This window comes from Saccopteryx bilineata, chromosome 7 (genome assembly GCF_036850765.1).
Source record: "Saccopteryx bilineata isolate mSacBil1 chromosome 7, mSacBil1_pri_phased_curated, whole genome shotgun sequence".
NCBI lineage: Eukaryota > Metazoa > Chordata > Mammalia > Chiroptera > Emballonuridae > Saccopteryx > Saccopteryx bilineata.
The window spans coordinates 17,080,863-17,152,951 of record NC_089496.1 but is presented as its reverse complement, the minus strand read 5'-3'; the positions used below and the strand labels follow the sequence as shown (position 1 = coordinate 17,152,951).

Below are 72,089 nucleotides of genomic sequence, written 5' to 3'. Positions count from 1 at the left end.
GGGGACATCTTTCTTTTGTCTAATTCCCCTCAGTGTCTGGCAGTGATGTTTGTATGGCATCGGCCAGCTGTGCCCTCCGCAGTTTATAGGGGCCAGTGTTAGTGACTTCGGGATTGGAGGGAGAAGTCTGGAGCTGGTCTGTGGCTCCAAAAGGTCTCCAGTGTCCAGGCTCCTTTTGTCTCTGCCCTGCCATTGGGAGTTGGCTTCCCTCACCCTGTGCTTGGGCCTGCAGCCGTGGTATGTTGGGAGCCGATCCACTAATGCTGGCTAACTAGGTCACAGCAGAAGAAGATCCACAACTGCTGGTTGACAAAGTCACAGCAAAAGAAAATAGAATCACCGCAGTAAGACCAACAGCTGCGGGTTGACAAAGTCACCGCAAAGGATAGGCACAACAATACTCCCCCCTTTAATCTTTTGAACTAATCTGGCCTTATATTCCCCCCTTTTCTGGGTGTGTGTTATTATTTATGGCACAGGGATAATAGTACCGTGCTTTCCCTGTAGATTTGTAGTAATTTCTTTGGAAATGAGACAGAAGGTGTAAGTTCCACAGAAAAGCCTGTAAGCCCCTTGAACTGGGCTCATAAACATAAGAGGCTGGCCATGATATCCCTCATAAAGGGTTAAGTTTGTAGGAGAATTTCTTCTTATTAATCATGTTAGAAAGAATATAGTTAGAACTTAGCTAGTATATGAATATAGTAAATAAATAAAGTTTAACTAGACATTAGAATCTTAGATAAAGTGTAGTGGAGTGGCCTGTTGCGTGGCCTTGGATAGGAGTGCAGCTGGCTAGTAAAGAATGTTTTGTTAAAAGACTTGTTTTGTCACTGAAGGCAGTTGCTGGGCTTTTCTCAGTAAAACATTCTCATGAGATTTTTGTATTTTCCAAGAATAGGAGAGGTATGTGGTGGGATTCATAGCAGCAATAGCAACTAATGCCTTCTGATATTATGTTGCTACTAGCTATCTTGCAGGTGCACTCTATGTATCTCTAAGTAAAAATTACTCTTTATACTATGTCAGTTTCTTAACAGCAAGCCTTTTGTAGTCTTGTGAAAAAAGAATTAGGACACTATATGAACTCAAGGCTATTTGCCTGAGCAAGCGGTGGTCCTCTGCTAGTCCTTGATGATTTCGTCTGCTATCTCTTTCTGTGCCCTTGACTCACAACAAGAGTAAAATAGAGTTATTAATTAGTACTAATCTTTTAGAAGTTTGTACCAATATTATTATTACTATTGTATAACTGTACTTTGAATAACTTACCACCTGACTTGTAGCTTATAGATATGAATTAACTGTTATCTGGAAACATGTAACCATAGTGAAACAAAATACCATGTGACTGTAACTCAGTGTGTATGCATAAAAAGTAATGTTAGACCAGCCATTGAGAGAGATGCCTGGCAGTAAATGCTAACCAGAGAATAAAGAATTCGGCTCTCTCACTCGATTTCGCCGACGCCGTATCCTCCTGTGGGACCCCTGAATCCTCCCCCTGGGGCTGGACCCCGGCATTTGGCGCCCGAACAGGGACTCACAGGTAATCCCCCCTCGTTGTCTCGGGACGGCTAGGACTCCACTTAGGGTGCTGCAGACCCCCCTGTAAGAAAGACAGGGTGAGGATAGGTGGAGAATTTCAAAACTTAAGATTTTGAGAAGTCATGGGCCATACTGAGTCTAAAGAAAGAAAACTCTTTATAAAAGTCATTAAGTATACACTTTCCCTAAAAGGAGTTAGTGTTTCCACTAAACAAGTAGCTCATTTTATGAAATTCATACAAAAATGTTCTCCATGGTTTCCAGATGAGGGAACGCTTAGTTTTGAGAAATGGGTTAAAGTTGGAGAAGATTTAAAACTTTACTATGAGCTACATGGACCAGAAAAGGTCCCAGTTGATGCATTTGCTTTATGGAGCTTGATTAAAGATGCCTTAAATCCAAAACATGAGATGCATAAATTTTCTAAGGCAACTGCTCCTCCAAAAGAAGAGACTCCATTAATTGGAAATAGAAGGCAGTCTCAAGATAGTACATATCATGCTATGGCCTCTTTAAAATTAAGTAAACATCAGAATAATAGTGAAAATCATTTATCTCCAAAAGATGAGGCTGAATTAGAAGATGAGGCAGCTAAATATGATAGGAATAATGAGAATTAGAAGTCAAAAACAGTCTTGCCCATATTATATCCCTCCAAGACTGACAAAAAGAATGAAAATAAGGTTATTAAAATGTCTTTGCCTCTACCAGTACAATCACCAGATATTAATAAAAAAAAAAATCATCAGGGTTAACAGGGTTGCAGAAGGCAATTCAAGCTTCTTGCGACCAAGGGGAAACTGATTTGGCATTATGTTTTCCTGTGGCTGTGGCTGGTGAATTTGATAATGAGAAGAATCCTACATGGAAGCCACTTCCTTATAAATTATTGAAAGAATTGAAAATGGCTTGCAGTCAATATGGACCCACCTCTCCTTATACTATGTCTTTAATAGAAACAGTTTCTCATAATTGGATGACTCCTTATGATTGGGAACAAGTGGCTAAAGCTTGTTTATCTGGAGGAAATTATCTCCTTTGGAAAGCTAAATATGAGGAGCAAGCTAAACAACAGGCAGTTAGGAATCGGAGAATTCATAATCCTGTAATTAGAGAAATGATTACGGGAGAAGGAGAATTTGCTGATGTTAGTGAACAGTTAAAACTTTCTAAACCGGCTTTGATACAAGTGAATGGTTGTGCTATATCAGCTTGGAGAAAGTTGCCAGCTTCGTCTGGTGGAGATGTTACTGTGGTGGGAGTGAAACAGAAAGGTAATGAACCTTATGAGGAGTTTGTTGCTCGGTTGATTCAAGCAGTAAGAAGAGTTATTTCAAATGAGGCGGCAGGAGATATTATAATTAAACAGTTGGCTTATGAAAATGCTAATTCCACTTGCCAGGCCATGTTGGCTTATGAAAATGCTAATTCCACTTGCCAGGCAAATGCTAATTCCACTTGCCTCTCCAGTGAGGAGAGAAGGAACGATAGGGAATTTCATCAAAGCCTGTCAGGACATAAATCCTGCTTTTGTTCAGGGAGTAACTATTGCTGCAGCTTTAAAAGGAGAAACGTATCCTCAATTTATTAAGACTATGTATCAAGGAAAAATGCCTTCTGTCAATGAAGCTTCCTCTAAGGGAAGTCTTACTTGCTTTACTTGTAATCAAATGGGCCACTTTAGCCGACAATGCCCTAACAAGAGTGGGCAAGCAGGCCCAGGAGTGCAAGAAACAGCTCCCATAATTAATAATGCTAATAATAATGTTCCATTGCCTAAGACTTTGTGTCCATGCTGTCAAAAAGGATTTCATTGGGCAAAGCTGTGCCGTTCTAAATTTCACAAAAACGGACAGCCATTAGGACCAAAGTTAGGAATAGAATGGCAGCCCCCACATAATCCAAATCTGACAAGTAATCCAAGTAGTAATCAGGGAAATTGGCAAGAGGGCCAGCCTCAGGCCCCGATAACAATTGGGGCCAGCCTGAATCCATTTGTCAACTCCGTCCGTCTCAGACCTCACCCGGGCAACCCCAGGCAGCGCAGGACTGGACCTCTGTTCCACCGCCTCAGCAATATTAACCCCTGACAGTCCGGCGGTTACATTACCAACAGGAGTTAAAGGTCCCCTTCCTAAAGGAATGGTTGGATTATTAATTGGCAGGAATTCAACATCTTTAAAAGAAATATACGTAATGCCAGGAATAATTGATTCGGACTATGAAGGGGAGATAAAAGTAATGATTGCTCCCCCAATTAAAACGCTTGAGATTTATCCTGGTCAAAGAATTGCTCAGCTTATACTATTGCCTTACTGTCCCGTTGGAAAGCCTATATCTGAACAAAAACGGGGAGAAGGTGCCTTTGGCTCCAGTGATTTTGTGTTTTGGATACAAGAAATTAAGAAAATTCGGCCATTAAAAAAATTAAAGATTTCTGGAAAAGAAATTGAGAGACTTTTAGATACTGGAGCAGACGTCTCCTGCATTGCTAGCAAAGATTGGCCTAGAGCCTGGCCAACTCAGTCAACTCCAACCTCATTAGTTGGACTTGGCCAGGCTACTAATGTTGCTAAAAATTCTCAAATATTAACCTGGCAGGATGAAGACAATAACCAAGAAACTTTCTGCCCCTATATAATTTCAAGTATACCATTATCTCCCTGGAAGAGAGACATTTTAGAACAAATGGGTGTTTTCATGTACAGCCCGGATTCAAAAGTAACTACACAAATGTTACAGATGGGTTTTAATCCTAATCGAGGGCTAGGAAAGAAACAGCAGGGCCAAGTATATCCAATTCAGGTGTTAGAAAATCAAGAAAGACATGGTATAGAATATACAAATTTATAGTTGGGGCCACTGAGCTATTTGCTGCCAATCCTATTAACTGGAAATCTAACAACCCAGTATGGGTAGAACAGTAGCCCCTGAATTCAGAAAAAATTAAGGCAGCCAGAGAATTAGTTATGCAGCAATTACAGGAAGGACATATAGAAGTTTCTAACAGTCCATGGAATACTCCTATTTTTGTTATTAAAAAGAAATAAAAAAGTGGAGGTTACTACAAAACCTTAGGACTATAAATGCCACTATGGAAGATATGGAATCATTACAAGCTGGACTCCCCTCACCAGTTGTGGTGCCTCAAGGCTACAGTATAATTGTTATAGATTTACAAGACTGCTTTTTTACTATACCATTAGCTACACAGGATTGTCAAAGGTTTGCGTTTAGTCTGCCATCAGAAAATTTTAAACAACCTTATGAGAAATATCAGTGGAAGGTACTGCCCCAGGGAATGAAAAATAATCCCACGCTTTGTCAAAAATTTGTAAATCAAGCTTTAAATCCAATAAGAATAAAATATCCTAATCTTTATTTAATTCACTATATAAATGACATTTTACTTGCTCTGCCTAATCGAGAAAAATTGCATAATATTTTACAAGAAACAACTCAGTCTTTACAGAATTTTGGATTAAAAATTGCCCCTGAAAAAATTCAAGTACAGCCACTTTTTAATTACTTGAGACGTGTTCTGTCTACAGACATTGTCAGTCCTCAAAAGTTACAATTAAGAAAAAATCATTTAAACACTCTAAATGACTATCAAAAATTATTGAAAAACATTAATTAAATCAGACCCTATTTGAAATTAACTACAGCAGAGCTTAAGCCATTGTTTAATATTTTGAGAGAAAATACTAATCCAACTTCTCCTCGAGAGCTCACAGAAGAAGTGGCAAAAGCTCTTAGTAAAATAGAAGTAATTAATAATCAACATTTAGTCAGAGTTATTATAAAGAAACCATGGCAGCTTGTGATTTTAGCCACTAAACACACTCCTTTTTTGTGTGGTTTGTGGCAGAATGGCCCTCTAGAGTGGCTTCACTTACCTGTCTCTCACAAGAAAGTTATTATGCCCTATACTAATTTGGTGACTATTCTTATAATTAAAGAAAGAAACCGCAGCAGAGAGTTGTTTGGTAAAGAAATGACGGAAGTCATTGTTCCTTATAATAAGAATCAATTTCAAGCATTATTACAGCTAAATTCAGAATGGCAAATTGCTTTTAGTAATTTTACAGGGCAGGTTTTATTCCATCTTCCTGCTCACCCACTGCTGCAATTTCTAAAAAGACAATCAGTAATTTTTCCCACTAAGACTTCTAGAAATCCGCTGCCGCCACCAGCTGCACTGGTTTTTACTGATGGCTCATCTAATGGTAAAGCTGTAACAATTATAGAAAATGAGCATATAATCACTGAAACTCAGAAAAAATCAGCGCAAAAAACAGAAATTATTGCTGTTGTAACAGCATTTCAAAAATTAAAACATGTTCCCTTTAATTTGTTCACTGATTCACAATATATAGTTAAAATATTTCCTCACATTGAAACTGCTTCTTTGCCACATAATCTAACCACTATTTTTTCACTTTTAAGCAGCCTACAAAAGCAAATTCATTCTAGAACTCTCCCTTTCTTTATCGGCCACATTCGCTCTCACACTTCTATTCCAGGACCACTACACGAAGGAAATCGTCTTGCTGATTTTCTTACACAGCAGAAAGCAGTGTTTACAGCACTAGAAGAAGCTAAACTTTCCCATGCTTTACATCACCAGAATGCATCTGCACTCCGGTGGCAGTTTCAACTACCTCGTGAAGCTGCTCGAGCTATCGTGCGTAGCTGTAACACTTGCCCTACTCACTTTTCTAATCGTAGTTTTGGAATTAACCCACAAGGGCTCCAACCCAATGACCTTTGGCAGATGGATGTCTGTCATATTCCATCTTTTGGCAAACTTTGCTATGTACATGTTTGTGTTGATACCTTTTCAAATGTTGTTGCTTATACTGCACGAACTGAAGAGGCCTTTAAGGATGTAGTACAACATCTTTTTCACTGCTTTGCTATTCTAGAAATTCCAAAGGCTATTAAAACTGATAATGCTCCAGCATATACATCAGCTGCCTTTAAAAGGTTTTATAACACCTTTAATATTTCACATATTACTGGCATCCCTTACAATCCACAGAGACAAGGTATAGTAGAAAGGACTCATCAGACCCTGAAAATGCAGATTCAAAAACTACAGGAAGGTGAGTTAAAGTATAGTTCCCCACATCAGCTTTTAAATCATACTTTGTTTGTTATTAACAATCTTAATTTAGACTATCAAGGCCACACTCGCATGCTGAAACACTGGAATCTGGATCTGGATAAGCCTAAACCAATGGCAAAGTGGAAGGATTTATTGACAGGTCAATGGAAAGGTCCAGATGTAATTCTAACCCAGGGGAGAGGGTATGCTTGTATATTTCCACAGGACGCTGACTCGCCTCTCTGAATCCCAGACCGGTTAATTTGCCATGTCTCACCAGAGGCCTCTGCTGCCACTGCTGCCCCCTCCCAGCCAGAAGAAGACTCCTGTGCCACCTGTGTCACCAGTAACTTCCCAGCAAAGGCCATCAAAAAACTCTCCATATAATCCTGTTATTCTATATTTAGCATTTCCTGCTCTCGCTGTGTTTTAACAAACTGTCTATCTTATGACACCAAAGCTCAAGTCATGTTTATTTTACAGCAGCCACCTTATGTGATGTTACCTGTTAGTCTGTCTCAGCCTTGGTATGATGACCCAGGGTTGCATGCACTACAGGCTGCTTCTGAAGTGCTTGCTCGCTATCGAGGAAAGCGATTTATTACAGAATTGATTTTAGGAATTACTGCTCTTATTACTATTATAGAATCTGTAGCTGCTTCCACCACTGCTTTAGCTCAATCAGTTCACACTGCTAATCATGAAGATAGTTTATCTCGTAATATATCTCTTGCATTAGCAGTACAGGAGACTATAGATAGAAAGTTAGAAATGAAAGTGAATGCTCTAAAGAAGGCTTTTATTCACATAGATAATGAGCTGTTAGCTATAAAGGCTAGAATGACTCTTAGATGTCATGCAGAATTCAGGTGAATATGTGTGACTCCTTTAGAATACAATCAGTCTATCATAGCATGGAATAATGTACAGAATCATTTGTTAGGTGTATGGAATAATAGTGATATTAGTTTAAATTTGAGAAAATTACATCAGCAAATACAAAACTTAGGACATTCAGGCTATTTAGTCTCTGCCTCAGAAGTAGCTAATCAATTTGTTGAAAACATTAAAAGTATATTTTCTATACATGGCCTGACCTCTTTAGCTACTAATATAGGCATTATAGTAGCTGTGATAATTATCACTCTTCTTGTCCTTCCAGTCATGTTCCGACTCTTAAACAACGGTCTCAGGGAAACAGCGGTGAAAATACAAAAGCTTTATTTAAATAATAAAAAAGGGGAAGATGTCGGAAGCTGATCCACTAATGCTGGCTAACTAGGTCACAGCAGAAGAAGATCCACAACTGCTGGTTGACAAAGTCACAGCAAAAGAAAATAGAATCACCGCAGTAAGACCAACAGCTGCGGGTTGACAAAGTCACCGCAAAGGATAGGCACAACAATACTCCCCCCTTTAATCTTTTGAACTAATCTGGCCTTATATTCCCCCCTTTTCTGGGTGTGTGTTATTATTTATGGCACAGGAATAATAATACCGTGCTTTCCCTGTAGATTTGTAGTAATTTCTTTGGAAATGAGACAGAAGGTGTAAGTTCCACAAAAAAGCCTGTAAGCCCCTTGAACTGGGCTCATAAACATAAGAGGCTGGCCATGATATCCCTCATAAAGGGTTAAGTTTGTAGGAGAATTTCTTCTTATTAATCATGTTAGAAAGAATATAGTTAGAACTTAGCTAGTATATGAATATAGTAAATAAATAAAGTTTAACTAGACATTAGAATCTTAGATAAAGTGTAGTGGAGTGGCCTGTTGCATGGCCTTGGATAGGAATGCAGCTGGCTAGTAAAGAATGTTTTGTTAAAAGACTTGTTTTGTCACTGAAGGCAGTTGCTGGGCTTTTCTCAGTAAAACATTCTCATGAGATTTTTGTATTTTCCAAGAATAGGAGAGGTATGTGGTGGGATTCATAGCAGCAATAGCAACTAATGCCTTCTGACATTATGTTGCTACTAGCTATCTTGCAGGTGCACTCTATGTATCTCTAAGTAAAAATTACTCTTTATACTATGTCAGTTTCTTAACAGCAAGCCTTTTGTAGTCTTGTGAAAAAAGAATTAGGACACTACATGAACTCAAGGCTATTTGCCTGAGCAAGCGGTGGTCCTCTGCTAGTCCTTGATGATTTCGTCTGCTATCTCTTTCTGTGCCCTTGACTCACAACAAGAGTAAAATAGTTATTAATTAGTACTAATCTTTTAGAAGTTTGTACCAATATTATTATTACTATTGTATAACTGTACTTTGAATAACTTACCACCTGACTTGTAGCTTATAGATATGAATTAACTGTTATCTGGAAACATGTAACCATAGTGAAACAAAATACCATGTGACTGTAACTCAGTGTGTATGCATAAAAAGTAATGTTAGACCAGCCATTGAGAGAGATGCCTGGCAGTAAATGCTAACCAGAGAATAAAGAATTCGGCTCTCTCACTCGATTTCGCCGACGCCGTCTCCTCCTGTGAGACCCCTGAATCCTCCCCCCGGGGCTGGACCCCGGCAGTGGTACCCTGTTTTGGGTGCCATAGGTTGGGGGAGGAGAGCATGCCCTCCTGGAGGCCACGCTCTAAGGCTTGCCCTCCTCCTTGGTGACCCCTAATCTGCACAGGAAGTATGGACCATAGTAAGTTAGTTAATTGATGTATAAACACATATACTTAAATGCATTTGCATAAACATTTATTTATATAAGTAAATAATTGGGCACATCACCAGAATTCTGTCACTGGAGAAGGACAGACTAGACCCTGAACAGGCGGCAAGCAGTCTCACAGAGTCTAAAAGCACTGCTTTTTGCAGTGAAGGTCATGATTTATAAGTGCTCCAGAGATTTCGGGACCAAGGTGGATTTCTGAAAAATCTAAAACCAAAGGTACTATAATCAGTCCGGTGGGAAGAGCCTGCTCATCAGGCCAGACCTTCAGCGGCAGCGCCAGCCGGGTCATCCCAGCTCACCTGCAGGGCTATGTGCAGTGGCAGCGTCCATCAATGGTCAGCAGTGCACAGTGGTCACAGTGCACATGACCTGGGGAAATCTTGGGAAGAGCAGAAGGTCCTCACGTGTCATCCCCAGTGTTTCTTTATGTTCCTGTACTGTTGCACCCGCTGGTGTCCTTATGACAGTCACTGAAGTTTCAGACATGCTCGGCATCGCAGATTTTAGAGGGGACCCTGTGCCCTTCTGGGGGCAGGAGGTCCTAAGCACTGAGACCTAGGGACCCCCATGGTCAGAGTTGGGCTTCTTGTAAGACGAGTGCTTAGAGTAAAAGTATCGTGGAATTTTCTTTTTAAACATGTGCTCCTTAAAATCTGGAACCAGACTGGTGTACTAGACGTTCTCCAAGCCTGAATTAAGGGCGGTCTCTCTCCAGACTTGAGTGGTGTTATATCGGAGCAGCGAGAAACAAACGTCTTGCCACACAATCAATCAATTAGCCAAATTAGGAAATTAGGAGTCTTTAATTAGCTGGCTACGCAGACCGCAGACCGCATGGAAACCTAAGTCATTCAAATAAATCAGTATGGTGCTGAAAACAGTTTGAGGCTGGCTTTTGAGGGGAAAATTACATACTGACTGAGGAATGGAGAAGGGAGAAAGCATAGCAGTAAAACAAAGCAGTGAAACAAACTTTCTTACAATGTTTATTTATACACCTGCAATTTTGCAAAGCTAGCCCAAGACCACAGTCTAAGAGACCAGCCTCAAGGCTAGGAATAGGGAGTAACTTACTTTCAGGAAAAGTAAGTTCTGCTTATCTCTTTGTTTTAGAGAAAGTAAGTTTTGCCAAAAAAAATTATTCCTGTTAAGAGCCTTTCTTTTCTACACTTCATTTCCTACTGGTTTTAATTAAATTTTAATCAAGTCATTGATTCATTGTTGTTTTTATTGCTATCCTCTTGTATTGGTGTGTATTGATTTCTGATTACTATTATTTAGTAGAGTTTATCCTCTTTTGAATAGACCTTGTAATAAAATTAATTAAACATGGTCCTACTATCAGACAAGTTAAAATTAAAGTAAGAGGACCAATTACTGTAGACAAAAGCTATGGTGACTAATTAAACATTTTTTGGAACTAATTCTCTGACTTTCAAATTTTTTTCTTCTCTTTTCTATGTTTGTCCTAACTAAAGATAGGCTTTTTAAAATTACACTAGAATTATTAGCATAGAAACAACAAGTTGCTCTTAATGCTGCACATAAGTTACCTTGCTGAAGGAAAAGTAAATCTAAGCCTCTTTTATTTTGTAAAACTATTTCTTTCATACAAATAAACTTAAGGCATAACATTTGCTAGAATATATAAGAGAGGCTTATTCTGTTCCCTAAACCTGTTTTTTTTCTCTTCATATAAACTGCTTACAACCTGCACAAACCTTCTGCAGCTTACATAAACCCTTTAGCTTTCATAAACTTTCTTATCTGTTCAGAAATAACTAGCTTTTATATCAACTTACTTTTTCTCTTTTCTTAAAAGTACATTTAAGGCCCTGTCCGGTTAGCTCAGTGGTAGAGCGTCAGCCTGCCGTGCAAGAGTCCCGGGTTCAATTCCTGGCCAGGGCACACAGGAGAAGCGCCTATCTGCTTCTCCACCCCTCCCCCTCTCCTTCCTCTCTGTCTCTCTCTTCCCCTCCCGCAGCCGAGGCTCCATTGGAGCAAAGTTGGCCCGGGCACTGAGAATGGCTCCATGGCCTTTGCCTCAGGCGCTAGAATGGCTCTGGTTGCAACAGAGCGATGCCCCAGATGGGCAAAGCATCGCCCCCTGGTGGGCATGCTGGGTGGATCCTGGTCGGGCGCATGTGGGAGTCTGTCTGACTGCCTCCCCATTTCCAACTTCAGAAAAATACAAAACAAAAATAATAATAAATTCAATCAAATAAAATAATAAAAAAATAAAAAAAGTACATTTATACTTTATACTTTTTATTATCAAAACTATACAATCTCTTTTTAATCAGAACTCTAATTTTAAAGATATTAACCTTCAGTGACAAGTTAGCAATAAGCAATTTTTTTTTAATATATGCCTCTCTCTTAGTGAAGGGACTTATACCCCCTTCTTTATGACTCACAGCAACATATGTATTAAGTCTTAAGATGACTCACTCTGGCCTTTCCCCAACCTGAGCTCCCCCCTTTCCTAAAGTTTAATTATAAAGTAGTCCCACGGCGAGGTTCCTCAAGATTCTGCCATATGTGTGTAGACCAGCCAGCTTCAGGTTTGTGGCTGAAGCAGAGCATGTCATTCTTCTCAGGGTCAACTTACAGGGGTTGGTGGGATCCATTTGCACCATCTCCGTCTCTGAGGGGGTCTTCAAGGGAGCCTAGGGAGAAGGGGTGTTACCCTGCCTAATACAATTCTATGTGGGGTGAATTTTTTTACCAGCAGGGGGTGTATTTAGCTTCTAGCAAAACTAGGGAGAGTAAGTTAGTCCAGTTTTCACCAGTTTCTAAAATGAATTTAGTTAGGACTTCAGAGCTCAGGACAAGGTGAAAGAATGAACTGAACTCTGAGACCTGTAAGCACAATGTAATTTCTTTCTTCTTCTTTTTTCTTTTTTTTTTTTTTTTGTATTTTTCTGAAGTTGGAAACAGGGAGGCAGTCAGACAGACGCCCGCATGCACCCGACCAGGATCCACCCGGCACGCCCACCAGGGGGGACGATGCTCTGCCCATCTTGGGCGTCGCTCTGTTGCAACCAGAGCCATTCTAACACCTGAGGCAGAGGCCACAGAGCCATCCCCAGCGCCCGGGCCATCTTTGCTCCAATGGAGCCTTGGCTGTGGGAGGGGAAGAGAGAGACAGAGAGGAAGGAGAGGGGAGGGGTGGAGAAGCAGATGGGCGCTTCTCCTGTGTGCCCTGGCTGGGGATCAAACACAGGACTTTCACATGCCAGGCCTACGCTCTACCGCTGAGCCAACCGGCCAGGGCCATCATTTCTAATTAATGTTAAGTGCCTTTCTTACTAGCTGTGAGACCTTATATACAAATGCAGGCCCATTATTAGACCTAATGTTAATGGCAAGCTAAATATGAGAATAATTTTATACAGCAATTTCTTTTTTTTTAAATTATAATGGTTGATTTTATTTATTTATTTATTTATTTATTTATTTATTTATTTTACAGGAACACAGAGAGAGTCAGATAGAGGGATAGATAGGGACAGACAGACAGGAATGGAGAGAGATGAGAAGCGTCAATCATTAGTTTTTCGTTGCAACACCTTAGTTGTTTATTGATTGCTTTCTCATATGTGCCTTGACCGCAAGCCTTCAGCAGACTGAGTAACCCCCCGCTAGAGCCAGTGACCTTGGGTCCATGCTAGTGAGCTTTCTGCTCAAGCCAGATGAGCCTACACTCAAGCTGGCAACCCCGGGGTCTTGAACCTGGGTCCTTCCGCATCCCAGTCCGACACTCTATCCACTGTGCCATCGCCTAGTCAGGCATTTTTATACAGCAATTTCTTAACAGCTGTTATTGTGGTCTCATTACTAGTAGGAAAAGCTTCTATCTATCTTGAAAAGATGCCAGTAAAAACTAATAGATACTTATATCCCTGTGCTGGCAGCTTTATCTCAGTAAAATCTATCTCCTAATGTTTTCCTGGGAAAGCTCCTTTAGTTGGTTATAAAGAGGTGTCTCTGGCAACTAGCATTCTGGTCAAGTCACTAAGATTTCTAAAGGCCCTACTGGTTTTAAAGCGACTTTTCTGGCTGCCTTATCTGCTGCCCGATTTCCTTTTGTTTCTATTGAGTCCCCTTGCTGGTGTCCTGGGCAATGAATAAGCACTACAGTTTCTGGCAACCAAATAGCTTCTAGTAAAGCTAAAATCTCATCTTTGTTTTTAATGTCTTTATTAGCAGATGTCAGGAATCCTCTCTCCTTATAGATTGCTGCATTGAACATGGGCAGTAGCAAAAGCATACCTACTGTCAGTGTAAATGTTGACCTTCTTTCTTTTGGCCCACCTCAACACCTGGGTGAAAATACTAAGTTCTTCCTGCTGAGCTGAGGTCCCCTGGGGCAAGGCTTCGGCCTATGTGGTCTCATCAGGAGTCACTACAGCTGCTCCAGCATATTAAACTTTATCTAGGACAAAACTGCTGCCATCTGTGAATAGCTATACTTCTGCATTAAATAGAGGTACATCAGTAAGGTCTGGTCTTGCAGTTTGAACAGAGTCCAGTACCTCAGAGCAGTCATGCAAAGGGATGCTTGGTTCTTTGTCAGGCATCAGCCTTGCTGGGTTGATCCTGCGTCTGGACAAACTTAATGTGAGGCTGATCTATGAGCAGGGCTTAATACTGTGTGATCCTAGCATTAGATATCTACCTTCCTGGAGTTCCTCTAAGCAAAGTCTCTCCTGCATGTGGGGATGTTAGGAATAGTTCTTGCCCCATGGTTAGTTTATCTGTCTCCTTCACTAGTATGGCAGTGGCTGCTATGGCTCGGAGACATTTTGGCCATTCTGATGCAACAGAGTCTAGCCGCTTAAAGAGGTAAGATATAGGCCTGCTCTATGGCCATGGCCCTAAAGTTTGGGTCAAAACTCCTTTTGCTATTCCCTTGCTTACATGAACAAAGAGCTGGAAAGGCTTTGTAATGTCTGGCAAAGCCAGGGCAGTGGCCTCAGTGAGGGCCTTCTTGAGGGTTTCAAAAGCTTCTTGTTCCTTATCTGTCCAAATTAACTCTTCGGTTCCTGTTGTAGACCGTTAATGGCAAAAAGACATTATAGATTTGAGGCTTAGCAAAAGGCTAAGTTCTCTTCCCTCCATCCCCATATTTGGCTTTGATGCTGAGTATTTGCACCCACTCCACTTGCTTCCTTGGGTTGCAGGAAGCAATATACATGCCCTTCCTCTGACTCTTTGTTTGTTTCAGATGTTTGTAAATTTCACTAATGTATCCTGTTTTTGCCTTGGGAGAGTTCCTGTCTTAGCCTTTGAAGTGCAACTTTGTATCAGGGTCCTTGATTTGCATAGGTCTATATAATAAAGCAAACTGGGGCTATGAGGCACTCAGATACTGCCAGGCAGTTTGAAGAGTCTTCCTGGTCCCATCAGTTTTGTTTTGACAAGTGTGTTTCCTCAATTCCGCACCGTTATTTGGAGCCGCGCTGGTCCGCGTCAGGTTCCTGCTATACAGGAGTATAAAGGCTTGGCTATCTCTGCAAACCTAGGGATCCACAACCTGCAATATCCAACTGCCCTGAGAAATTCTCGAAGTTCTCTTGCTAGTGGGGGTTGGAATTCAAAGGATTACCTCTATACGACTGGAGGAGAGAGTGTGCTTCCCTGCCTCAATGTGATAGCCTAGATACATCACCTTAGAGGTGCAGAGTTGTGCCTTCTTAGCAACCAAATAGCTTCTAGTAAAGCTAAAATCTCATCTTTGTTTTTAATGTCCTTACTAGCAGATGTCAGGAATCCTCTCTCCTTATAGATTGCTGCGTGAACATGGGTGTCAACCCAGTACCCCAGAGTCTGCAGTGTTTTTAAAAGTCCCTCAGTGACTGTGCAGTAGTTTACCTCCATTTCCATGGCTAGAAGCAAATAATCTATGTACTGTACATCTACTACATACTGTAGTGCATTCCGGATGTTCCTAGTGGGAGGTGAGCAGGTCCTGATGTAGTAATGCCTCATCAAAGAGTGTCGGTGAGTTATCAAATCCCTGAGGTAATCTGGTCCAGGTTAGTTGTCCTGAAATGCCTGCCTCTGGGTCATTCTACTCAAAGGCAAAGATGGGCTGACTTGTAGGGACCAGGGGAATATTGAAGAAAGCATCTTTCAAATCTACGACTGTGTAAAATTTCAAGTCCGGTGACAACAGGCTTAAAAGTGTGTAGGGGTTAGGCACAGTTGGATGTATCATCTCAACCCATTTATTTACCTCCCATAAGTCCTGGACTGGATGACAGTCTTTGGTGCCTGGTTTCTGGACAGACAGTGAAGGAGCATTCTCTTGGGATTGGCAAGGAACAAAAATACCAGTTTCTGCCTGACCAGGTGGTGGCGCAGTGGATAGAGCGTAGGTCTGGGATGCAGAGGACCCAGGTTTGAGACCCTGAGGTCGCTAGCTTGAGCGTGGGCTCATCTGGTTTGAGCAAAATCCCACCAGCTTGGACCCAAGGTTGCTGGCTCCAGCAAGGGGTTACTCAGTCTGCTGAAGGCCCGCGGTCAAGGCACATATGAGAAAGCAATCAATGAACAACTAAGGTGTTGCAATGTGCAATGAAAAACTAATGATTGATGCTTCTCATCTCTCTCTGTTCCTGTCTGTCTGTCCCTGTCTATCCCTCTCTCTGACTCACTCTCTGTCTCTGTAAAAAATAAATAAATAAAAGAATAAAAAAAAATACCAGTTTCTAAGAGTCTTTTAATATGAGTACTTGCTTCCCTGAGAGCAGTCTGAGGAGGGCAGTGAGAACAGAGTGAGAAGCTCTAGTGCTAGTGAGGAAGTCTACCAGGTAGCCTCCTACTGGTAAAGGCTAATAGGTTTGGAGCCCTGGCCCCGTTAGTCCTCTTTTAGATTAAGGATTCTTGGGGTCTGCTGTGACTCTCCTTTCAGCTTTGGTCAGTCTCTCCTCTAATGTCCTTCTTCTTTACAATAAATGCACTGATTTCTGCTTAACTTAGGCTTTCTTTTCTTTTTATTCTGGTGTTCTAAAATAGCTACAACTACCTTTGTTATTTTCTTAGTCTTTTTCTCCTCAAGGGTGTCTCTGTTATTATAAACTTTCTGAGCTGTTTCTAACAAGTGGGAAATCACTATTCCCAGGAAGCCTTCTAATTTTTGTAGCTTCCTCCTAATATCTGGAGTGGACTGTGACACAAAAGCTAAGCTAACTGCCCTAGCATTCTCTGGTGCTTCAGGGTCTAGAGGTGTGTAGACCCTGTCAGCTTCTTGCAGTCTCTCTAAGAAAGCTGAGGGAGTTTCCTGGGGGCCCTGGATAACCTCCAACACCTTAGACAGAGTAATGGGTTTCTTAGCAGCTCCCCTGATCCCGGCTAACAGAAACTGATGAAAAGTGTTCAAAGCTTCCCATCCTGCTAGAAGCAAAATAGTAGTGTTAGGGTTCCATTTAGGCCAGACAATGGGGAACACCTTCTCAGGGTGGTCCTGCTTGTCCTCCTCAGAGCTATTTCTCCCCAGCATGACAGCTTTCCTAGCCTCTGATGTGATTCTTTCTCTCTCTTCAGTAGTAAACAAAGTAACTAAAAGCTGCTGGTAATCATCCCAGGTGGGGTAATATGTGTACAGCATAGATTCTAACAGTCCTGTTAGAGACCGAGGCTTCTCCCTGGTGGATGGAGCCGACAGAGGAGGAAGATATGGAGGGGGAAATCCTGAATCTCCCTGAACAGCTTGGAAAACAGGGACCTTCTTGTCTGCTTTTGGGGCTGTTGCTAACAAAACATGGTGACCGTCTCTGACAGCACAGCCTTTCAGCCAGGGAGGGGGATTCTCTACTAGAGCCCTTCACTGATCTATATACAGGAACTAGTCAGGGTGGCCCGGAGGCTTAGCTATTACTTTCCACACAGCTCTGACATCTCTAGGATCTAATGAGCCCTGGTTTGGCCACTTTACCCCAAAGCATGGCCATTCTAGTTCACAAAGAGTTCAAAGTCTCCCCTTGCTTAGCTTTATACCATAATCATCAGAAAAATCCAATTTTGAAACTCTTAAGCATACACTCAAGAGGAGTTTGAATTTTACTTTGCTCTTTCCCCACTGTTACAAACAACATGGGTACAAATGAACTTCCCAAAACCACAAAAGGGTTTAAGAACCAAGGTTTGTGCCAGTTTTCTAAAATGTCCCCGTTGGATCATATCCTGGAGAACCAAAGAACAAAGAACTTTCAGACAAAAGGGAAGGGGGTTCCTGTGGAGAGCCACAGACTGGAAACTAAACTCAGGCTCAGGTGCCTGAGCTCCTATTCACACAGTCACTCAGGGGTTTCAACACAGAGACAGAGTAACAAAACAAAAGTGAAGAACGAGATCTCGGCAGGAGTAAAATCAGAGCGGAACCCTTAAAGATAAAGGTCCTCTATCTGGTGAAGAATGCAGGAAGGAGATCCCCAAGAGGGACCAAACCAGGAGATGTCTCTTAGGATATCCTGTAAAAATAAATGGAAGTGGCAAAACAGAGGGCAGACATGTGGAAGCAACTCCAGGTGTGTCCTGGGAAGAATGAGGAGGGACTCGGTCCCAGTAACTGTCCTCCCAAGAGCACACAGATCCCTCTTTCAGATAACTCTCCGCTAATGTCTTGGCCCTGGAAAGCCTATTGTGTAAGTTTGGTTGCGTCTGATCCTCGATCACAATAGTGCAGATGGCTAGCCACAGACAGATTACAGATTGAACAGATTGCAAATCTGCTCTGCTTACTTCTGGAGTCTTTCTTAATAACTCCAAATGGGTGGCTGGGCATGCTGATTGTCTATGGCTGACTGTTGGTCAGACAGAAAAGACCAGCAGGGCCCTGGAACATCTCAGGTGGCGCCTCCCTGGCTAGGTTTCTGCTACCAGCAGTAAGACCGAGGAGGTCAGCTCCCTGCTTGTGTTGCAAAGACAAAAAGACAAACGAGTCCAAAGGACTCTTATCTTGCTGGGGCCTCTATATATGTTATATTGGAACAGTGAGAAACAAACGTCATGCTACACAATCAATCAATTAGCCAAATTAAGAAATTAAAAGTCTTTAATTAGCCAGCTTCGCAGACTGCATGGAAATCTAAGTCATTCAAATCAATGCAGCACTGAACACAGTTTGGAGCTGGCCCTTGTAGGGAGAATTACATACTGACTGAGGAATGGGGAGGGGAGAAAGCATAGCAGTAAAACAAAGCAGTGAAAAAGGCTTTCTTACAGTGTTTATCTATACACCTGCAACTTTGCAAAGCTAGCCCAAGGCCACAGTCTGAGAGACCAGCCTCAAGGCTAGGAATAGGGAGTAACTTACTTTCAGAAAAAGTAAGTTCTGCTTATCTCTTTGTTTTAGTGAAAGTAAATTTTGCCAAAATATTATTCATTTAAGAGCTTTTCTTTTCTACACTTCAAGTGGGTCTGTCTGGACTAGAAAGAAATGCTGACCCGGGTTGGGGAGGGCAGGGGGCAGCCCACGAGGGGAACATAAGGCTGCTTCAGAAACGGACCCATCTCGGGACAGAGAGGGCGCTCTCCCTCACAGGAGTCCCGGGGATGGGGGGGGGGGAAGCCGTGTTCAGAAAGGAGGGGCTTTTCTAGGAGAGTGATGTCGAGTTGGGCGGAAGGTTGTTTCATAAAAGAAAATGAAGCCCTCTGACCCCTCCTCACACCAGATCCTCACTCCCACTAGTCTGAACTTTGATTAAATGCCCATCAGGCTGTGGTCACTTTGAGATCCAAGAGACATGTGGGGCATTCTAGCTCTGCTTTTTCTCTAACTCTGGAAACCTGCTTTGAAATGGAAGATTTCCCGGGCCCACCTTCCCAACTCAGCTCAGAAATGCCTTCTGAAGCCCTACAGCAGGTTTCTTCCCTTCCTTGGCTCTCTGCTGCCCTCTGCTGGAACGGCGCTGCCAGCACTCCTGGAGTTTATCCTCAGAGCTCTGGAAGGCTCTTGGCCAATTCTTGGGATTTCTCTGTGGTCTCTAACAGAGAGAAGCTAACAAACAAATTACAGACTTTTATGACTTATAACTGAATACTAAGTAAAATACAATGCTTTTTTTAATCACAGAATGAGTAATGTGACTGTTAAAAAAGCAATAATGAAAACAGTTAAATTTCAACCAAGAAAGAAAAAACAAGTGTATTCTATTTATAAAAACACTTATTGATGACTATACTGTACAAGATACTGTGATAATTTTTAAAGGAGCCTATAAAATATTAATAAGTTACACAGTTTCTCCTTGCAATGAATTTATAATTGTAGCATCCCGGAGGGAAGAAAATAATTATAAAATAAGGTGAATCAAGATAAATTCTCTGAGGAGAGTACCAGATAGTGATGGGGCTCAGGTGAGAGAGAGCTCAGATTCAGTTAGAGTTCGGGAAGGGGGGTGTGGGGTCTTGGAAAACAGCAAATGCAGCAGGATGTAAGGAGATGTGAGTGTTCCAATGAAGGAACAATAGGAACAAGGTCTCTATTGTATTTGGGTTGTGTTTGGAATTGGGGAATTGTCAAATGTGTCCAGAGATTAGAGTGCATGAGTGTCAGGGAGAAGCTGCGGAAGGCAGGTTAAAATTTCCTTCCACCACCACCACCCCTTTTATTCTGTATTCTGGAAATGTATGAAGTTCATGATTAATAAACTGAATTTAGTTACTGTCAGTCTAACTCTAGATGTATATAGGTATTCACGTATAAAAGACCTGTATATCTCTCTACCTATATGTTTGTAAAAGAGTGATATAAGGTCTGCTTGGGTTTCTTAGATACTAATCCTGAGATATGTCAAATGTTTCATGTGGGATTGGACCACTAAAGACTATGCACTGAGATAATATTTTATTATCTTTTTCCTCTTTTTGTTGTAAAATTCAACCAAATAAGATGTCATCTTCTGACCTTCAGATAGTCACCATCCTGCTGCATCCTCACATGGCAAAAGGAGATAGCCTGGTGTCTCCTTCTCTCTCTCCCTCTCTTTTTGTAACAGAGACAGATAGTCAGAGAGAGGAACAGATATGGACGGGCAGACTGGAAGGGAGAGAGATGAGAAGCATCAATTCTTTGTTGCAACACCTTAGTTGTTCATTGATTGCTTTCTCATATGTGCCTTGACTGGGGGCTACAGCAGACTGTGTGACCCCTTGCTGGAGCCAGCGACCTTGGGCTTAAGCTGGCGAACATCCTAGTTTGATGTTCTATCCACTGCACCACCGCCTGGTCAGGCTCCTTCTCTTTTTTAATAATAGCACTAATCCTATCATGGCAGCTGCACCATCACGACCTCTTCCAAACGTAAGTGCCTCCAAAAGGCCCATCTCCAACTACTGTAACACTGGGAGGTAGGGCCTCAACGTCTGTATTTCTTTGGTGGGGGGAGAAAAATTTACTTATTACGTTATCTTCCATCTATTTATCTGCCTACTTACCTTTCTTTCTACCTACTTATTATCTGTCTGTGCATCTATCCTTCCTCATATATAGAACAATAACAAGATGGTTTCCTATATTATTTTATTTTATTCTTCCCAAAATTTGCTAGGTAAATAAGCCACAGAAAAAAATTCACTGAGATACTTGGAGGCTGAGTCATTTGTGATTCCGCAACCAGTAAATGGTGCTGCAGGGAACCCGACCCATATCTTCTGTGTCCTCTCCTCCCTCCTACCTGACTCTTCCATCCACATTGATTCACTAACTGCTCCCTGAAGACAGAGTCATTCTTCCTCTGGGCCTTTGCAGTAATTCCTCCCACTATCTGGAATACTTTTCCCTCAGATGTCTGCTTCAATCTCCTCCTTCTAAACTGTCCAGATCCCACCTTTCCAGGGAGGTTAATCCCATCCACTGCTCAAGTGGAAACACTGCTTCTCTCCCCACAGTCTCAGTCCTCCCTATACTGCTGGGCTCTCCAGAGCTTGCGTTATTGGCTAACCCTAGTTGATAATTTACATGTGTTCACTCTTTTTTTTCTCTGCTCCAACCAGAATGTAGGCTGCACAAAGTCAGGAATTTTGCCTTTATTAAGTCTAGTGGATATCCTACAAAACTGTAGGATTGGCCAAAACTGGCACAATTTAGACTCGTATGATTTAATATTTTAGCAGTTAGTTCACCAAGGGAAGGGACCACAAAGGAGAGCACGTAGCTTGTGTATGAGGATAGTGATTCCTTGGCTAAGGTAGATGGTAAAGGCATAGAATCCTGGTGAGACTGCCTGTGACCAGAGCCGGGCCAGGTGCCTAAGTGGGGAGTTCTGGCTAGGCAGGGCATTATCACAGGGGACAGGGTGAAACACTGGGTAACAGCCAGGGCTGACGACAGGTATGGGAGTAGCATGGTGGCCTTGGTCAGGTAGGACATTATCACGGTGGACAGGACAAGCACCAGTGACAGCCACTTGACCAGGAACTGGATTGGAGGTAATACAGAAGAATCTGAGAGCACAATTTCCCATCTAGGGTCAATTGTGCACCAAATGAACCTGAGAAGACAGTAGAAACTCGGAGCACTTCCCTCTCAAGGTCTAGCACACACTGCACTAACTTCAGCCAGGCACTTGTGGTGTCACAGAGATAGGCCAGTAGGTGGGGCCTGGGCATGTGTGAGGGGTGGGGCTTGGGGAGAGTGGGCATTATAGAGGTCTGCAAGTCCAACACTGGTGAAGAAAGAATGGCAAAGGGTCAAAGGACAAAGATAGCTTGTGTGTGTTCTGACTTTATAGGCCTTCCAGGAGACGTAACAATGTAGCTTTTGTGTATTCCGGGATTATGGGATTCCAGGATTCCAGGATAACAATAATTTTTTCTACCACACTGCACTCTGAAGACACTAGTGAAAGGCTTCCATTTCCAGAAGTAAAACTACAGTTAGAGTTAATTTTCTGCCCAGCATCTAAATAGACCCTTTTCTGGGTGGCTGTTTGGTGTATTCTATAAAATGCTTGATTTCATGAACTCTGAGCAGGTGCTAGCAACAATACTAAGCATTTGCATGCAGCTGGCTGCAGCCAGAGCATCAATGCTATTTCCTGTGTTAATTGACAAAGTGTGGAGTAAGCATATTCTAGAAGGGGTATAAAACCAGTCAGTGTAGCACGGTGCAAGTCCAACGCATTCCTGTTCTCATCCTCTGCTTGGCTTACAAGTTTGGTGTGAAAGCCACCATTCACTCTGCTGGTGCCACCTTATGTCCTGGAGAGGTTATGTCCTGGACATCAGTAGTGATGTCACAAAGATGTTCATAATTTCACAGCATATTTAGCTTCCCAAGCATTTGCTGGCTGTGAAAAAGAGCGATGAGCCAATGTTTTCACACTCATCATATTTTTCCTCTTCAAGGATGTAAATGAATCAGAGATGACCTGCAGGCAGCTGAGAGGGGGACCAGAGGCCTGGTGCTCCTCCTCTTCTGGCCAGGCTGATGCATCCCCCCCAGGAGACTGAGAGGATCCCATCTCAGGCCTCTGTGCCTAGGCCCATGAACAACTCATGGCTGTGCCATGGTGGCACAGAGCAGCAATGCAATGTGTCTCTGAGAAAGGAATGTACAAAGCTGAAGGAGCCAAATGGGAGGAGCGAGGGGATAGCTGTAGGGGGCAGTTGGCCAAAGCAAATGTCAGCTTAAGAAGTGCTATGATGCCTGACCAGGTGGTGGCACAGTGGATAGAGCTGGGGTCGGGAACCTTTTTGGCTGAGAGAGCCATGAACGCCACATATTTTAAAATGTAATTCTGTGAGAGCCATACAATGACCCGTGTACATTACACATTATCCAATAAAAATTTGGTGTTGTCCCGGAGGACAGCTGTGATTGGCTCCAGCCACCCGCAACCATGAACATGAGCAGTAGGAAATGAATGGATTGTAATACATGAGAATGTTTTATATTTTTAATGCTATTATTTTTTTTTATTAAAGACTTGTCTGCGAGCCAGATGCAGCCATCAAAAAAGCCACATCTGGCTCGCAAGCCATAGGTTCCCAACCCCTGGATAGAGCATCTGCCTGGGATGCAGAGGACCCAGGTTTGAAACCTTGATGTTGCTGGCTTGAGCACAGACTCATCTGATTTGAGCATGGGTTCACTGGCTTGAGCGTGGGATCATAGACATGACCCCATGGTTGCTGGCTTAAGCCCAAAGGTTGCTGGCTTGAAGCCCAAGATCACTGGCTTGAGCAAGAGGTGACTGGCTAAGCTGGAGCCACCCCTGTCAAAACACAGATGAGAAAGCAATCAATGAACAACTAAGGTGCCACAATGAAGAACTGATGTTTCTCATCTCCCTCCCTCCCTGTCTGTCTGTCCTTATTTCTCCTTCTCTCTGTCTCTGTATCTCTTGCTAAAAAAAAATAGGTGCTATGACAACTCCCATTTTCCTGGGGTAGGGAAGGAATTAGGGGAAGGGGAGTGAGGGACAAAAAGGAGAGGTTTAGAAGCTGAAAAAAAATTGTGTGTGTGTGTGTGTGTGTGTGTGTATATATATATATATATATATTTTTTTTTTTTTCCCCTTAAAAAAGGTAAAGAGAGAACTTGCCTGCCAGGAAGGGATGAAGAATTCAGCAAGGTGGCAGGATATAAAATGAATATTCAGAGACATTTTTATACACCAACAATAAAGTGTCTGAAAGAAAAATTAAGAAAACAATCCCCTTCATTATTGCAACAACAACAAAAAAATAAAGTACCTAGGAGTAAATTTAACCAAGGAGGTTAAAGACTTGTACTCAGAAAATTATAAAACATTCATAAAAGAAATCAAGGAAGATACAAACAAGTGGAAGCATATACCGTGTTCACGGATAAGAAGAATAAACACCATTAAAATGTCTATGTTACCCAAAGCAATTTATAAATTCAATGAAATTCCCATTAAAATACCAATGACATACTTCAAAGATATAGAATAAATATTTGAAAATTTATATGGAATAGAAAAAGAACACTAATAGCTACAGCAATCTTGAAAGAGAAGAATAAAGTGGGTGGTATCACACTTCCTGATATCAAGTTATACTACAAGGCTATTGTACTCAAAACAGCTTTGTAGTGGCATAAGAACAGGCATACAGATCAATGGAACAGAACAGAGAACCCAGAAATAAACCCACACCGTTATGGCCAATTGATATTTGACAAAGGAGGTAAGAGCATACAATGGAGTAAAGACAGCCTCTTTAACAAATAGTGTTGGAAAAATTGGACAGCTACCTATAAAAAAATGAAACTAGACCACCAGTTTACACCATTCACAAAAATAAACTCAAAATGGATAAAAGACTTGAATGTAAGTCATGAAACTATGATCATCTTGGAAGAAAACATAGGCAGTAAGCTCTCTGACATGTCTTGCAGCAATATATTTGCAGATTTAACTCCATGGGCAAGTGAAATAAAGAACAGGATGAACTGAACTTGAGCGTGGGATGATAGACATGACCCCATGGTTGCTGGCTTAAGCCCAAAGGTTGCTGGCTTGAAGCCCAAGGTCACTGGCTTGAGCAAGGGGTGACTGGCTTAGCTGGAGCCACCCCTGTCAAGACACAGATGAGAAATTGGACTATATCAAACTAAAAATCTTTTGCACAGCTAAAGACAACATGAACAAAAGAAAAAGAAAACCTACACAATGGGAGAACATATTCGCCAACACATCTGATAAAGGGTTAATAACCAAAATCTATAAAAAGCTTGTAAAACTCAACACCAGGAAAGTAAACAATCCAATCAAAAATCAGGCAAAAGAACTGAATAGACACTTCTCCAAAGAGGACATACAGATGGCCAATTGGCATATGAAAAAATGTTCAACATCCCTAATCATTAGAGAAATGAAAATTAAAACTACAATGAAATACCACCTCACACCTTCAGAATAGCACTCATTAACAAAACAACACATAACAAGTGTTGTGGAGGATGTGGAGAAAAGGGAACCCTCCTGCACTGCTAGTGGGAATGCACACTGGTACAGCCACTGTGGAAACAGTATGGAGATTCCTCAAAAAATTAAAAATGGAGCCTGACCAGGTGGTGGCGCAGTGGATAGAGCTTCGGACTGGGATGCAGAGAACCCAGGTTCAAGACCCCGAGGTCGCCAGCTTGAGCGCGGGCTCATCTGGTTTGAACAAAGCTCACCAGCTTGGACCCAAGGTCACTGGCTTGAGCAAGGGGTTACTCAGTCTGCTGAAGGCAGGCGGTCAAGGCACATATGAGAAATCAATCAATGAACAACTAAGGTGTCGCAACGAAAAACTGACGATTGATGCTTCTCATCTCTCTCTGTTCCTGTCTGTCTGTCCCTATCTATCCCTCTCTCTGACTCTGTCTCTGTAAAAAAAAAAAAAATTCAAAGAAAAAACTACATATCTAAAAAATTAAAAATGGAACTGCCTTTTGACCCAGCTATTCCACTTCTAGGAATATATCCTAAGAATAACAAATCACTGATTCAAAAGAAGAAATGCACACTCATGTTTATTGCAGTATTGTTTACAATAGCCAAGATCTGAAAACAGCCCAAGTGTCCATCAGTAAACTTGTGGATTAAAACGCTGTTCTATATCCTGACCAGGTGGTGGCACAGTGGACAGAGCGTTGGACTGGGATGCGGAGGACCCAGGTTCAAGACCCAAGTTCGCCAGCTTGAGCGTGAGCTCATCAGGTTTGAGCAAGGCTCACCAGCTTGAGCCCAAGGTCACTGGTTTGAGCAAGGGGTCACTCAGTCTGCTCTAGCCCTCTGGTCAAGGCATGTATGAGAAAACAATCAATGAACAACTAAGGTGCTGCAATGAAGAATTGATGCTTCTTTTTTTTTTATTAAATTTAATGCAGTGATATTGATAAATCAGGGTACATATGTTGAGAGAAAATATCTCTAGATTATTTGACATTTGATTGTGCTGTATACCCCTCCCCCAAAGTTAAATTGTCTTCTGTCACCTTCTATCTGGTTTTCTTTGTGCCCCTCCCCTCCCCTAACCCCTCTCTCCTTTCTTCACCCCTCCCCCCTCCCCCAACCTCCCACCCCTGTTGCCATCACATTCTTGTTCATGTCTCTGAGTCTCAGTTTTATGTCCCTTCTATGTATGGATTCATCTTAGTTTTTTTTTTTTTTTTTTCTGGTTTACTTATTTCACTCCGTATAATGTTGTCAAGGTCCATCCATGTTATTGTAAATGATCCGATGTCATCATTTCTTATGGCTGAGTAGTATTCCATAGTATGTATGTACCAAAGCTTTTTAATCCACTCGTCCTCTGACGGACACTTGGGCTGTTTCCAGATCTTCGCTATTGAGAACAATGCTGCCACAAACATGCGGGTGCATTTCTCCTTTTCGAGCCGTTCTATGGTGTCCTTGGGGTATATTCCTAAAAGTGGGATAGCTGGGTCAAAAGGCAGTTCAATTTTCAGATTTTTGAGGAATCTCCATACTGTTTTCCACAGTGGCTGCACCAGTCTGCATTCCCACCAGCAGTGCAGGAGGGTTCCCTTTTCTCCACATCCTCGCCAGCACTTATTCTGTGTTGTTTTGTTGATAAGCGCCATTCTGACTGGTGTGAGGTGATATCTCATTGTGGTTTTAATTTGCATTTCTCTAATGATTAATGATGTTGAGCATTTTTTCATATGCCTATTGGCCATCTGTATGTCCTCTTTGGAGAAGTGTCTATTCATCTCTTTTGCCCATTTTTGGATTGGGTTGTTTGTCTTCCTGGTGTTGAGTTTTACAAGTTCTTTATAAATTTTGGTTATTAACCCCTTATCAGACGTATTGTCAAATATGTTCTCCCATTGTGTAGTTTGTCTTTTTATTCTGTTCTTGTTGTCTTTAGCTGTGCAAAAGCTTTTTAGTTTGATATAGTCCCATTTGTTTATCCTGTCTTTTATTTCACTTCCCCATGGAGATAAATCAGCAAATATATTGCTCCGAGAGATGTCCGAGAGCTTACTGCCTATGTTTTCTTCTAAGATGCTTATGGTTTCACGGCCTACATTTAAGTCTTTTATCCATTTTGAGTTTATTTTTGTGAGTGGTGTAAGCTGGTGATCTAGTTTCATTTTTTTGCAGGTAGCTGTCCAATTTTCCCAACACCATTTGTTAAAGAGGCTGTCTTTACTCCATTGTATTTCCTTACCTCCTTTGTCAAATATCAGTTGTCCATAGAACTGTGGGTTTATTTCTGGGTTCTCTGTTCTGTTCCATTGATCTATATGCCTGTTCTTATGCCAGTACCAGGCCGTTTTGAGTACAACGGCCTTGTAGTATAACTTGATATCAGGAAGTGTGATACCTCCCACTTTATTCTTCTTTTTTAAGATTGCTGAGGCTATTCGTGTCCTCTTTTGGTTCCATATAAATTTTTGGAATATGTGTTCTATATCTTTGAAGTATGTCATTGGTATTTTAATTGGTATTGCATTGAATTTATAGATTGCTTTGGGTAATATAGACATTTTAATGATGTTTATTCTTCCTAACCATGAGCACGGTATATGCTTCCACTTGTTTGTATCTTCCTTGATTTCTTTTATCAATGCTTTGTAATTTTCCGAGTACAAGTCTTTAGTCTCCTTGCTTAAGTTTACTCCTAGGTACTTTATTTTTTTGGTTGTAATTGTGAAGGGGATTGTTTCCTTAATTTCTCTTTCTGACTATTCATTGTTGGTGTATAAAAATGCTTCTGATTTCTGAGTATTGATTTTATATCCTGCCACTTTGCTGAATTCATTTATCAGGTCCAGTAGTTTTTTGACTGAGACTTTAGGGTTTTCTATATATAATATCATATCATCTGCAAATAATGATAGTTTTACTTCTTCTTTTCCAACTTGAATGCCTTTTATTTCTTCTTCTTGTCTGATTGCTGTGGCTAAGACTTCCAGGACTATGTTAAATAAGAGTGGTGAAAGGGGGCACCCCTGCCTTGTTCCTGATCTTAAGGGTATTGCTTTTAATTTTTTCCCATTGAGTATGATGTTGGCTGTGGGTTTGTCATAGATGGCTTTTATCATGTTGAGGTATGTTCCCTGTATTCCCACTTTGCTGAGAGTTTTGATCATGAATGGGTGCTGGATTTTATCAAATGCTTTTTCTGCATCTATTGAAATTATCATATGGTTTTTCTCCTTCTTTTTGTTTATGTGATGAATCACATTGATTGATTTACGAATATTGTACCAGCCTTGCCTCCCCAGAATAAATTCCACTTGATCATGGTGTATGATTTTTTCCATATATTGTTGGATCTGGTTTGCTAATATTTTGTTGAGGATTTTAGCATCTATATTCATCAGATATATTGGCCTATAATTTTCTTTCTTTGTGTTGTCTTTGCCTGGTTTTGGAATCAGAATTATGCTCGCCTCATAAAAGGAGCTTGGAAGTCTTCCTTCCTCTTGAATTTTTTGAAATAGTTTGAGAAGGATAGGAGTTAGTTCTTCTTTGAATATTTGGTAGAATTCTGTTGTGAAGCCATCGGGCCCTGGACTTTTCTTTGTTGGGAGTTTTTTGATAACTGTTTCGATCTCATTTGGTGTAATCGGTCTGTTTAGGTTTTCTGATTCTTCCAGATTGATTTTTGGAAGATTGTATGTTTCAAGGAATTTGTCCATTTCATCTAGGTTGTCTAGTTTTTTGGCATACAGTTCTTCATAGTATTTTCTTACAATATTTTGTATTTCTGTTGTGTCAGTTGTTATTTCTCCTCTCTCATTTCTAATTTTATTTATTGGAGTCCTCTCTCTCTTTTTCTTGGTGAGTCTACTTAAAGGTTCATCAATCTCGTTTACCTTTTCAAAGAACCAGCTCCTAGTTTCATTGATCCTCTGTATTGTTTCTTTAGCCTCTATGTCATTTATTTCTGCTCTGATCTTTATTATTTCCTTCCTTCTACTACATTTGGGCTTTACTTGCTGTTCTTTTTCTAATTCTTTTAGATGCAGGGTTAAGTTGTTTATTTGAGCTTTTTCTAGCTTCTGAAAGTGTGCCTGTAGTGCTATGAACTTCCCTCTCAGCACTGCTTTCGCTGTGTCCCATAAATTTTGAGTTGTTGTATGCTCATTGTCATTCGTTTCTAGGAATTTTTTTATTTCTTCTTTGATCTCATTCTTAATCCAGTCATTATTTAACACCCTGCTATTTAGTTTCCATGTGTTTGAGAAGTTTTGAGCTTTTCACATTGATTGATTTACGAATATTGTACCAGCCTTGCCTCCCCAGAATAAATTCCACTTGATCATGGTGTATGATTTTTTCCATATATTGTTGGATCTGGTTTGCTGTGATTCATTTCTAGTTTCATGCCGTTGTGATTGGAGAAAGTGCTTGATATGATTTCAGTCTTCTTAAATTTGTTGAGAGCACTTTTGTGCCCTAACATGTGGTCTATCCTAGAGAATGTACCATGAGCACTTGAAAAGAATGTATATTCTGCTGCTTTAGGGTGAAAGGATCTGAAGATATCTATTAAATCGAGTTGATCTAGTGTTTCCAATAAGTCTGCTGTTTCTTTGTTAATTTTCTTTCTTGAGGATCTATCTAGTGATGTTAGTGGGGTATTGAAATCCCCTACTATTATAGTATTGCTGTTGATCTCGCCCTTTAAATCCATCAAAGTCTGTTTTATATATTTGGGTGCTCGTATATTGGGTGCATAGATATTTATAATAGTTATATCTTCCTGTTGGATTACTCCCTTTATCATTATGTAGTGGCCTTCTTTATCTCTTACTATATCCTTTGTTTTAAAGTCCAATTTGTCTGATATAAGTACTGCTACCCCAGCTTTTTTTTCATTTCCATTTGCATGAAATGTTTTTTTCCATCCTTTTACCTTCAATCTGTGTGTGTCTTTTGTTCTAAGGTGTGTCTCTTGTAGACAACATATGTATGGGTCCTGTTTTCTTATCCACGCAGCTACCCTATGTCTTTTGATTGGATCATTTAATCCATTTACATTTAAGGTTATTATTGATATGTAGTTTTGTTTTTTTGTTTGTTTGTTTGTTTTTCATTTTTCTGAAGCTGGAAACAGGGAGAGACAGTCAGACAGACTCCCGCATGCGCCCGACCGGGATCCACCCGGCACGCCCACCATGGGGCGAGCTCTGCCCACCAGGGGGCGATGCTCTGCCCATCCTGGGCATCGCCATGTTGGGACCAGAGCCACTCTAGCGCCTGAGGCAGAGGCCACAGAGCCAACCCCAGCGCCCGGGCCATTTTTGCTCCAATGGAGCCTTGGCTGCGGGAGGGGAAGAGAGAGACAGAGAGGAAAGTGCGGCGGAGGGGTGGAGAAGCAAATGGGCGCTTCTCCTGTGTGCCCTGGCCGGGAATCAAACCCGGGTCCTCCGCACACTAGGCCGACGCTCTACCGCTGAGCCAACCGGCCAGGGCGATATGTAGTTGTTTATTGCCATTTTCTTCTTTAAAGGTGTATTCCTTTTTTTGCTATATTCTTTTCCCACTTTGATCTGTTTACAACAGGCCCCTTAACATTTTCTGCAGCATTGGTTTGGTTGTAATGAATTCCTTGAGTTGTTTTTTGTCTGGGAAGCTTTTTATTTCTCCTTCGATTTTAAACGATAGCCTTGCTGGATAAAGTAGTCTTGGTTGTAGGTTCTTGTTCTGCATTACTTTGAATATTTCTTGCCATTCCCTTCTGGCCTCAAGTGTTTCTGTTGAGAAGTCAGATGTCATCCTTATGGGGGCTCCTTTGTAGGTGATAACTTTTTTTTCTCTTGCAGCTTTTAATATTTTCTCTTTATCGCTTAGCTTTGGTATTTTAATTATGATGTGTCTTGGTGTAGGTTTCTTTGGGTTTCTCTTTAATGGAGTCCTCTGTGCTTCTTGGATTTGTGAGAGTTTCTCTTGCATTAATTTAGGGAAGTTTTCAGCTATGATATTATTGAACAATGTCTCTATACATTGTTCTTTTTTTTCTTCTTCAGGAACCCCTATGATGCGAATGTTATTTGTCTTCATGTTGTCACAGAGCTCTCTAAGAGTTTCCTCTGACTTTGTGAGTCTCTTTTCTCTTTTCTTCTCTGCTTTCATGCCTTCATTCCAGTTGTCCTCTAACTCGCTGATTCGATCCTGTGCTCTATCATCCTGTTTTTAATTCCTTCCATTGTGGTCTTTATTTCTGATATTGTATTTGTCATCTCACTGATTCTTTTTATATTTCATTCTTTTTTATACTTGCTATTTCTTTATTTAGGTTTTCAAACTGCCCCTATTGTTGTTCTAAGATCCCTAAGCATCCTTACAATCATTATTTTGAACTCCGCATCTGAAAGTTTGATTATTTCCATATCACTCAGTTCATCTCTCGAATGTGTCTCTTGTGGTTTCATTTGGATTGCACTCCTTTGTCTTCTCATCATTGTGTTTTATTTGTAGAGTTGGTTGAGTCTAGGCTTGGTGTTGTCTGCCTCCAGTTTTCAGTTGTGTTATTTCTAGGTCTTCTTGGGTTGGTATCAGCTATTATTTGTAATCCACTTTCGGATTTGGGCAGCTTTGAAGCCTTGCTTTGTTTGTTTTCTTAACAGGTGATAGTCTTGTTAACTGATCTCAGCAGGGGGCTTCCTTGAAACTGTATCCAGGAATGCGTGGGTGTAACCTGAGACTCTGAAGGCTCTTCCACCAACTAATCTCACTGGGGGCAGGGTTTTTCTCAGCTTCAGTAGGGGGAGGTGTATCTCAGATCTCCATGGAGACCTGAGTTACTGCCCCTCCTCCCCACTTCTTGTTTTCAGCTGTGTCTTGTTGCCTGATTGGAGCTGGATAGATGTCCGGAGATCTCTGATCCGGAAGCACTTCAGCTCTGTTTTGTGAAAGGTTCAGTCCCTCCCCCAGCTATGGCCGCCTCCAGCACGAATGAGTCAGCTTTTTATTTGTTTCTTGCATACCTTAGCCCCTCACAGTCTGTCCCTCTCCTGTCCTTTCCACTTGGGAGATAAGCTGGTCTTTTCAACCCACCTTGCTCCCTGGTCGCCAGGTAAGTGGCTGTGAGCAGTAGTTTCTGCTCTTTTCCTCTGTGAAATCCTCTCTGGGCTCTCAGCCTCACCCCCCCCCCTTCCATTCCTGTAAGCAGAGGAGATTCAGGCACTCCTTACCAGGATTATTGTGGCTTCCTCTTTGCTCCTTGGTTTTTGAGAGCTGTTCTTGCAGTTCAGTGTTGGTTTTTCATGCTGATTTTTCCTAAATTGATTTGTATTCCAGTTTGGTGTTGAGAGCTGGGCATCTGTGCGTCCGCCTACTCCGCTGCCATCTTCCGAATTGATGCTTCTCATCTCTCTTTCTTCCTGTCTGTCTGTCTCTATCTGTCCCTCTGACTCTCTCTGTCTCTATCACACAGAAAAAAGCAGTGGTACATGTACACAATGGAATCCTTCGTGGCCATGAAAAAGAAGAAAATCTTACCCTTTGCAACATGGATGGACCTGGGGTCTATTATGCTAAGCGAAATAAGCCAGGCAGAGAAAAAAAAAAATTATATGACCTCACTCATATGAGGGATCCAATGAACAATGTGAACTGAGGAACGGAAGAGAGACAGAGGAGTCAAAGAGTCCAGAGGGAACGCATTCAGAGGGAAAGGAGATGAGAGGAGGGGATCAAAGAAAGAAAAGACAGTAGTGAAAGTATATACACATAACACAGAGAGATAGAGGGCAGGATAGTAAATCATGGAGGAAAGGAGAAAAAGCAGTGGGGTGAGGGGCAAAGGGGGTGTCAAGAGGGGAGAGAGGGAGATATATTTAAGGGGAACACTTGTAACTATGTAAACACAACAGATTAAAATCAATAAATAAAAAGAACACCCTTGAAATGACCTTGTGCCTAAAATGATTAACATACAGCCTTTGAAGAAAAAGGAAATGTGGTAGGAGTCGGGGAAGGCCCCTCCTGCTCTCGGCAGTTAAGGGGCAGAGGGAGGAAGGGAAAAGCCCAGCTTCTTCTCTCTGCAGGGGCGCCAGAGCACAGCAGCCACACCTTGGCTTCCCTGTTCCTTTCTTGGGGTGATCATGGTATCTCCCCTGCCAGGTAAGTATCCCCGATCCTTTCTAATAGTACCTGCCCTCTCTAAGTTGCCCAGACTCGAAAACCTGGAACTACGTTTGCCTTCTCTTTCCCCTTCTTTCAAGACTAGGCTGTTGTCAAGTTCTCAGGGCTCTTTCTTCCCAAACACCTTCCCACTCCCATCCCCTCCTTTCATTTCAACAGCAGCTGCCCTAACTCAGGCGTTTTCCTCACATTTGAACAACTACCAAAGCCTCCTATTTGTCCTCCTCTTCCCCACTTACCTCCTTAATTCCTCCCAGCCCATTCTTACCAACAAAGTTAAAGTACCTAATGATTTGCATTATGTTGTCATCCTGCTAGAAAATTCTCAGTGTGTCCCCATGGTCTGGCAGTAAACGCCCACTACAGTTAGGCTTTGTCCTGCTCACCCACCTTTCTCACCACCCTGCTTCCATCCACTTCCCAAACACGCCAAGCAGTCCAGTCTTCCCGGAAGTGCTCACTTTCCCTACTCTAACCCTCATCCCTAGAAATGTTTTTAATTCTGGGATCAGAAAGACCATTCAAAGTGAATTTGCATAAATCTCCTACTTATCTCTCAACCACAAGAAAGCATTCCCTCTTCTGTGGCTTTATTCTTGATACCTTTCGCTGCCCTGTATTTTGTTATCTGGTTAATGTTTTATCTCTTCTATTGGATTGCATTTCCTGAAGAGCTGATGCTGACTTTTGCTGGTCATTGTATTGCCTGCAGCCCCAGGAAACTCTGAGTTTATATGAGCTGGCTGGGTAATTACTGGTCATTACTCTGGCAGCTCCATCAGATGCACTGCACACTTGAAGACATGGTCACTGGCCTTGGAAGGCTCAGTCTTGCCCACCTCCTGGATTGGCTATGAGAGCAAAGGCCTACAACTTGCCAAGAGCACTTAGGCTGGTGTGATGGGTTGAAATGTGCCCCCCTCATCAAATTCACACATTTAAGTTCTAACCCTCAGTTCCTCAGCATAGGACCTTATTTGTACATAAAGTCCTTAGCAAGGTAACCAAGTTAAATGAAGTCATTAGGGTGAACCCTAAGCCAATTTGCAGTCCTTATAAAAAGGGACATGCGGACCTAGAGACAGAAATGCGTAGAGTGAAAATGATGTGAAGACACAGCAATGACATGATTTAGAAGCAGGGGAACTGCAGAGGCTACCAGAACCTGGGAGAGAGGTCTGGAATAGACCTTTCTCTCTCAGCTCTTAGAAGAGACCAACTCCACTGACTCCTTGATTTCTGATTTCCAGCAACCAGACTGTGTGCAGTAAATTTCTGTTGTTCTAAGCCACACGGTAGTTTGTGGTGCTTTCCTAGGGCAGCCCCAGCAATATAGCTGAATTCCTGAGAAACATGGGGAGTGTAGGGCCAGGGGCCACTGCCGTTGTGCCATTCACATGCAGGTTCTCATTGAATTCGGGCAGATGGTAAAGAAACAGTGGAGCCAAAACATGGTGGGCCATTTTTTTTATATTAAAGTCTTGCACTGCCTGAAAAGCAAACACACAGGAATAACACTTCCCTTTTCATTCAGGGCTCCCAAAGCCTTGATGCATTCTTCGGTTCCACAACCAGGAGAGTCTTCTCTGGTTCCTCCTAGAATCAAAGGCCCCCACAAGCCTCAGTAGGGTGGGTTCTGAAAGCCCCTCAGCTCCGGTCTCCCACCTGCACACCTTCTTTCTCTCTGCAAAACTGGCTTCTTCTTCAGCACTTGGCATTCTCTCTGCCCTCCCTGCAAAACATGGCTTCTTTTTGCCTCTTCTCTTTCTGCAAAACTACCTGGGCCCACCAAGACCCCTCCTCCAGAAAACATTAGCAAAACAATGGCCCTTCCCAAGCAGGAAGGTAATTTGCAATTTCACTGACCACATATACCTGGCACTGCCCAGCGCCATTTTCTAACAATAGAAGTGATCAAACTCAAAACATACCTATTTTACAAACTCACAGGGAGGGTGTTGGTCAAATAAGTTTGTAAATATACTGTATATGTTTGCTTGCTTAGAGTTTGCACTGGGTGTGGGAAACAGGCTGTAAGCTGGCAAGGTCCTCTGTACGGCTACTGGCCTTACAGAGGGCAAAGCCAGGTCTTGGAGATGCTCTGGGTTGGTGTAAAGCCAGAAGCCAGGGCTACCATCACAGCAGCCGCCCGGCCCATGCAGGTTCGCATTGGATTCGGACAGTCGGTAAAGAAACAACGGAGCCACAAACTGACGGGCCATAGTCTTTAATCCTAGCTTGCACCCGGCGGGCAAGCAAAAAACACACACTGGGCTTCAAAACCCACTCACATTCAGTGCTCACAAAGCCACTGACTTATCCGAGTTTCCTAGAATCAAAGGTTTCTAGCTCACCAGCCTTATTCTCCTCAGTTCCCCATCTCCTTCCTTATCCCAGATACAAACTCTACACAAACTGGCATCTCACTCAGCACTCCGCCATCTTGGCTGCTTCTCCTGGCCACATGGCCTCTTTCCACTGCTCTCTGCTCTGTTCCCTCTGCTCTCTCATGCTAATCATCCAGGAACCAAGAGCGCAAGCTCCCTTTCTGCCCCCATTTTATAGTGTAGATTCAAAACCTTTAATCCAATATACAAAATAGGGAAGTCTCTAATGCAAAGACACTTCTCTGAGGCATGATTGGATTGTACCACCCCACATCAAAAAGGGTGGGAAAGGCTTAATCCCAAAACCAAGCCCCAGGCTACAACGATCCTGCCTGCCCCCAACACACATTAATATCACCTGGGCACCTCCACGTGGGCAGCGTTATCTTTTACAAAGTGAGCATAATACATTTTATCTGCCCAACAATCCACCCCTATGCTCACTTTACTACCCACAATCTATATCACTGGCATCCCTGTGCAAGGAAATTAAGCACATTATACAAATTACATCATACATTATACAAATTCAAATCATACAGTTTCAACAATTACAAAGGTACACTTCACCAACCTCTGATCACTTTTGCCAAAAGCGCAAAATGTCCTCGGCCTTCTTTCTAGCCACGGGAAAAGAAGGGGAAGGGCCTCCATCAAAGGCACCCCCCACCCCCATCTGGGTATTTCACATTGTCCAAAATTCGTAATCTGTAAGTCCATCCAACAAAGGAGCCAATGCCCACTCCAGTCGTAGTCCAGAAAATCAGTCCGTGCACATGGGGCGTCAGCCACCCCCCTCATTCCTGCCATCCTGGCAGGTCTTACACTGTCCCAAAGAGGGGCACATGGCAATGGCAGTCAGCATTTCCATCTCTGCTCCGGATAGCATGTCCAGCCCTATGTCCCAAAATCGCAGACCTACCGGGGCCACAGTAGGTACTCCTTCCAGCTGGGCTTCCATCTTCTGGAGACTGTAGATCACAACTCCAGCTCGATTCTCCTCATCTTCCAAAGAGGAACTGAAAACACCAGCTCCCACTGCAGGGCTCGAGTCCTGGGCTGCCGCAGCCTTCTGCTCCGCAGACCTTGCAGCTCCGCACCCTATCTCAGCTTCAGCCTCAGCCTCAGCCCCGGCCTCCTGCCGCTGCTGGCTCTCCACAACATCAAGGGCAATCTGCAACTCACGAACCTGTGAATCCTCCTCCAGCAGCTGCTCCATTTCCAGGCGAATCTCACAAACCTGGTCGACCTCCTCCTCCAGCGCTTCCTCCAGCTCCAGGGTCAGCATCTCTTCCTCCCGCATTTGCTCAGCAGAGCAGAGAGCAGTGGAAAGAGGCCATGTGGCCAGGAGAAGCAGCCAAGATGGCGGAGTGCTGAGTGAGATGCCAGTTTGTGTAGAGTTTGTATCTGGGATAAGGAAGAAGATGGGGAACTGAGGAGAATAAGGCTGGTGAGCTAGAAACCTTTGATTCTAGGAAACTCGGATAAGTCAGTGGCTTTGTGAGCACTGAATGTGAGTGGGTTTTGAAGCCCAGTGTGTGTTTTTTGCTTGCCCGCCGGGTGCAAGCTAGGATTAAAGACTATGGCCCGTCAGTTTGTGGCTCCGTTGTTTCTTTACCGACTGTCCGAATCCAATGCGAACCTGCATGGGCCGGGCGGCTGCTGTGATGGTAGCCCCGGCTTCTGGCTTTACATTTGGCGTAGTTGGCAGGATACGATACAAATCGGCAAGGAGGCTTTGAGTGGTGGAGTAGTGGCCCTGGCCGTGGCTATTGGCTTTACAGTTGGAAAGTAGAGTACTCTGGTAGCAATTAGTCCAAGCCAGCAGCTGAGTGGAAATGACTGGTTGCCCCCACCCTACACTCCAGGGTGAGGGCCAGCAGTTTGTCCTCCTTATATAGCTCTTTTAAGAGAATGTTTTGCTTCTGCATTTGGGCAGGGAAGGGTGGTGTGGTAAGGTGCTAGAGAACTGTAAAACTTAGTATTGGCAACGCCATTTTATGGGTTTTTTGTTTGTTTGTTTTTGTATTTCCGAAGCTGGAAACGGGGAGGCAGTCAGACAGACTCCCGCATGTGCCCAACCGGGATCCACCCAGCACGCCCACCAGGGGGTGATGCTCTGCCCATCTGGGGCGTTGCTCTGCTGCGCCCAGAGCCACCCCAGCACCTAAGGCAGAGGCCACAGAGCCATCGCCAGCGCCCGGGCCATCCCCGCTCCAATGGAGCCTTGGCTGCGGGAGGGGAAGAGAGAGACAGAGAGGAAGGAGAGGGGGAGGGGTGGAGAAGCAAATGGGTGCCTCTCCTGTGTGCCCTGGCCGGGAAGCAAACCCGGGACTCCCGCATGCCGGGCTGAAGCTCCACCGCTGAGCCAACCAGCCAGGGCCTTTATGTTTTTGTTTGTTTGTTTTTTACAGAGAGAGAGTCAGAGAAGGGATAGACAGGGACAGACAGACAGAATGGAGAGATGAGAAGCACCAATCATTAGTTTTTTGTTGCACGTTGCAACACCTTAATTGTTCATTGATTGCTTTCTCATATGTGCCTTGACCACGGGCCTTCAGCAGACCGAGTAACCTCTTGCTCGAGCCAGCGACCTTGGATCCAAGCTGGTGATTTTTTGCTCAAACCAGATGAGCCCACGCTCAAGCTGGCAACCTCAGGGTCTCAAACCTGGGTCTTTCGCATCCCAGTCCAACACACTATCCACTACGCCACTGCCCAGTCAGGTGGCAACGCCATTTTAAAGAGGAAAAGTCAGGCTTTCTGCTCTGTCTTTTCTTTGGAAAATGGAGGGAAAAGGATATAGAAGTCTCCTGACTTACAAGGACAACTAGGGTCATTTGGTTTTAAGTTCTCTGAAAGGATTAAGGTTATCTGAAGAACTTCCTTTCCCTTTCAATAAGAGACAAAATTTACATACCACCCTACACTGATTTTAGCTCTACCTCCCTTCCTAGAATCCTGAGATTAACATGTACCTCTAGGCAAAGGAGGAGAGATAGACACTAAAAGGTTTATGAAGTTTTAATGTTTTTTGTAAATCTCTCTAGGGTAGACAAATGTTATAATCTTGTTAATGATTATGTCATGCTGTCATGCCCCTCCAACCTTTATGTAGTTGTTGGGCAGATAAAATATATCATATTATGCTCACTTTGTTAAAGATGGCGCTGCCCACATGAAAACCCGTCGCCCAGGTGATATTAATTTGTGTTGGGGCGGGCTGTGGGCAGGCAGGATACTTGTAGCCTAAGGCTCGGTTTTAGGACTAAACCTTTTCCACCCTTTTTGATGTGGGGTGGTGCAATCCCATCATGCCTCAGATAAGTGACTTTGTATTAGAGACTTCCCTATTTTGTATATTGGATTAAAGGTTTTGATTTCTGCACTATAAAGTGGGGCAGACTGGGAGCTTGCCCTCTCGGTTCCTGAGATTAGCATTAGAGGAGAGAGCAGAGTTTGTGCAGAGAGAAGGAAGGAGATGGGGAACAAAGGAGAATAAAACTGGTGAGGTAGACACCTTTGGTTCTAGGAAACTCAGATAAGTCAATAGCTTTGTGAGCACTGAATGAGTGGATTTTGGAGCCCAGCGTGTGTTTTTACTTGCCTGCCAGGTGCAAGCTAGGATTAAAGATTATGACTTACCAGTTCGTGGCTCTGTTGTTTCACTACCATCTGTCTGAATCCAATGCAAACCTGCATGTGAATGGCCACGATGGCGGCTCCTGGTCTTACAGTAGTCAAAGGGTATATAACCAGCCTCTGAAATATACTAGGGGCTGCATGATTTGGATCTGAAGAATCCCCCCATGTATGCTGCCAGCTTAATCAATAAAACTTCTCAAAATTTATTTTTGGACTTGGTGTCTCTACATAAACTCGCTGAAGTGAGGTAAAGTACTTTTCAGAATCTGGGATACGGTACTTTACAACATTTGGAGGCTCGTCCGGGATCCGGTGTTTCGCATCACGGGGTAGAGACACTCTGAATTGGCTGGTCTCTCTGGGGAGCTGCCCGACCGTGCTTCAATCTTGAGGAGAAGTGCCACCTGAGATGTTCCAGGGCTCCCTGTGGGTCCAGACAGTTCTTTGGCAGACACCTCTGGTACCTAAATTCAACAATTTGGCAGAGAGATCAAGGAGTTTCTGGACCTTGAAGGTTTGTAGATAGGGTTGATTTTTTGCTTTACTGATTTGTGACCTTGGAGTTATGTAACTTTGCTTTGCTGATTTGGGACTCTGAAGATTTGTAGGTAGGCAAGATCTTTTACCTTGCTAATTGGGACTCTGAGGGTTTTTGGGCAGGGTGAATCTTTTGCTCCACTGAATTGTGACTTTGGAGATTAGTAGGTAAGGCATATCCTTTGCTTTGATGATTTGGGACTCTGAAAATTTATAAGTGGAGTGGAACTTTTACTTTGCTATTTGGTTTTGTGGCTAGTCAACTTGGGCCAGTGTGTAGAGGACTGGATGCAGTCACACATTGGGCTCTCCAAGACCAAGATGTCGGCAGACAGTTTTTTGGTCCTGCCTTGGGCTCCTCTGGGAGACATCTGGTTGTAATCTGGAAGGGCGATTAGTGGGGATTAGGTCTCGGACTCCCAGGCATATCTGCTCATACTCTAGGAGGACATTAGTGGGAACTGAGCTAACCAGGTTAGTCAGTTCTGCCTTGGACCTGCAGAGACATCTGCATCTCTAGGGAGACAATTAGAGAAGACTTCATCCTGCCCAGAACTTCCAGAGATATCTAGTAGTGCTCTCAGAGGGAGACATTAGTGGGGACATTTGGTGGTGTCACATTTGGTGGTGCTCTCAGGAAAAGACCTGAGTAGGGACTGAGTTGATACTGAGCTGATCAGTTCTGTCTCAGGACTTCCAGGGACACCTTTGTGTTTGTTGAGATCTCGGTCTTTGTTTTTATTGTTTCTGTCTAGAAACCACTGGTATAAAGGAATCTCTGGTGCCGCAGCCTGCGTGCACCTGAAAGGCCATGAGGGGGAGCCCTTCCCTCATAAATGAGGTACGGAACCTTTCAGCATCTGGGGTACATTACTTTCCACTAGGGGGACCTCTCCCTCGTCTATTGAACTTTATCTTTGTTTGTCAGAAAAGTTAGAATAAGTAAAAGCACGCTCATTTAAATTTCTTTTCTTTTCTTTTTTTTTTTTGTATTTTTCTGAAGCTGGAAACAGGGAGGCAGTCAGACAGACTCCCACATGCACTCGACTGGGATCCACCCGGCACGCCCACCAGGGGGTGATGCTCTGCCCATCCGGGGCGTCGCTCTGCCATGACCAGAGCCACTCTAGCGCCTGGGGCAGAGGCCACAGAGCCATCCCCAGCGCCCGGGCCATCCTTTGCTCCAATGCATCCTTTGCATCCTTGCTCGGCTGCGGGAGGGGAAGAGAGAGAGAGAGGAAGGAGAGGGGGAGGGATGGAGAAGCAGCTGGGCGCTTCTCCTGTGTGCCCTGGCCGGGAATCAAACCCAGGACTTCCGCACTCCAGGCCGATGCTCTTCCACTGAGCCAACCGGCCAGGGCTCATTTAAATTTCTTAATTTGTGGTTTGTGTATGTGAAATCTTTGTTTAATGTGTAACTGTGTCTGTTTCTAAGGCCTGAATTGAATTTTTGCATGCAAAAATTAGGAATTTTGGGGCAAAGGTGAAAGAAAATTTGTAAAACAAGCCTGAAAAATATAAAATCTCTTTTCTTGGATCCAAGACCCCTAGCTTCAGGGCACTCTATCTGACTTCTCCCCTGAAAAATTATTCTTTTCTGTTGGCTCCTTCCTCTTCTCTGTGTGATGATTGACACCTCTATAATCAAACATTTTTTATTCTGGGTGCTAGTTAATTATCTGTCTTATCTTTTATTAGTGCATTAATTTCTGAATTTTTCTGGAGTAATTTTAATTTTGTAATCAGTGACCTTAGCTATTAAATATGGGAGGAGGATTCAGTTCACAGAAGACCCCCTTAGGTTGCCTTTTAAAGCACTTTCAAGAAGCTTATGGAGATGGCCATAAATATAGAATTAAGTGGTCCAAGAAAAGGCTTCACTCTCTTTGTGAATCAGAATGGCCACCCTTTGGGGTTGGGTGGCCAGTGGCCAGAACTTTTCATCTCTGGCTAGTAAGAGCAGTTTGGAACATCATAACTGAGGACCCTGGCCACCCTGATCAGTTTCCATACATTGATCAATGGCTAAATTTAAACATGAATCCTCCAGAGGGGGTGGGGGAGGGGCACAAAGAGGGCTAGATGGAGGGTGACAGAGGACAATCTGACTTTGGGTTAAATGTATGCAACAGAATTGAATGACAAGATGACCTGGACATGTTCTCTTTGAATATATGTACTATATGTACCCTGATTTATTGATGTCACCCCATTAAAATAAAAGTTTATTTTTAAAAAAATGAATCCTCCAAAATGGCTAAAAGCTTGTTCAATACAAAAAGGGCACTATGTCTTCCTAGTCCAGCCAGACTTATATCTAGGATAGAAAGGGAATTCAAGAGAAACAATTAAAACTCCATTAGGAAAAAAATCAATGCACATATTGCAATAGGGAATATGCCTGGAAAAGTGTTTCTCCAGCCTCTGGGGGGAAGGGCTGGCAAGTACACAATTTAGATGAAAGAAAAGTAAAAAGCCAAGCAGGGACGCATGGTGTGCAGAATGATGGGGTGTGGGCATGGCCACAAAAAGGCTAATATAGGCATGCTCTCTCCCCTCCTCACCATGCTCCAGCCTCAACCTCCACAATGCACCTGAACAGCAGGTAAACAGCAAAGCAGCAGACCATGCACCAAGAGACGAGCCCTGCAGCTGCCTCCCAGCGCTCGGCTAGGCTAGGATTCAGCCTGCCTCGGATTAAACAAGGAAACAAGGCCAGGTGAAAAAAATTTAGAATTTAACAAACCATGGGTGTGGACTTGGCTAGTTATCAGTTCTTTGAAATGAATTGCAATTCCAAAATAAGTGATGGGATCCTAAGTAATAGAATTATAAAAAATGGGATTATCGGGACAGTCCAGAATGAGTAATGGGATCATGAATAACAGGACTATAGGAAATGGAATTATCAGAGACAGGCCCTCCAGCTGCCTCTCCCCTTCCCCTCCCTAGGACATAGGGGTAGCGTGGACCCTCCATGGTTTGGGATTAATGGCTTATTGCCTCCACTGGTGTGTAGAAAGTTATAAAAGGAAAAATAAGTGTAAAATAAACAAAACTAGCACTAGGAGAAGGGTTCTGACTTTCTCCTGCGGGGCCGAAGCTGGTGTTGGGTCCCCCCCAAGTTTCCCCTACCCTTCCCCATTTCCTTCATGTGGCATGGTTGTTGTCTAATGTGGGAGGCATGGGATTCACAGGAGAGACCCACTGCTTTAGCCATAATAGTACTCCCTTGGGCACCAAGAATCCCAGGCACACCAACCCTCATATTGAGTCAATAGTGTAAACTACTGTGGGTCAAAAGAGGGTTAGTATCTCTTTGTCAGCTGGGTAGTTTGTACCAAAGACCCCTTATTGTGTAAAAAGTATTTTCTATGTTAGGAATATATATGTTATTTCAAAGGCCTCTTGTTAATTCTTTTTCTTTAATAGTTTATAGCCCTGTGATATTGAAATTTTGGTTTAAATATTAGAAAAATATATAATAATTGTTAATATCTTTTTATGTAATGTTTAATTTATTATCATTTTGAAACAGTATTGTTAAAATTTTCTTTTGAATGCTAATATACTGTTATTCAGCAGCGGAGAGACTCTGGAATCCTAAAAGAGACTCCAAACCTGTTTCTCTTGCAAACCTCTACCTTCTTTTATTTGACCCAGCTAATAATGCTGTTTTTGTCTTTTTCCAAAAGTTTATACAGACAAAAAAGGGCCCTCAAGCCCCTCAGCAACATCTTCTGAGCATGGCTTTTAAGGTCTATAATGATCAAGAAAGGAACAGAAAAGGCAAACAGAGCCCAAAAGAGATCAGGAAAATACCAGCTATTGGCACACACCCTTACAAGGCTCCAGCTCCCCAAAGAGGCTTCATAGAATTCCATCAGGGTCCTGCTTCAAGAGTGAAAAGAAAGGTCATTAAACTAAAGCCTGCCAGGCTTCTTGGCTCCCACCAGGAACATGCCTTTGCTGTGGGAAAAAGGGACACTGGAAAGTAAGCTGCCCCCTTGCTCCTCGAAGGGAGGGATCAGTCTCTTCCAGCCCTGCTCCAGCTACCTGTGACTTGACCTTGCCCAGCATGCTGGGAAGGTTAAATGTGCCCAGGGACATCGACCCCATCTCACATCACTGTGGACAAGCCTAAGGTATTTCTTTCAAGTAGCAGGTAAACTAATCTCATTTCTTGTAAACACAAAGGTCATTTACTATGTCTTGCCTAATCAAGTTTTATTTATCCCTCGAAGATCTCTGTTGTGGGTATTGATCATCTTATTTTCTGCTATTTTGTTTAATGTATACTGTCTCCTTTATTCCTCTTGTCTCAGTGCCTCATGCCTATTTTAGGCTGGGACCGGCTCCTAATTTAGATAAATTTACCTCTGACACCCCAGGATAGTGTATCCCAAGGTTCTCTCCACCATGCCATGGTTGCAGAGCCTCAGCACCCCTGAGTTCACCTCTCCAGTTTAAAGAAAACGAAAGCACCATCTCCATACAAAAGTTGTGGCAGACAACTTTTCCAATCTACCCAAATCATTGCCAGCTAGATGCAGTGATCATTGGGATTTTGACTCTAGCTGTAGAGTGTAGAAATGTGACCACAACTCCAGTGCCTTGTGGACTTTTCCTGAATATGTGTGACTCCTGCTCTTTAGGACAATTCTCAGACAGAAGTGGGAATTAGGTTACATTTGCAAATAATATAAAACAATAATGGTGTCAACATGGACTTAGTGAAATTATGTTAACATGTTAAGGACATTTAAGACTGTAAGAAATTTATTTTGAATTCTGTTATATTGGTTAGAACTTTGATAATCTAGTGGGCTTTGGTCACTTTATTGTATTAGGACACTCGTTATAGTATTTGTTAACATTAGCTGTTTTAATTTTATTATTTTATATTTTTTCAGTCTACCTCCCACATTCCCAGAGAACTGTAAAACTTAGTATTGGCAATGCCATTTTAAAGAGGAAAAGTCAGGCTTTCTGTCCTGTCCTTTCTTTGGAAAATGAAGGGAAAAGGATATAGAAGTTTTCTGACTTACAAGGACGACTAGGGTCATTTGGTTTTAAGTTCTCTGAAAGGATTAAGGTTATCTGAAGAACTTCCTTTCCCTTTCAATAAGAGACAAAATTTACATACCACCCTACACTGATTTTAGCTCTCCCTCCCTTCCTGGAATCCTGAGATTAACATGTACCTCTAGGCAAAGGAGGAGAGATAGACACTAAAAGGTTTATGAATGTCTTTGATTGTATTTCCTTAAAAGTTTTAATTTTTTTTTGTAAATCTCTCTAGGGTAGACAAATGTTATAATCTTGTTAATGATTGTGTCATGCTGTAATGCCCCCCCACAACCTGTATGTAGTCAAAGGGTATATAACCAGCCTCTGAAATATACTAGGGGCTGCATGATTTGGATCTGAAGAATCACCTGTGTATGCCAACGGCTTAATCAATATAACTCCTCAAAATTCATTTCTGGACTTGGTATCTCTATGTAAACTCGTTTGTTGGGCAGATAAAATATATTATGCTCACTTAGTTAAAGATGGTGCTGCCCACATGGAAGCTCGATGCCCAGGTGATTGCTTGGGATGGACGTGATTGTATTAATATGTGTTAGGGTTGGGCTGTGGGCACGCAGAATTCTTGTAGCCTGGGGCTTGGTTTTAGGACTAATCCTTTCTCACCCTTTTTGATGTAGGGTGGTGTACTTTCATGAGGAATCCCATTATGCCTCAGATAAGTGACTTTGTATCAGAGACTTCTTTGCTTGTATATTGGATTAAAGGTTTTGGTTTCTACACTATAAGGTGGGCAGACGGGGAGCTTGCTCTCTCGTGGTTCTTGAGATTAGCATTAGAGCAAAGAGCATGTTGAAGAGCAGAGTAAGGCCACGTGGAGGAGAAGAGAGGCAGCCAAGATGGTGGAGTGCTGAAAGAGAAGCCAGTTAGTGCAGAGTTTGTGTAGAGAGAAGATGGGGAACAAAGGAGAATGAGGCTAGTAAGCTAGAAACCTTTGATTCTAGGAAACTCGGATAAGTCAGTAGCTTTGTGAGCACTGAATGAGTAGGTTTTGGAGTTCAGTGTGTGTTTTTACTTGCCCGCTGGGTGCAAGCTAGGATTAAAGATAATGGCCCACCAGTTTTTGGCTCTGCTGTTTCTTTATCGACTGTGATGGTGGCCACGGATACTAGCCATACACCATTGAAGTGAGGTACAGTACTTTCAGAATCTGGGGTATGGTACTATACAACAGTGGCAGTAAGGATGGTGTAAAGCCAATAGGCATGGCCACCATCAAAGCCACCTGGCCCATAGAGGTTAGCATTAGATTTGAACTGATGGTAATAAAGCAATGGAGCCACAAATTGGTGGGCCATTAGCTTTAATCCTAGCTTGCATCTGGTGGGCAAGTAAAACACACACTGGGCTCCAAGACCCACTCATTCAGTGCTCACAAAGCTACTGACTTATCTGAGTTTCTTAGAATCAAAGGTTTCTAGCTCACCAGACTTATTCACCTCTGTTCCCCATCTCCTTCTCTCTGCAAAACTCTGCACAAACTCGCTTCTCCCTCAGCACTCCACCATCTTGGCTGCTTCTCCTGGCCTTCTCCACGTGGCCTTTCTCTGTTCTCCTCTCCTCCACATGGCCTTTCTCTGCTCTCTCCTCTAATACTATTTCAGGAACCGAGAGAGAGCAAGCTCTTGGGTCTGCCCCATTTTATAGTTGTAGAAATCAAAACCTTTAATCCAATATACAAACAAGGAAGTCTCTGATACAAAGTCAAGTATCTGAGGCCTAATGGGATTCCTCATGAGAGTGCACCACCCTACATCATGCAATCAGTCAAGGGTGTGGGGAAAAGCTTAGTCTTAAAACTAAGCCTTAGGCTATAATGACCTGGCCTGCTTACAGCCTGTCTGAAACTCTCAATACAAACTACAATATAAGCGAGCAAACATATATATATTTAAAATTTTATTTGACCAACAGATGGGGTGGGAATGGAGAGGGGGGAAGTATAGGAAACTTCCAGTGAAGGGGAGACCTCCTTCCAGGCTCCAGGTGCTACCAGTCAAACTCTAGAAATGAAAAAATGGAAGGATCTCATAAGCCCTTCAGAAATGCCTTGCTCTGTCCTGGAGACTCCTCCCTGTTAGGTTTGGGTACAGGGTTCTGTATCAAAACCTCAATTAGTCTGGATAAACTTTAAGGGATTTGGCTCCAGGGCAGTCTCCGTAGCTCTCCTCCCGTCATTTATCTAAATACACTGTTGCTTAGTAATCAACCATCAGCTGCCCCAGGATCCCCCCTCCCCAGGGTTTCTATGTCAAGGTTAAGCACCTGGTTAACATTGCTCACTAACTCTATAAAGGCTTGAATCCCCAGAAACTCGGAGCTGATGCCACCAGGGTCTCAGCCCATCTGTTCGCAGATGCATAAATAAGCTTATAATAAAACTCTTCAGGCCCTGGCCGGTTGGCTCAGCGGTAGAGCGTCGGCCTGGCATGCGGGGGACCCGGGTTCGATTCCTGGCCAGGGCACATAGGAGAAGCGCCCATTTACTTCTCCACCCCCCCTCCTTCCTCTCTGTCTCTCTCTTCCCCTCCCGCAGCCAAGGCTCCATTGGAGCAAAGATGGCCCGGGCGCTGGGGATGGCTCCTTGGCCTCTGCCCCAGGCACTAGAGTGGCTCTGGTCGTGGCAGAGCATCGCCCCCTGGTGGGCAGAGCGTCGCCCCTGGTGGGCGTGTCAGGTGGATCCCGGTCGGGCGCATGCAGGAGTCTGTCTGACTGTCTCTCCCCATTTCCAGCTTCAGAAAATTACAAAAAAAAAAAAAAAAAAAAAAAAAACTCTTCAGGCCTGTGCGTCCCTCCTTTGGCAACCTAATACTCCCTAACTGCCACCTTCCACTGTGGCTCCCGGTGTCAGGGGAGCCAGGGGTGTGGAAATACCTCTCCTCCTGACTCAAAGGGGTGTTTTCTGAACCTTCTTTACCCAAAACATGTCCTCCCACCTCTGGGGATCCCCAACAGACATGCTAATTATATTCATGCTAATTATATTAAGATTAATTCCATATAATTAGGTTAGCTAAGTGCAAGGGCTCAGCGTTAGCAGATAGGAAAACGAAGGCATGAGGAGCTCCACACACAGGCTGGCTGCTGGTGGCGAACAAGCCAGAGCTGCCTCCCTGGAGTCAGTCCATACCTCCCGTGGTGAAGCAGCAGGCAGGGAACCACTAGAGGAAAGGACAGCTGAGGGTGTGAGTGAGCAGTGAGCTCAGGAGGCACCACCTGCCTGGCAGTGGAACAACCATCACTTTAACAGTGAACACTTCTACACCAGCCCCTGCGGTGCACACTCTAATAAACCTACACAGCCAGGACAGCAGCCACTGGCCACAAGCGCTTCTCGGACACCTGAAATGTACTAGTTCATACACACTAGACTTCAAAGACTTAGTATGAAGAAAGGAACATAAACAATCTAATTAATATTTTTAAACTACTGCTTATATATTAAATGCATGCTATTTGTATACATTGTGTTGAGTTTATTACTAAATTTAATTTCACTTTTTTATCTTTTATAAAAGGGTGACGGTTTAAATTACTCACGAGTCTCACATTTATTTGATTTGGGCAGCACCCCTCTAGGAACTGCCCTGCACACAGCATTGGCGCCCCCCTTAGCACACTCTCTGTGTGACTGTTCTCATTTCCACTTTACACAGAAAACATCAGTCCCTGAGAGGTTAAGAAACTTGCCCAAGACTACGCAGCTGGTAAGAAGAAAAAAAAAATCCAACAAGTAGAAGAATGACAGCAGAGAGATCTATAAGGATGAGAATGACAAGAAAAGCTCCGACTAGGATGATGACACGAAGATAGACACACACCCTTGGGTAGGAGAACATGCCGAGGGATGGAGGCGAAGAGCGGTGAGTTGGAGGGGAAGGATGGCTCCGGTGCCTGGCCTGAGACACGGAAGCATTTGGTGTCACAAGGGCTTGAAGGACACAGCAAAAGAGCATGGACATTATGTTCAAGGTCCTAACTTTTCCATATACTGACTGTGTTATCTGAAAGTTAGGTCACCTCTCAGGACTCAGTTTCCTCAGCTGAAAAATGGTAATAAAAATCCTCTTATGGCCTTGGCCAAATAGCTCAGTTGGATAGAGCATCATCCCGAAGCACAGAGGTTGCCATTTAGGTCCTCAGTCAGGACACATTCAAGAGCAGACTGATGTTCCTGTCTCTCTCTTGCTCTCTCCCTTCCTCTCTCTGAAATCAATAAAATAAACATGAAAAAATCCTGTCATAACAAAGTTGTCATAAAAAAGAAAAGAATGATGTATTTAAAAGCATTTAATGAATGTTTGTGTGTTATTTAAAAAGAGAGTGAGAGGTCTCAGAATTCAGAAACACTCTCTCCCCCTCTTTCTTGTCATTTCCCAGGCTGTTATATCAGTGCTTAGCCCTCGGGTCACCTCCCCTAGGAAACGCAGCAAAGACACTGGCTTTCCTCTCCCAGAGAGGCTGCCTCCTTGGGGTCACAGCCCCTTCAGAGTCACAATGCCTAACGGACTCCCACAGTGTCAGGCCAGCCCCGGGCAGAACGCCTAGAGGTGGGGCCATTTGGGCTCCTTTCCCCACCCCACACCACTAGGGTCAGGATTCTGTGTATACAGGCCTCCAAGAGGCACAGCCACAGACCTTTTGGAGCAAACTTGCCCTTTTCTCAGAAATGGTCTTTACTGTGCCAGCACAGAACCCTCCAAATTCTGTCCAATTTTACTGAGCCCGTGTTGGGCAAACAAGTGTGTTAGGCTTGCTCGTCTAAACTTTGCTTGATTGGTGCACGAGCACAGGGCAGCACCACGTGTGTATAGTCTATGTAAAGTTGCAGGCAGGTGCTTGCCTTCAGGGCTGCAGATTATAGACTGTGGATTACCTGCCCCCATTGGGAGGGGCCATTTTTTGCTATTGTTTGCAGAAAGGTTCCCCCCGGGGGGGGGGGGGCTGTTTGCTCATTAACCCAGAGAGAGAGAGAAGTGGTTTTCCCTGCTTGCTTGCTCATCCCGTTAGGAGACTCTAATAAACCGAATGGCCCACCATTTTCTGGTTCCACAGTTCCTTTACCATCTGCCGAATCTGACATTGTATTCCACGAGAGTGGCACCCCTGGAGTTGTTCAGCAGGACAGCCTCGAATCAAAGCAGATTGATGGCTTCCTCCTCTTGTCCTGCACTGGCCTCAGGAAATCAGATACCAGTGAGGAATGTTTTGAGAGCTCTCGCTGTCCCTTTCTTCCCCTTTTTCTACTTAATCCCAGCAGGAGCCTACCCTGACTCCATTCTTCCTTTGTTGCTGTTTCATTTGGAATATCTACATTGAATAAGGGGCACTTCTACCATTCTGCCCTGGTCTCTATTCTGATCTTAGTACACTAAGTTGACATTTTTGTCATTCCCATTAAACTAGGCAGGGTTGATCTTACCATTATTTGGTGTGTGGTGCTCAGTAAATGTTTACTGAATTGTGATAAGGTGCCAAGGAATTGCAAAAATTGTTAACATTAGTATTTTAAAAGAAAGAGTCAGGCCCCTTTACCCTTCTTTTCTGAGGAAGAAAAAAGAAGAAGAAGAGCTTACAAGAGGCAGAAATCAGCTAGTCATAGTTTAATGAGTTCTTATAGTTCTCTGGAAGGACTGACGCCACTTGCTAGACAAAGCAAAGAAGATAGAGCCTATCTGAAACCCCTTCCTCTTCTCCTATCTTAAAAGCCTTTAGGAGACAATGTTTACATACCTTAATTAATAATTCCTACATTAATCCTAACTCTTCTTCCCATCCTGGAGTCATGAGAGTAATGTATACCTTTAGAAAGAAGGGATCACGATACAACTCCCCTTGCTTGAAAAACCTGTATTCTGTAACGTTTTACATGCTTTCTAATAATCATCCTTCTGAAATTCTTTATATGTACAAAACTTGTAAACTAAGCAAGCGGGGACTCGCTTATTAGATTTCCTAATGAGCTAGCCCCAACACTCTTAGCAAAGGTAATTTCATTTAGCTTCTCGCCTTATCCTAAGCTAAACATTTCATTTCCCACTATTGTGGTGACAGGGATAGATGGTAGACCCAGGAAAATTTGGGATTGTCTTTGTTGAGTATGTAAAACATTTATCACTACTGTATTATCTTGTGGTCTTGATGTGTAGGAACATTTTCTCCTTTTAATAGATCCTATAGATAAATGTTGTAAGCTTATTAGTAAATGACTTTTGTACCATGCTCGCCCTCCTCTTTCCCCTAACCAGTATGTGATTTTGTCTCTATAAAAACAGCATCAGGACTATGATCTGGGCTGCGTGATTTGGGTTAGCTATACTCCGTGTATGTCACCGGCTTATTAATGAAGCTCCTCCTAATATTTCTCCTATAACTTATCTTGGTGTCTCTAACTCGTGGATTACACTACTTTATAACAGAATGAATGAATGAATAGTTAGGTCTATACTAAGATCTCTGCTGGTTGTGATTTCCCACAGAGATGGGCGTTTGTTTTTTTTTAACTGATAAGTATTTTTTTATTAACAAGTCTAAAGAAAACCTTCATTGAATCAGGGGATGTAATACAAATTATGGCAACCTGCATATAAAACCTGGCACCAAGTTTAGCCTTTTAGAAACATTTAAATATAAAAATATGCATCAAAATCTGCACCAGGACACTTACAGAGGCTGACACCCCAACAGGAGAACATACAGCAGTGGGTCTGGCCTGGGGACACAGGAAAGTGCTGGTCCTACAGCCTCAGGGGTGAGCCCCACGTGAACACAGCCTGCCTGGAGGGGCCCAGGGAGCTTGTCTCTGAAGGCGGGACCTCTGTGAACACCAAACTCCCACCAGGCTGGAGTAAAACCAAGATGGAGCTGGGAAGAGAGGCAGGAGAGCAGAGCCCTGCCCACTATTTGTGGGTTCTGGATCTCTGCACACAAACCACCTTCAAGTCCAGAGGAACTTTTTCAATTTCCAGATATGTTTTTTTCCAAGTAAGCTCACTCCAACTCAAGGAGCCAGCTCATATCATTAGCCTTGTTTTAAAGATTAAGAACAGAAGACTACGCCCCTGGAATAGTTATCAGAATGGCTATCATCACAACAGAAAAATATAATGATGGCCTCAGTAATATTTCAGTCTTAGACCAAATGCTACCGAGGAATTCTAGCCCAGAAATGATACTTCACATGGAATGAAATGAAAAGCAACTTTGATCGACATTGGAATTTCCCCATTCTGGGCGCAAACTCTGTGTGCACAAGGCGACTGACGCCTCTGGGAGAAGCAGGGTCAATACTGCAGTGTCTCCAAGGAGGAAGATGCAGCTCCTTCCCTGGCGGGGCCTATCTCTTGTCGGAACAGAGTAAGGGTTGCATATCTACTGGCTTACTCCTTCACGGAGAAGCTGTTGTGCCCGGTCTGCTCATCCTGGGCTCTGCGCAAAGTGGCAACTGCTCCTGACTCGGTTGCTGAGCAGCTGCCCAGAGAGTCAGGCTCCAAGGACGGGAGCCACACAAATGGGAACCCGATAGGCATGGAGGGTGTGTGTTGGGGAGCATCAGGAACGGCGATTGGGGTGGGGGACAAGGCAGCCTTGTGGGCTTTAAGCAGCTGGCCAGGAGGGCAGTGCCTTTAAATTTTCAGGGCTCCTAATATACTGCTTGCAAAAATGAGGGGATATTTCAAAATGAATATGTTATTTTTATATTTTTATATTTTATTTATTTATTTTAAAGGTGGGGGATAGAGAGAGACAGAGATGGCAGGGAAGGGAGGAGCAAGAAGCATCAACTCCCAAATGTGCCTTGACCAGGCAAGCCTAGGGATTCGAACCGGTAACCTCAGCCAGTTCCAGTCAACATTTCATCCTCTGCGCCACCACAGGTCAGGCTCAAAATGAATATGAAGCAATAAAATATCCCCTTATTTCTGTGAGCAGTATTACAGAAAGGGCTCGGGGTCCTTCCTATCATTCTAGCAGATTCTACAGAGGGAAAACAGCCCCCCACCAATCCCAAAGCAGAGTGATTTTCTCAGTTGCTTCTGGGGTGGGTTTTTTTTTTCCTTCCCAGTCCCCAGCTGGATCTTGCTGCCAGGTGAGCTGACACTCTCCTTCACTGTGAGAACTGAAAGGAGAGAGGAAGGACAAAAGCTTCCAAGTCTCGATTTAGGCAGAGGGCGGGGACCGCCGCAGGCTGCTAATGAGGGCTGTGGGTTTCAGAAGCCAGTGCTCGGAATGAGAAACAGGGGTTTTTGGTGTCACTGGGGCCTGACACCCGTCACTAGCACATCCTTCAAGACAAAGAAAACAAGACAAAGAAAACAGGACGCGTAGTCAAGTTACCATGACTCATTCAGGACTGGAGGCCAGCCCAGGTGGCTCCTTCACCGAGTCCCAGGGCTTCTGGGACTAGGTCACTTTAAAGTGACCTAACACCACCCTCTTGGAAAGTATAAATAAAACAAGGGCCAAGCAACCAATTCACCTGAGAACAAAGTGGTTTCAAGATTCCCCATGAAACAGAACATTATCTCCAGAACCTAAGAATTAAAAAAAGGTGGGAATTCACAAACCATACTTAGGCCCCTCCCTGTCGAATCACCGTCTGTCCCGAGACACTCTGCCTCTGACACATTCTCAGATAGGGGGACGTGTTGGTGGAGGGGCGCCTGGCCCCCTCAGAGTTTGGGCAGGCTACCTGCTGGTGCCAGAATGATGCGAAACACGTAGAAGAGCCCCAGCAGGAGGTTGAGTTTGGCGGTCCTCTGGGGCAGCTTGTTGAATGTCTGGCTTCGGAACTGCCTCTCGAGAGAGAAGGCCATGGGAACGGTGAGCAGCGGCAGGGCCAGGCTGATGCTGCAGCGTTTGGCCAGGATGCTAAAGAGCAAGTAGGATCAGAAGAGCAGGGACGTGTAGAGCACGTAGGAGAGGGCGGGGCCTATGAGGATGGCCAGGGTGACGATTCCCGCCTCCTGGTCGGACTCCACGTCCTGGTGTTGTTGGAATGGAGAATGGCCTCGGTGCTCAGCGCCAGAGGGATGGCATAGACCAGCGGGAAGACCGCCAGCGACCCCACCTGGACTGCGTAGGCAAACATCACGGCCAGCCGACCAAAAGTGATGAGGATGACGAAATCTTCCAGAGCCACGTACTTGAATCCAATGCCTCCTGTGTAGAGAAAGGAGCCAGAGAGGCCTCTAGAGTAGATGAGAGCCAAGTGCTCCAGTTTCAGAGGGGATAGGTAGTAGAGGCAAGCGGCACAGACACAACCCAAAGTGTACAGGAAGACTCCAAACTAGACAACATCGTGGGGCTCCAAGATCCGGTCCACTAGGGTCCTGTAATCAATCACTCTTTTTGTGGTCAGTGCCCTTGGAAAAAATCATAGTAAGTGTTGACCAAATTGCCAGCGCCGTGCACAGCCAGGATCACCACCGCACAACCCACCAAGAGCCTGGGATCCAGGACGCCCTGGGATCTATAGGCCAGGGCACTGCCCGGGGCCACCGGCGTGAGTGAGGCAGGGCTAGCACGTAGGAGGCGCACTTCTGCCTCCAGGAGCGCGGGAGGGGCCTGTCCCACTCCAGACCTTCGTTCCCCAGCAGGTCCCCGGCTTTGGCCGTTTCTCCCGCCTGGATGTTAATCCTCTCCCCCGGGACCTGCGTGGCCGCCATGGAGATGCACGTGGCTGAAGTCAGGGTTCACAGTAAGCCACCCACAGACCAGCAACTGTGGTGAGAGGAGGAGGGAACAGGGCGGAGTGGCCGGCCCTGACCTTCCTTCATTTCGCCCCAGGGCAGAGCTGGGGAGACAGCAGGGCCCGGGGCAGCAGCCTGCGGGCCTAGCACCACAGGAGGCGCGGTAGCACCGCTTGGGCTTCCTGCCCCGTGGGCAAAGTGTGTCTCCGGACCCCTGTCCAGCGTTAGAGCTCGAGGCCAGGAGGCGATCGCCTCCCTGGGGCTACCGGGGATGACATCTTGTGCCGAGATGGGCGTATTTTAATGGAAAATTAGTTAAACAAAAATGACAAGCGCCAAAGGGTTGACTACTCTACTGATTGCGTACTCAGCTGTGTCCCTTAGTGAAAAGGAGACTTTCCAATCCTTGTAGAAGAATACCAAGTAGGCAATGGCTTGCTGCTAACACTTGCCCTAGCCTCCTTGTGCAAGATTTCAGGCTGGCAGATTGCGGTTCTTGGAGGTGGCTTTCTAGTTGCATTTCCTGGTAGATGGTTAGGTATCTGTAGCCTATGACAGGCTGACTTTTCTCAGATCTCCACCCCAAATTTCAATATCTAGGCCTAAGAAACATGGCCTGGGTTATCTGGGCCATCCTTTCCTCACTCTCTGGAGGACCTTCACTTCCTGACTATCATAGGCCTTTTCCATGCCTCCTATCTTTATTTGTGAATACCACCCTTTCTCAGCAGGGCTGGGGCCCGGGAGAGGCACGTGAGGACTCACCTCAGGTGCACAGTCTAAGGAGGCACAGAAACTCAGTAATCAAGATAAACAAAATTTTGATATAATTGTTTTAAAAATCAAATGTCAAATAATCCACAATGAACAGAAAATCAAAAAATTTAAAGATTGCATTAAAAGGCCCTGGCTGGGTGGCTTGTTGGATAAAACATCAACCTGGCCCTTCAGATGTCACAAATTCGATCCCTGTGTAAGACATGACACACAAGAAGCAATCAATGAGTGCACAACTAAATGGAAGAATTAAGTGAAACAAGTTGATGGTTCTCTCTTCCTCTCCCCCCCCCCATTCCTCTCTCTCAAATCAATAGAAAACAATTCTTTAAAAGATTGTATTAAAATTATTTATCTTGCTTACTGCATTTTTTGGCACCCCCTTAAATTTTGTGCTAGGACACAAGTACCTCACTCACCTAATTCTAGTCTCAGTCTCCCAAGAGTAGAATGTCCTCATTGCAGCTCTGATCTCTAGCTGGAGTTGGCTCTAGCACCACCTTTAATTTGTGAGAATGGACTTAAAGGAGGTTGGTAGGATGGTGATTGATCTGGAGCACAGCTAGCTGGGGGTAGGGGGGAGGTGCGGCGTCACCTTTATCAGAAAGCCACGCAAACAAATAGGCAGAGGGCCAAGTCTATTGTTCCAGAGTTTCCAGAGGCCTTGAAAGGCCCTTGGGCTCTGGTCTGGTGATCAGAGGTGTAGAGGTTTCTGAACAATCCAAGCCTTTGATATGGTTGCCAACACCCACATTTTTCATTCTGGGAAAAATGCCACCCAGGGTCACAACCACCCTCCCCGCCTAAGTGAGGAAGTGTCTGCTGATGGATGGTGGGGTGAGTCTTGTGTGGGCAAGGGTCAGAAGGACAAGAGTCTTGCTTACCCTGGCTGCCAGCCCTTTCCCCTCTGGTGCACACTGTCGTGCCCCCCGTTTTGCAATTTCAAAATCTGTACTTGTTTTATATCTCTTGTCCTTCTTGGCCAAAGCCAACACCTATCTCTGTGTTTCCTTACAGAAGAGCTGTCCCAGCATTTGTATGTAAAGATATCCTTAGCGCCTGACCTGTGGTGGCTCAGTGGATAAATCATAGACCTGGAAAACTGAGGTCGCCTGTTCAAAACCCTGGGCTAGCCTGTTTAAGGCACATATGGGAGTTGGTGCTTCCTGTTCCTCCCCCCTTTTCTCCCCCCTTCCTCTCTCTTCTCTGTAAAATAAAATAATAAATAATAATAAATTTTTAAAAAGATGTCCCTAGCACTGGTTCAGATTGTGGCTCTGCTCTGTCCTTATTTCCTAGCCTCACTGCAGTTTCATTTTTCAGAAAATGCAAAAGAGAGTGAGCTATCTTGTTACAGAGGTGGGGAGACACCACCTCTAGGTCCCGCCCTGAATGATGTCTTAGGAATGCTCTTCAGAAGAACTGGCATATCAAATTTATATGGAACATCCTTCTATGGGATGCCGTCTGTAATACCTCCCCCTTCCCCGTGATGGGTGGGTATCTGAGCTCCTTTGCTGTTTTGGAAGAATGTAGGTAAACAAAAGGGAGTTTCCACTAGGCAAACTGTTTTTTCCACTTCCTGTTCTCTGTTATTTTGCCTTGCTCTGTTGTTAAACCACAGAGTTTCAGAATCAGATGAAATTTCTCGTAGACCACAAGGTCTCCATCAACCCAATAAACTGGTGACGAAACTAGATTTCATGATAGCACTCAAAGGACAGGATTTTCAATGGCAGAACTCACTGTTCTGTATCAGCCTCTTACTACTGAGCCTGGATCCCTTTAGATTACTCTTTCTAATTCTCACCTGTGCAGTTTTGGGGGAAAGTATCTGAGTGATTTTACTGAAGCCCCCACTCCTCCCTAGGGATAGCTGGGGCTTCTTTCCCTGTCAGGGGTCTTCCGGAGAAAGCCAGGAAAAGCCCCTGAGGGGCTGGGCTTGGGAGAGCTGGGCAGACCACAAGTCTGACCGCACATCCGAGGTTAGCAAGCCGAAAGGAAGTGTGGGCGTGTTATGTTGCATAGCAACCAAAGGCAACAGCTGCAAACGTCAAAAGGCAGAGCCCATTAAACAAGAGGGAGTTTGAAGCACCCTGGGGCCTCCAGGGACTGGGCCTAGCTCAGTCAAGGGGAACGTCAGCATCCAAAAGCCCTCAATGACACAGGGGAAGCCAGGGGAAACAGTCAAAGGCTAGTCAGCTCTGAATCACAGTCACGGACGTCAGAGCAGGAATGGATTGCAGAGTGCACCAGCCGTTACTTTGCTGAGAAAGGCAGCAGAAAGAAGTAGAGAGGTACGTGATCAAGGTTCTGCTGCCCCTGTCTGTGAGTGTCAGAGCCAGAGCCAGAGCCAGCCCCCTATGGTCTTCTGTTTGCCTAGATTTAAGTTTGCAAACACTCTTATGTGCTTTAATTTCATCTAACCCTGAACCAAGAGTAAATATTTATCCTTCTTCAGTGAGAGTAGCCAAATGAGGACTACCAGTTTTCTTATCTGGGAGAAGATATCTTTCTAATGAAATTCTTATTAGGGTTCAATGAGACAGTATTTTGGGGATTGAAGAGGAGGTAATAAAGGTCACCCTCGTCCCCTACAGAGTTCTGAGTTTCTAAGGAATAGGCAACAAATGAGGTCAGATATATCAACTTTATCACTGATAAATTTTATATTGGAGTCAGTGGTTTATATTTGTGGATAAGTGAACCCCAAGATGAGATAGGGCAACTACACAGGCTAGGGCTGGCCTCCCAATGGGGAACCGTCCGTGGAAACCGCTCATCCTCGGAAACAGAGCCAATAACAAGCTTGAGAGGAGGCTGGTTGCCCTGGAGAGAAACAGGGCTGAGCCACGCATTCAGGTTCCCACTCCAAACTCGCCACTGGAAAGTTGTTCCTCCTCCTTTTCCCAGCCTCTTGTCCTTCCCTACTCCTGGGAGGAGTGAGTCATGGAGGAGGAAGAAATTGGAAATCCTCCATGTGGGAGAAAACATCAGGGGTGATGAAGAATTTCATCCTAATAGACATACATAAAGCACTCAGCACTTGGTACAAAGTAAGTGCTCAATAAAAGTTGGGTGTTACTATTACAATTCTGACTACATTCTATTAATCACATCAGAGAATTCCTCACCTTCACTATGTGACTTCTCTAATTTTGTCTGCCCTTATCAGATGTGTGATCTCCATCCTGTTACTAAGCCCCCTAAACCTCAGTGTTCTCTGTGCTAATAGGAGTACCTACCCTGTAACTGGGAGGACTTCATGATTTAAGTGTAAAGAACTTAACAACAGTGCCTGGACCATAGTAAATATTCAATGAATGGTGACTATTGTTCTTATAAAAAGAACTTGGGAGTCCAGAGCAAAATAAGTGCAAAATTAAAACAGAGGCATAATTGATTTAGAAGAGGCATATGGAGCCTGACCAGGCAGTGGTGCAGTGAATACAGCAATGGCCTGGGACTCAGAAGATCCAGATTTGAAACCCCGAGGTTGCTGACTTGAGCTCAGACTCACGAGCTTGAGCATGGGGTTGCTGGCTTGAGTGTGGCATCATAGACATGACCCCATGGTCACTGACTTGGCTGGAGCTCCCCAGTCAAGGTACATATGAGAAAGCAATCAATGAACAACTAAGATGCCGCAGTGAAGAATTGATGCTTCTCATCTCTCTCCTGTCTGCTTGTCTCCCCCCCAACACACACACACACACACACACACACACACACACACACACACACACACACCATGTGGAGGAAAGGCTTTATGTACATGCCATTAGAATTAGAGCAATGACTCCCATTGGATCCACATCTAGATGCCTTTTCCCAGCATTGCCCATAAAATGAGGAAACACTCTCAGTTTGTTCCCCTTGGGAAGATGATGACATTTTTGAGGCTGCAAGCTCCTTAGAGAAAGGATAACTAAATACTGTTTAATGTGTGGACCAAAATGGCTTGACCCAGTCACAGGACCTAAGAGCCTCTGTCTGATTTCCAAGAAGATAGATAACTGAAGTTACTTGCCTCGCTGTTTTATCTTTAGCACCTAGCCATGCTGTCTGGTACATAACACACATTTATTAAATATTTTCTGAATGAGTGAATGGAGCAGGACGCTCTCCATACCAGTGGTAGGGAGATGGTATCTAAGTAGATGTGGTATCTGACTCCTGTTCTAGATCTAAGGCATACTGACCAGAGCATTTGTATAATCCCTGATTTTGGTCTTGCTAAAGGGAAGTGGGAGGGAGGAGGAAGTAATTCCCAAAAATATAGATTGCTTTTTTTCTTCAAAAGCCCGATAGTTGTTATTTTGAATATAGGAGCTTGAGATATTCATGCTACAGATATCACATTCAAAGTGAGTTAAGAAAGAGTGAAAGATGTGATATCTCAGCAATAGAAATAGCTCACTTTGAGACAGGTATGGATGTAGGACCCTGGCAGATTTTATCCTAAAGTTTCAGACACCCAAAGAAGCTACAAGCACACTTTATGTAACAGCAAAAGACTGGAAACAACATAGATGTTCACCTGTAGGGCACATCTACACAATGGAGTTTTGTGCAGCTGTAAAAAGAAAGAGAACTATGTGTGTTAATGCAATCTCTGACTTATACTTTAAGTAAAAAAAGCGAGGTGTGGGACAGTGTGTAGAGTATGCTATTATTAGCTAAGAAGGGGAAATACAACTACTTATATGTTTTTGCCTTTTTTAAAATAGAAGGATATACCAAACATTATAAAATTATCTATAAGGAGATGGGGGAATAGAGTAAAGGGGAGAGAACTAGAAGCTAGACTTGACTTCTCTCAATGTATACTTCATTTTGTAGATTTGACTTCAGAACCATACATTTTAAATTTTATTTATTTATTTATTTATTTATTTAAACAACAGAGACAGAGAGAGGGACAGATAGGGCCAGACAGACAGGAAGGGAGAGAGATGAGATGCATCAAGTCTTCGTTGCAACACCTTCGTTGTTCATTGATTGATTTCTCATATGTGCCTTGATCGTGGGGCTACAGCAGACCGAGTGACCCCTTGCTCTAGCCAGCGACCTTTAGACTCAAGCTGGTGAGCCTTGCTCAAACCAGATGAGCCCACGCTTAAGTTGGCGAGCTCAGGGTTTTGAACCTGGGTCCTCAGCATCCCAGTCTGACGCTCTATCCACTGCACCACATCCTGGTCAGGCCAGGCAAAAGAATTTTATTTATTGATTTGAGGGAAAGAGAGAGAAACAATGATTTATTGTTCCACCTGTTTCATTCATTGGTAACTTCTTGTATGTGCCCTGACAGGAAATATGCAAACCTTGGAGTATTGGGACAATGCTCTAACCAACTGGCCAGGGCCTGGAACCAGGCATGTGTTTTAAATAATTATAAAACAAAATCTAATAAAGATGGGTTAAAAAAAGAAACTCCTAAAAATTGAAAGCAAATAAAACAAATGAATCTAATTCTGTATTGAATTAATGACAACTATACAGAGAAAAATTATTTCCTCTCTGTATATTTAAATAAATTTAAAATATATAACACTGACTATATCCCTACTATGATAGTCTAAAGAGAAAAAGAAACTGTATTAGTTTGCTACAGCTGCTATAACAGAGTACCAGAAACTAGGTGACTTATACAACAGAAATGCATTTCTTCACAGATCTGGAGGCTAGAAGTCTAAGGTCAGGTGTCAGCAGGGTTAGGTTCTTTCCAAGGCCTCTCTCCTTGACATAAAGATGGCTGTCTTCTCCCTGTGTCTTCACATTGTCTTCTCTCTGTGCATATCTGTGTCCTAATTGCCTCTTCTTAAGGGACACTAGTCATAAAAGATTAGGGCCCATCCTAATGACCTCATTTAACATTGGTTACTTCTTTGAAGACTCAGTCTCCAAATATAGTCACATTCTGAGATACTTTAGCATAGTAATTTAAGGGGACACAGTTCATCTCATAGCAAAGTATAAAGAAATTTAAAACTATATTCTATGTTGCAGCAGTAATATTGGGGCATGCGTGTGTGTGTGCGTGTGTGTATGTGTATGTGAATGTGTGAGTTTTAGCTGCAGCGAAAGCCCCAGAACCAGAGATAAACTATGCCTGTTTCCCTTCCCAAATTCTTGACCTATAAAATCATGAGCAAGCCTGACCTGTGGTGGCGCAGTGGATAAAGCATTGACCTGAAATGCTGGTGTTGCCAGTTTGAAACCCCAGGCTTGCCCAGTCAAGGTACATATGGGAGTTGATGCTTCCTGCACCTCTCCTCATCTCTCTCTCTCTCTCTCTCCTCTCTAAAAATGAATAAATAAAATCCTTTTTTTTTAATCATGAGAAAAATTAAAAAGTTGTTTAAGCTGCTGAGTTAGGCAGTAATTGGTTATACAACAGTAATAACCAGACAGAGAAGCATTTTGTCACCCCCTCTGAAAAAGAAGGGGGTCTGAATCTTATCAAACCTCTAGGTGTATATTCTACCTACTAGTCTGCAGGAGTAAAGAACATGTTAAGGGAACATAACACAGAAATTCAATCAGAAAAATCCAGACTGTAGATATCTCCACAGGACAAATGGCGTTTTCAATAACAAAAAAAAGCTTCAGGAAGAGAAAAAGAAGGGGAATTCATAGGTTAGAAGACTTGTGAGACAGATCAACTGTGCAAATTTGACATGTGGGCTTTGTTTGGATCCTGATTTAGACAGATCAAAGCAAAATTAGTACTTATAGTTACAATTGGGAAAACTGGGACACTAACTGCATATTTGACGGTATGAAATTTATGGTTGTATCATTTTAAGTTTGATAACATTATTGTGGTTAAGATATGTTAAAGGTACAATGATGAAGGATATAGATGAAATGATATAATACATGGACTTAAAGGTCAGGGTCTAGTGCACGCGTGGCCAACAGTTTTTGCCCCCAGGACAGATTGGAAAGAAAACTTTTTTCATGAGCCAGACAAAATATTAAAATTAAAAAATGTTGCCTGACCTGTGGTAGCACAGTGGATAAAGCATTGACCTGGAAATGCTGAGGTCGCTGGTTTGAAACCCTGGGCTTGCCTGGTCAAGGCACATATGGGAGTTGATGCTTCCAGCTCCTCTCTCTCTGTCTCTCTCTGTCCCTCTCTGTCTCCTCTCTAAAATGAATAAATAAAAAAAAAAAAATGTTAAATACAAAAATGATTCATTTAAGTAAACAAAATTTTATTATGTAATTTGTTTGTGAATAAATGTGAGTGAAAAAAATTTTAATATACAATATTATTTTAATAAAAGTATATTTTAATTAAAATATAATTACATACTGTATAAATATCCAAACTGTATTACAATCAATTGAAACAATATTTAATTTTTTTTAACTTTTTTTTTATTCATTTTAGAGAGGAGAGGGAGAGACAGAGAGAGAGAGAGAGAGGAGAGACAGAGAGAGAGAAGGGGGGAGGAGCTAGAAGCATCAACTCCCATATGTGCCTTGACCAGGCAAGCCCAGGGTTTCGAACCAGCGACCTCAGCATTTACAGTTTGTGGCTTTATTCACTGCGCCACCACAGGTCAGGCCTTTTTAAATTTATTTATTTATTTATTTTTTATAAACTTTGAAACAATATTTAATAGAATGAGCTTGAAGGGGTTATATCGCAAATAAAACAATTATTTCATTTTACAAACAGCCTGGACATATTTTCAGTTATCAACTGTAGCTATTGTCTATGCTACAATGCCACTTGATTCAGCACACTTGACCACAAAAATAACGAATTGTTTGACCTTGGGTGTGCACTGGCAAACTCCACCTAAAAGAATGTGGGTTTCACATCACTGCTAAACATCAAACAGTTCATATCGAGTACAGACGAATACAAAAGTTATAAATCTTTTTTTTTATAAATTTTTATTAATGTTAATGGGATGACATTAATAATTCAGGGTACATATATTCAAAGAAAACATGTCTAGGTTATCTTGTCATTGAATTATGTTGCATACCCCTCACCCAGAGTCAGATTGTCCTCTGTCACCCTCTGTCTAGTTTTCTCTGTGCCCCTCCCCCTCCCCCTAACTTTCTCCCTCCCTCCCTCCTGCGTCCTCCCTCCCCCCACCCCTGGTAACCACCACACTCTTGTCCATGTCTCTTAGTCTCGTTTTTGTGTTCCACCAATGTATGGAATCATGTAGTTCTTGTTTTTTTCTGATTTACTTATTTCACTCCGTATAATGTTATCAAGATCCCACCATTTTGCTGTAAATGATCTGATGTCATCATTTCTTATGGCTGAGTAGTATTCCACAGTGTATATGTGCCACATCTTCTTTATCCAGTCTTCTATTGAAGGGCTTTTTGGTTGTTTCCATGTCTTGGCCACTGTGAACAGTGCTGCAATGAACATGGGGCTACATGTGTAAAAGTTATAAATCTTTATAATGGAATTTTAAAAAAAAATAAAGAAGTATTGTGAATCCATTTGACATATTGGAAGTTAACCCTGGATTAGTCACACATGGGATTCTTTTCCGCGTATCACTATCTTCTTAAATATCTCGATTTCCAGTAATCAAAGACGCTTTCACTTCTGAGTAGCTGAGATATTAAAGTAGTGGAGAATATTAAAAATTTAATCATGGGCTGCATAAACTCATTACGTGGGCCGCATCTGGCCTGCAGGCTGTATGTTGGCCATGCCTGGTCTAGTGGCAAAGAAAGCATGTACACAAATGAAGTATAAGGAGAGAAAGTACCACGTATCCCCCAAAAGGAATATTCTGTCTAAGACAAAGTTTCAATGCAGAGTTTTACTCTGCAGAATCTATTACCACCCAACAATGACTTATATGCTTTACTCAACATCTAAACCCCAGCCTCCCATAGCCTAGCATAACATAGTTTTGGACTTATGTTCAAACTATGACCCCAAACCAGTTGAAAAACTCTGTGTTATGATGGCTGAAACTTTCTCAACATTATAGAGGGGGTCGACTTCATGTATCTACTTTATGGTTGTCATTGTCAGCTGAAGCTGCCAAAACAAAATGCCATAGCCTGGGTGGCTTAACAGCAGACATTTGTTTCTCACAGTTGTGGTGGCTGGGAAGTCCAAGATCAAGGTGTCAGCTGATTCAATTTCTGTTGACAGTCCTCTTCCTTGCTCTTAGATAGCGGCTTTCTGGCTGTGTCCTCAAATGGGGAGACAGAGGACCTTGATATTTCTTCTCTAATCCCCTCATGAGGGCCCTATTCTCATGATCTCACCTAAACCTAATTATCTCCTGAAGTCTCTACCTCCTAATATCATCACATTGGCAGTTAGGACTTTAACATATAAATATTGGTGGGACACAGTCAATCCATAGCAATGATCTATCTACTTCAGTGAATCTTCAATGCATGCGCCACAGACCCAACTGCATCAAAATCAACTGCTGAACTTTAAAAAAGTAACGCAGTGCCCTGACTGGATAGCTCAGTTGGTTAGAGCATTATCCTGATGTTATAAAATAGTGTAGTTTGTGGGTTACATAGAGATACCAAGGCAGGTTTCAAAACAAATTTTAGAAAGAGCTTTTATTCATATTAATATTAAGCTGACAAGGCATACATGGGGTATAGCTCACCCAAATCGTGCAGCATAGATCATAGTCCTGAGGCTGGTTATATAGACATGATCACATACTTGAGGGGGTTGAGGGTAAAAGGAGGGGGAGCAAAGGTACTGAAGTCATTTACTGATAAGCTTACAACATTTACCTATACGATCTATTAAAAGGAAAAATATTCCTATACATCAAGACCACAAGGTAATTACACAGTAGTGATAAATATGTATTTTACATATCAACACAGTAGTGGTAAATGTTTTACATATCAAAGACATTCCCAAATTTTCTAGGGTCTAACACCTATCCCTGTCACTACAATAGTGGGAAATGAAATGTTTAGCTTAGGATAAGGAGAGAAGCTAAATGAAATTAGTGGTACCTTGAAATATGAATTAAATTTGTTCTGTAACTGAGCTCATAAGCCAGTCAACTTGTATATCAAACTGCTGATACTGGACCCGTACACCAACGCACCAACTAGCGGCAGCTTCCCAAATCATGACTCGTATCTCAGAATTTCACTCGGATCTTGAACAAAAATACAGACTGAGTCGCAGCTTGTATTTTAAAAAAAAATTGTATGTTGGTCTGTTCGTATCTCAAGGTACCACTGTACCTTTGCTAAGAATGTTGGGGCTAGCTCATTAGGAAATCTAATAAGCAAGTCCCCGCTTGCTTAGTTTACAAGTTTTGTACATATAAAGAATTTCAGAAGGATGATTATTACAATAGAAAGCATATAAAATGTTACAGAATACAGGTTTTTCAAGCAAGGGGAGTGGGATCGTAGAGGTATAAGTCACTCTCATGACTCCAGGATGGGAGGAAGAATTAGGATTAATGCAGGAATTATTAATTAAGGTACATAAACATTGTATCCTAAAGGTTTTTAAGATAGGAGAAGAGGAAGGGGTTTCAGATAGGCTCTATCTTATTTGCTCTGTCTAGCAAGTGGCGTCAGTCCTTCCAGAGAACTCTAGGAACTAGTTAAACTATGACTAGCTGATTTCTGCCCCTTGTAAGCTCTGCTTGTTTTTTTCTTCCTCAGAAAGGAGGGATAAGGGGGCCTGACTCTTCCTTTTAAAATACTAATGTTAACAATTTTTGCAATTCCTTGACACCTTATCACATTCCCTGCTAGTTTTATATCATGAGTCAAATCCTTGACTCATTTTAACGAGGTGCACGAGGCTGTTGAGTAGGCAGGGGCCTAAAGTTAAGGCTAGGATCAGTGATCTGCAGACCCTGTAAGTAGGAACATCAGCCTATAACATGCAACAGAAACAGTGATGCCTTTTGTACATATTTAACAGGTAGACTCGATGTTTTCATTAACAGTAATACAGTCTACTGAAGAAACAAATGCTACTGATTAACTTCTTACAACCTGTATAAACCTTTTACAACTTCCATTAATTTTCAATTTTTATGAACTTTTTAATCTATTCAGAAATAACTAGCCTTCATAACAACTTACATTTTTCCTTTTTCTTTTAAAAGTATTTCTATACTTTACACCTTTCATTATCAAAACCATACAATTCTTTTATAGTCAGAACTTTTAATTTTAAAAATCTTAACCTTTAGTGACAACCAAGCTGGCAACAAGTAATTTTTCTTTAACATATACTTCCTCTTGGAGGTGTCTTCTCTCTAAGTAGCTAATATTTATAGGTTACTTAATACGGGTAGCTATAAGCACATATATATTTTTCATTTACCTTGTAGCTTCCTTTCTAGTAAAGGGACTTATATCTCCCTTCTGTATGACTCATAGCAGTACATGCATCAACCCTTAAGATGACTTGTTCTGGTTTTCCTTTGACCTCAGTTTCTCTTCCTCCCCAGAGTCCAATTATAAGGAACCCCTCTGGGAGGTGCCTCAGGCTTCAGTGTGCGTAGACCAGCAAGCTTCCGGTTTGTGGCTGAAGCAGAGCATGTTATCCTTTTCAGGGTCAGCTTACAGGGATTGGTGGGATCTGTTTGCACCATCTCCAAGGGGGTCTCCAAAGGAGCTTAGAAAGAAGAGGTATCACCTTGTCTAGTAAAATTCTATATGGGGTGAATTTTGCCCAGTAGGGGGGCATTTAGCTTTTAGCAAAACTGGGGGAGTAAGTCCAGTTTTCACCAGTTTTTAGAATAAATTTGATCAGGACTTTGTCAGAGTTTGGTTTATTTTTCTCAAACTCTGAGGCCTATAAGTACAATGTAATTTCTAAGTAATATTGAGTGCCTTTCCTACTGTGAGACCTTAGATATAATATTATTATACCTAATATTAATGGGTAACATACAGTAATTTTTTTTTTTTTTTACTTGCTGGGGGCATCCAAGAAAGAAGCTATACTACAGGGCCAGAAGGTGCACCTTGCTGGCTATGAACAAGGGCTTCAGTGGAAGCTGAAGGCAGCCATCTTTGATCCTGAGGCGGCAGCCTGGGACATAGCAGACACTGCAGAGTGAGTGCACAGGGGAGGTAGGAAGAAACTGGGTATTTGGTGAAATTGTTCATCTGTTGCCAATACCCTGGACTTCTCAGTTTTTTTTTTTTGTTTTTTTGTTTGTTTGTTTTTAAATATTTTTTTATTTTATTTATTCATTTTAGAGAGGAGAGGGAGAGACAGAGAGAGAGAGAGAGGACAGACAGAGAGAGAGAAGGTGGGGGAGGAGCTAGAAGCATCAACTCTCATATGTACCTTGATCAGGCGAGCCCAGGGTTTCGAACCGGCAACCTCAGCATTTCCAGGTCGATGCTTTATCCACTGGGCCACCACAGGTCTGGACTTCTCAGTTTTGTAAACCAGTTAAGTTTCCTTTCTTGTTTAAACCAATTTCTTTTATGGCTAAACCAATTACTGGAAACCAACAGCAGCCTAGCTAGTATAGTTCTTTTTGGATCAAAGTCTAAGTCTCACATTCACCTTTAGCGCTATTTAAAATTGCAACATAAACTTCCTGACTGAGCGGCTGGATCACATAGACTTCTATGTGGGCCCTGCTCTTTGATATTCTCAGCTCTCAGGTGGGCCAGGGGCTTCCTTCCGCTCTTGAAATCCTTCACCCGTAAGGCCTCTGTCTTCCCAGCCCAGGGACCCAGGTAGAAGGGCCTTAGGCGGGGATGGTGATGGGGCTGGAGCATCCATCCTCCTGTGCACACAGCTTCCTTCCAGCCTCAACTGTCCGGGGTCGCCTCCTCCAAGGAGCAGGTGTCTAGCTAGATAACATCTAGCGCCCATACCAGGTAGGGTGGGGAGATCAGTGCCACCAGGATGTGCTTCTGCCCCCTCCCTGGCATCCCAAAGTTTCCTCTAATGACAGTAAGGGTCGTGCAAAGTGAAAGCCCTTGTGCATATATGGTGGGGGAAGGGTCCACTTCCATTGTAGGGTGAGCACATGATGTGGGGGCCAGGCTAAGTCCTGGCTCTGGCACTGCTTTGCTGAGTGACCTCAAGCCAGTCACCTGTCACCCCTAGGGAGCAAAGCCTGCCGTGTCCAGTGAGAGACAAGCAAAGGCGGTGTCCAGGGAAGAGCTGTGACAGGAGGGCCAGGATACCCCATCTCTGGGCCATGCTTGGTCATCATTTGGTTTCTGTCCTGTTTGTTTATGAAACACAAAAGGGAAGACTTCTATAGACAGCCCCCCACCCTGGGTCTGGGGTAAGGTGAAGGAAATTGAGTGAGATTTAAAGAGTGGCCTTCAGTGGGCAGTCAATGGCTAGGGACCAATATGGCACAGGCACTTGCCTGAGATCATGCCGTAGAGCTGGGCAATGTTCATCCCTAACTCCCCAACCTGCCTTTCCTTCATTGAGTGTGCACTGGCTGTAGCAGCGGAGGGAATCCAGGGCTGGCTGTCACCTGACCTCTCACCAATGCCAGAGGTCTGAAAAGGAGTCACTTGAGGATTTATTCTCAGTGGGCTAAACACTAAATGCCAAAGCCCATCCTTTGGAATCTTCCAAAGGTCCCCTTTTCCATCTTATCCTGAGGCACTTCTAGAAACTGGCTGGACTTGGATTCTGGCTTCCCCATTTCACTGCAAGGAGCCTCAGCTGTCTCACATTTTGTTCAAGGTGCAAGAGCAAACCCAGGTCAAGTGCTTTCAGTGGTGCCTGGAACCTAGCAAGAGCTGGGTACAGGTTCCAGGGTACCTGTCAGCTATTATTATTATAAGCCAAATTGCAACATGAGAACACATTTAATGCTACATGCAGCTTGCAGCCTGGCAGGGCTCATCCCCACACTCTGTGAATCCTATTTGGAGAACCCCTTCTCCATAGCTTCAGTGACTTCGGGGTACAGGAAGCGGCTAGCTAAACGTTCGATGTCATCCAGGGTCAGGCGGCTTAGAAATCTCTCATAATCCCTCTAGTTGATCCAGGACTCTGCTGGCATCTGCAGCACTGAAGTGGAGTGCTAGGATTTTTGCAATGAGCTGCCAGGCTGGTGGGCGTGGGGGTGGAGCCTCAACCAGTTTCCAGGCGGCGCTTTCTTCCAGTAACACCTTTTCCAGAGGTTTGATGACTAGGTTGAGCTTGGAATTGGGCCCAATGCTATAATCAGAGAGTCTTTTGCCATCTGCAAGGGCCTTGCCCTTGAATAACAGCCGCTGCTGGCACACGAGGACGTTCAGCTTCTCAGAGACCAGATGTTTCAGCGTGGACACCAGCTCATCCTCGGACACCTGTAGGCTGCACTCACGGCCCTGAAGAGCCTTCACTGTCAGCTGCATGACGGCCTCTGCTGCGTGCACTCAGTCAGACACGCACCCCAATAGCACCCCAATAGCCCCCCGCCGCACGCCGCCACGCCGGGCGCGCGCGGAACCGCCCGCCCTAGTAATTTCTTAACAACTGTTATTTTTTTTTTTGTTTGTTTTTTTTTGTATTTTTCTGAAGCTGGAAACGGGGAGAGACAGTCAGACAGACTCCCGCATGCGCCCGACCGGGATCCACCCGGCACGCCCACCAGGGGCGACGCTCTGCCCACCAGGGGGCGATGCTCTGCCCCTCTGGGGTGTCGCTCTGTCGCGACCAGAGCCACTCTAGCGCCTGGGGCAGAGGCCAAGGAGCCATCCCCAGCGCCCGGGCCAGCTTTGCTCCAATGGAGCCTTGGCTGCGGGAGGGGAAGAGAGAGACAGAGAGGAAGGAGGGGGGGCGGTGGAGAAGCAAATGGGCGCTTCTCCTATGTGCCCTGGCCGGGAATCGAACCCGGGTCCCCCGCACGCCAGGCCGACGCTCTACCGCTGAGCCAACCGGCCAGGGCCAACAACTGTTATTATAGTCTCATTTTTAGTAGGGAAACTTCTACTATCCTTTCGTAAAAACTTTTTCTAAACGTTTACCTGGGAAAGTTCCTCCTTCCCTGTTTTTCTTTATAATTTCTTTACTTTGCTTAGTATTTATTTGGGCACAGACTAAACATGGATGCTATGCCTTCTGTAATAGATTCTAGGCCTGGTTGTTAATCTCTTTACTTAGGTCTTCAGGTAAGAAAAGGCTTTTGTCTGGTATTTCTAACACTTTTATTCTTAGTGGTCCTTTTTAGCTACTAAAATCTCTAAAGGCCCCACTGGTTTAGGGCTACATTTTTGGCTTTTTGCCCAATTTCCTTCTGTCTCTAATGAGTCCCCTTTTCTGGTGTCCTGGGCAACAAATAAGGGCTATAGTCTCTGGTATTCTTTCCCTGGCCTGCCTCAATGCCTGAGTGAGAGCAGTAAGTTCTGCCCGCTGAGCCGAGGTCTTATGTGGCAAGGCTTGCGCCTAGATGGTCTTATCAAGAGTCACTACAGTTGCTCTAGCAGGTTGGACCCCGTCTACAACAACACTGCTGCCATCTGTGCAGAAAACTCTGGAACCGCAGCCTGGCCAGAGTCTAATTCAGCAGAGCAGTCATACAGAGGAATGTATGACTTATCAGCAGATGTCAGAGATCCTTTTCTTTCTTTCTTTTATTTTTTTATTTATTTATTCATTTTAGAGAGGAGAAGGAGAGACAAAGAGAGAGAAGGGGGGAGGGAGCTGGAAGCATCAACTCCCATATATGCCTTGACCTGGCAAGCCCAGGGTTTCAAACCGGCAACCTCAGCATTTCTAGGTCAACGCTTTATCCACTGCGCCACCACAGGTCAGGCAGAGATCCTTTTCTTATCTGAGGGCCTGGATAAAGGCTATGAGTTCTGCCTTTGTCTGAAGTTCCCCTGCTCAGTGCCTACGCTTAGATGACCCGGTCCAGGGTCACTATTGCAGCTCCTTTGTACCTGATGCCGTATGTAACTGTTCCCATCTGTGTACAGTACCTCATTGGCGTCTGGCAACTCAGAGTCCTTTAAGTCTGGTCGGGCAGTCTGTATGATGTTGATTACCTCTGTACAGTCATGTCATAGGGTGGCTGGGTCATCATCAGGGAGTAGGCTTGCAGTTATTAGTAGCTGCATGACTATAGGCGGCTGGTGGGCAGCTAGTCTGGGAGGATTGGTTTCTGCTCATATTCCTGGATAACTCTCCTGAAGCTGCCAGAGGAGAGATGGGCTGTGGGCCTCTCCTGGCTTAGTTGATTCCTGTAAGAGATATTCCTCTGAGAGAGGGGTGGTTAAGAGTAGTTGCAACCTGGCGTTTGAAGTTTTCATATTGGCCCCTATTGTTAAAGTTGTATTTTCCCCTTTGAAAGAAAATTGTGGCCTGGGGCTTTTGTAACAAGTCCCATCCTATTAAAGGGTAGGGACATTCCAGCATGACCAAGAACGGATGGGTGACAGTTCCTTGCCCTAGATTGACTGTCCACTGGGTGGTCAATGGATAGTATGCAGTTTTTCCCGTGGCCCCTTGTACTGGAATTTTGTGAGTAGTGATAGGTCCAAGAGGTTCAGTTAAGACCAAATGTGTTGCTCTAGTGTCTATTAGAAAGTCCACAGTTTT

General features: G+C 43.5%; 1 protein-coding gene and 1 pseudogene across 1 annotated transcript; both read right to left on the bottom strand.

The window, feature by feature from the left end:
* Positions 1 to 53,249: 53,249 nt before the first annotated feature.
* Positions 53,250 to 54,814, bottom strand: LOC136310558 (ubiA prenyltransferase domain-containing protein 1-like; annotated as a pseudogene).
* A 13,842-nt stretch (positions 54,815 to 68,656) lies between these two features.
* LOC136310468 (ubiquitin-like protein 4A) lies at positions 68,657 to 69,946 on the bottom strand. Its single transcript, XM_066239113.1, is given in 2 exon segments — positions 68,657 to 69,541; positions 69,543 to 69,946. Coding segments are annotated over 2 exon segments (477 nt in total). The 5' UTR covers positions 69,905 to 69,946; the 3' UTR covers positions 68,657 to 69,426.
* Between the last annotated feature and the right edge of the window lie 2,143 nt (positions 69,947 to 72,089).